Source organism: Eschscholzia californica, unplaced genomic scaffold, assembly GCF_041429995.1.
Source record: "Eschscholzia californica isolate CP2 unplaced genomic scaffold, dmEscCali1.0.p SCAF_4, whole genome shotgun sequence".
Taxonomy (NCBI): Eukaryota; Viridiplantae; Streptophyta; class Magnoliopsida; order Ranunculales; family Papaveraceae; genus Eschscholzia; species Eschscholzia californica.
In genome coordinates this window covers 52,510,673-52,565,016 of record NW_028238461.1, presented here as the reverse complement: position 1 = coordinate 52,565,016, position 54,344 = coordinate 52,510,673, and the positions used below count along the sequence as shown (strand labels likewise).

Genomic DNA, 54,344 nt, shown 5'->3' with positions numbered 1-54,344 from the left:
GTGTTTGTTTTATAAAGTGAAATTATGTGGTGGATTTTATAACCTTAGATATCTTCTCCTCTCTCTTAGTTAGTTTATTTAGTTTTATTCGTTTTCTTACTTCTTCCAAATCAACCATCAAATTCATGAGTGGTGTGTGTGTGTTAGTCTAAGTTAGCTATTAACATTTTGATTATTGGGCTAAACTCGCCGTCAATATTCGAAATTGCCTACTTATCCCTTGGGACGATACTCGATCTTATTTTCAATACTATAACTTGACCCCGTATACTTGCGGGAATAGACCTATTTTTAGGCCCATCAAGTTTTTGGCGCCGCTGCCGGGGATAGGTTTAGTAGTTAGGATATTGTTTGCTTGTTTTGTTCTTTGGTTTAGTGTTATTTGTTAACTTAGACGTTTTCTTTCTTTATTTTCGTAGTTTCTTATCTATTTTTTTTTTTTAGGTACCACTTTAAGGGAAAAGCCCAAAAACGGGAACATAGGAGCGAAGGGGAACAAAAGAATCAGAAAGGAATCGGAAGGAAGAACGAAACGAGAGGAGCATCCGCTAGTATCGTATTCTATCTCTTTCTTTCTTACTTGTGTGTGATTGGTTGGATGAGTTTTGATTTGCATTGATAACTTGTTTGTTAGTTCCTTGAGCATTGTGAGATCATGGCCCGTTCTTATAACGGTTGGCCATTTGATGTTGATGATGATGAGCTTATTTCGAGGATTCCCCGCACTAACCGACCTGATATGACCTTAGGTGAATACCAAAGGATGTGTAGGGATGTTTCGATTAGTGAGGGGAATAGACCATTTGAGTCTAACCGATCTCGTATGACCCTAGGAGAATACCGACGGATGTGTAGAGATGGTCAAATTAGTGATGGATATGGTCCGACATCAAATTTGTATGAGAGACCTTACAGTCCACACTATTCTGAGACCAATGATTTTAGAGGCAGGTATGATCCTAGTATGTACGGTGGGAGTTATTATCAAGAGTCTTCATTTAATTACACTTGTGAGCCTTATCATGAAGAGACTCTTGAAGATAGATCTCAATTAGAGTTTGCGAGTCGTCTGACTGAAATGATGTTACAACATGAAGAGACACAGATTCAAATGCAACAAGAGTTACAACAGAGGTTTGAGTCTCTAAATCATCAGTTTGAGTCTCTAAATCATCAAGTACAGATGATTACATCACAGTTATTAGCCGACGAGGAAGGGGTTTTACCACCCCAAACTCATGAGGGTACTAGGTCCGATGGCGAGGGTAATACGTCATACCCTAGTACTAAGTTAAATGTCGACGAATCAACTGAGAGGACCCAAGAGCTTGAACAAACTGATAACCTTGTTGTCTCGTTTCCTCAACATATGTCATCTCATCATGATAGGACTACATTAGACGTTGATGTTCATGGTTGCTCTACGAACAATTTTGAGAATGACACGATTCCGAACTATCCAATTTTTGACACTTGTAAGGAGTCAGTCTTAGATGCAATGCTAGGAAGGCCTGATATTATAACTGACTGCGAGGCCCCAGATGTCTTTGAGGATATTGATGATGTAGTAGTTAGAGACATGTTGGATAGTTTGTCAGACTATTTACCTAAGGAAGCCATGGACCTTGACTTGGTCCCCGAGCATACTGCCTTACCCTTAGAGTCTAGTTCGACTTTCCACATGATCTCAAACTCGGTTGTTGATCCCTTTTGGGACATTTCAGACGTCTTTCCAAAGACGTCTATGGACATAGTGGATATTCTGTCCACTAAGCTTCCAGATGATTTTTTGCCTTCGACTGATATTTTGACTCTTCACATGTATGTCGATCCTTTTGATGATTTCTTTGTTGTCGTTCCTTCTATTTATACCTACTTAGTGGACTGTGCACCCACTAAGTTTGGGGATGGCTTGTTTTCTTTTATCGTCTCATGTGCACTTCGTATTCTTTATCTTTTTTTGAGACGATTAGCACCTGCATATAGTTTTCTTTGGGTTGACCCCCAAATTTTTCGTCTTTTGCTTTATGATCGTTAGGCCGATTAATGGGTCTTGATGTTTGTGGGTATCATCTCTGGAAACCCTCCACGAGACATAACTCGTGTTCTTGTAAGAAACCAAGAGAACTAAAGGCTAATTGCATAGCTCAATGCAATCGTGTATACCCGCGTTAGTGGTAGGTTTTATATGGTCATATGTTTTATGTGCTTCATTCTCATGATATTTGTTGATATTTTAGGAGCAATTCTTATATGTTTTACTTCTAAGGCGTGGTTTGTTCCAAGTTTGGGGATGGCGCGAGCTTGGCATCAACTTGGAACCTCTTTATACATGAGCCTTGGTAGTATCATCTTTTATCTCCTTCGGTTATGGTAATATCTCTCCACTCTTCTCTTTAGATTGATATGCCTCTTAATCTTTTGGTGAGTATATGCTTAGAACATTGAGGACAATGTTAGTTTTAAGTTTGGGGATGCGAGATATGACCATAACCAATGCATGACCATGGGTTTCAAAGATAAAAGGGTTCAAATTAGCCAAAATTTGAAAATTTTGAACATTTTGAGTAGATTTGCATGTGATTCTAGTGATAGTTTTAAGAATTTTGATGCATATGTGTCGAGTTGATGAGTTTTGTGATTGCTAAGGGCCTTTGCATGAAAGTCGAGTCTTTTAGTGTTTGTGTTGTGCCATGTGAGTTACATCTTAGTGAAGAAGAAACATTTCTAAGAGACCTAAAGTAGTCATTAGTGGATACTTAACCCATGTGAGAGCTCAAAGCCTAAATTGCCATTCGAGTGTACTCTTCCGCGCTAACTCCGAGTAGAATGAAGAGCTACTCAACCTCGTAACTTGTAAAAGAGCTCATTTGATCTCGTGTGCTCAATTTCCTTAGCCACTAGGAGTGACATTAGGATAGCGAATTAACCTTGCCCTTGTAGTCCATGAAACCCAATGAGAATGTCAACTAGAGGAAAGCGGATACTCCATCACCATCCATCATCTTATATCCCGAGAATGAAGACATGAGATAAAAGAATGAAGAATATCAAAAGCAAGTATGAAATGAAAAGTTGATTGCAAGAATAGAGTTGTGTGTGTTGTATTTTGTTTTAGTTGTTTGTATTTGTGTTATGAAAAGAAAAAGAAAAAAAAAAAAAAGAGAATGAAAAAAAAAGTGATATGAAAAAAAGAAAAAAAAAAGTAAAATAAAGTGATTTTTGTGTATGTTTGAGCATGTGTTAGCTCTTTTATGTGAGTGATGTGATTGTATATACGTGTTGGTGTTTTTGTTCATGAATAAGTATTCGAAGCAAGAAACAAATGTTGAGATGCTTAAGAGGTTCTACCATAATGAGGAGGTCGAAATTCTCGGGAATCCACCACCATCACATCATCTATTGTATCCGCTAACCTTTAGAAGACATTTTTAGAAGGTAGAATGGGTGAGAAGGGCGAGTGAGCTTCCCCACTCTATATAGTGGCTAATTCCTTTTCGAAGATCATTCGTTCCATGATGTTGTCCTCACCCCTTTTTATGTGTTGAGTCTATAGTCGTGATCACACTCACACATACGAGCGAACCATTCTTGAGTGATTTCATTTTTTGGAGTGTATGTCCGTGAGGCCGAAGTCGAGGCGAAATGTACTAATTTGGGAATCAAGGTTTTGTGACTTCGGAACATAGATGTGCTTATTATGGTATGACACTTGCATTTTAGGGTAAGATCATTAGTGAAGAGATCTTTAGCTTTTACAAGAGCTTATTTACTTGATTCATTATGTGTTGACATGCTTAAACCCTTTACTATATCAATCATGCTTATCTACGATTTGGATTTTGGACCCTTGTGTATTTGAAACCATGATGTTTGTGGGTGTCATCTATGGAAACCCTCACGAGACCACACTCGTCCACTAGGGCAACCTAGGGGTTTAACGGCTTGTTGCATACGCTAAATGCAATCGGGATTCCTCCGAAAGTGAGTTAGGTTTTTCTTTTATTTTGTTTTGCTCGGGGACTAGCAAAATCTAAGTTTGGGGATGTTTGATGGGTCATGAAAATGTCCCATCTAAGTCGTTTAATTTAGCCAAGTTAGTCGGTTTCGAGTCTTTATTATAATAAAATGGTTGGTTTTCTTGATTAAGTGTGTATTGTGGAGTTAGGTGTAAAAAATGGTTAAAAACGAGGAAAAGATGCATAAAGGGTATTTTGGTCATTTGGAGTCAAGGATATTCTGGAAATTTGGTCAAGGTCAGTGCATGGTTGGAAAGTAGAGGTCGAGACGAGTCCGTAGGAGAAAACGGAAGTCAAATCGGAGTCCGGACGAAGGAATAACCCAAGGTCAAAGTTCAGTCAAAAGATGTTGACTAGTGGGACACCTCCGGGCATAGTTCTGGCGCGCGGTATAGAAGAAGACACGTGGCGCGCTTTGAAGGCTGGTATACGCGATCCCCGTGTTTCCATCTAGCAACGAAATGGACCATATGAGCTTGATCCAGTGAAGCGCGTTGTAACTTGCTTCAGTACTCCCACTGCCACGTTATAATCTCGACCGTCTCCTTCCGCGTTTCCGAGATCCAACGGCTGCTGTGAGTCCCGACCCTTATTCTTATCCCGTGTTACCCGAAGCCTCCTTATTAACATAGTCCCGGCCACGTGTCCCATTCCCGACGTCCAGATCCCGCGTTCTCCTGATCCAAGGGCTGCTGATTGCTGTCGCACCTAAATTGCTCGCCCGAGAAGTACCTTAGCATCCGAATTCCAAACCCTAACCCAGCCGCCGCCAACCTATTTGTGTAAATTAGGGTTTTTCAATTTTAAACCCCCCATATTTCCAAATATAACCCTTCCTTTTATCTTTTTACCCATTTAACCCAACAAAAACCCAAAACCCACCTATAAATAAATCCCTTTCTCCTCCATTAAAACCTAGACTTCATCAACCCTCTCAAATGGCTTCCTTACCTAATTTCTAAGCCACTTCTCTTTCTATCTTCTAACCCTAATCCTCCATTCTTTTCTTCTACTTCTTCTCACCTATTTCTTTCTCTCTTTTCTTCTTACTCAATCCCTCTTCTATTAAATCCATCTTTTTCTATCTTCTTCTCTACCACTATTCTTTCTACCATTAATAGTCATCTCCTTCTTTCTTCCATATTCTTCCACCATTTCTAACCCTCTTCATCTCTTCTTTCCAACTTTTTTTTAGATCTACTTTCTTCCTTCTCTTTCTTTTTCTTATTTGGGTGGCAATAAAATAGCTATTACTTGGATTCCTTGGAGTAACATTCTTGAGCATAAATGGAGCAAATCTTGGACAAATTGGAGATACATGGGGATATGGAATTTGAGCATTCTTGGTGATTTCTTTCCATTAATTTCTTAGTATTTTCATTTATTTTACAATGTCAATGAATGTTATTCTAGATTCCATGTATAGTTAATTTAGCAATCTAAGGTTGTGAATGAAACCCATTTTGGATCTTTATAATACTTGTTCTTGATTAATTAAATCCTTTGATGTGCTTCAATGCCTATTGATTGTCATTTCATGTTGATTCTATAACCTTATTATCATTCATGTATTATAATTAGATATTTCATGCTTTTATTGATTTATTAGATGAGATATGCCTTTTAGATCTTGAATGATAGTGTAGGAAATTAGTTTTATATGGTAGTCAATCATACATTCTCAATTATAAAATTGTTTTATCTAGAATATCATCCGGAATCCAAATAGTTCATTATATTGGATCCCGAGTAAATACAAAAGAGATTTAAGTGATTAAGTGTTTGTTTTATAAAGTGAAATTATGTGGTGGATTTTATAACCTTAGATATCTTCTCCTCTCTCTTAGTTAGTTTATTTAGTTTTATTCGTTTTCTTACTTCTTCCAAATCAACCATCAAATTCATGAGTGGTGTGTGTGTGTTAGTCTAAGTTAGCTATTAACATTTTGATTATTGGGCTAAACTCGCCGTCAATATTCGAAATTGCCTACTTATCCCTTGGGACGATACTCGATCTTATTTTCAATACTATAACTTGACCCCGTATACTTGCGGGAATAGACCTATTTTTAGGCCCATCACATCCACATACAAAAGGAGATAAATAAAGTCACCTTCGCGAAGCTTCTTGATGTATACACAACAATCGTAGTCACTTCTGCGAAAACCATGCTTTAGCATGAAAAAATCAAATCGTTTGTACCATTGGCGAGGGGATTGTTTCAATCCGTAAGGGGATTGTTGAGCCATATAAATTTCTTCTTCCAAATCTCCGTGCAAGAAGGCGGTTTTAACATCGAGTTGTTCCAGCTCAAGATCACTATGAGCAACAATACTCAATAGCACCCGAATAGAAGTATGTTTCACGACCGGTGAGAAGATCTCATTGTAGTCGACCCCTTCTTTCTGTGCATAACCCTTGGCCACTAGTCTTGCCTTATACCTTGTACCCTTGATCTGGGAAGAATCCTCTTTCTTCTTGTACACCCATTTACAACCAATAACAGACTTTCCTTCGGGCAATGGGACAACTTCCCATGTCTTGTTCTTGTGAAGAGACTCCATCTCTTCTTGCATAGCAACCAACCAACTCTCTCTTTCCTCCGCGGTAATAGCTTGTTTGAAGGTGACCGGCTCGTCGTCTTCCACCGAGAGTGCATATTCAACAAGATTTGCCTGCCCATAATGCCTAAGAGGTTTGTCTGACCTTAACCTCTGTACCGGCTTATATAACCGTTTCGGCCTAGTGTGTACCGAAACATCCTGCTGTTGTTGTTGTAAAACTTTTGTACCTTCCCCTTGAACCTCCTCATGATCGGGTTCATCAATTTCCTCATCCTGAGTATTATCCTGATGCTCCACCTGATCATGATTCCTAGAAACCCGTTGGTCTTCGGCTTCTGCTTCCACTACTTGAGTTTTAGTAGACCCAACATCACCACAACTAGGCACCGTAGCTTTCGCCATAGCTACAATAGATGACTCATCAAACACCACATCTCTGCTGATTACAAACTTATTGTCTTCCGTACACCATAGGCGATAACCCTTGACTCCTGTAGCATATCCTAAGAAAATTGCCTTCTATGCTCTATTGTCAAGTTTGTTACCTTTAACATGGTAATAGGCCGTACAACCGAAAACCTTAAGTCTCCCGTAATCTGCATGTTCACCTGACCACACCTCGTAAGGTATGCCGCCATCTAAAGAAGAATGTGGAGACCTGTTCACAATATAACAAGCTGTAGCAACAGATTTTGCCCACCATTCTACGCCTAATCCCGAATTGGAGCGCATACATCTAGCCTTCTCAAGTAGTGTACGGTTCAATCTCTCTGCGACTCCATTCTGTTGAGGTGTGTTTACTACTGTCCAGTGCCTCACAATGCCTTCCTGATTACAAAACTCCTTGAATGCCCCATCCGTGTACTCGGTCCCATTATCCGACCTTAACGTCTTCGGCTTTCGGCCAGTTTTGTTCTCAACCATTGCTTTCCACACCAGGAATGTGTTGAATACCTCATTCTTATGCTTCAGAAAATAAAGCCAGACAAATCTCGAATGATCATCAACGAATGTAACAAAATACCTGGAACCACCCTTGGAAGGTAACTTTGCCGGTCCCCAGACATCGGTATGTACGTAGTCTAATACCTCTTTGCTCCTGTGCTTGCTTGTAGAGAACGTCACCCTGTGTGCCTTCCCGAACACACAATGCTCACAAAACTCCATGCAAGGCTTCTTCATGTCCTTCAACAAGCCTTTCCCGCACATCAGAGATAGACCCTTTTCTGACATATGCCCAAGGCGCATATGCCAAAGCCTCGTACTAGCCGTTGGATCCCTTCCACTGATTCCTACTGCTACATCTCCAGTAATTGTTGTCCCCAAAAGTTTGTATAAATTACCGTAACGAGTACCTCTCATTACCACCAAAGAACCCTTAACGACTTTTACGGAGCCATTCTCTATAATTATCTTACAGCCGTTCCGCTCCAACACACCAAGGGAAATTAGATTTTTCCGCAAATCGGGTATGTGTCTTACGTCCGTCAATGTTCTCACCACTCCATCGTGCATCTTGATACGTATTGTTCCGAGTCCCACAGTTTTACATATACTATCATCACCCAGTATAACTGTACCACCATCTATACTCCTATAGGTAGTAAACAACTCCCTATTTGGACACATATGGTGTTTTTGGACACATATGGTGTGACGCCCCTGAATCAAGCATCCACTTATTGAAGATTTTCTCAGACACATCTGTCACCGAGAAACATTCATCCGCCTCTTCTAACACATATCCCGCCTCTTGCATCTCTTGTTTCTCCTTGTAGCCTTCGTTCTTTTGCTTCAACTTTCTCTTTGGACAAGCCGCTTTAAAGTGGCCAAGCTCACCACAACTAAAGCACGTTTTCTTGAAAGAGCCTCTAGATTTGGATCTAGATTTCCCGCCCTTTCCCTTTCCCCTTTCATTACTCCTCCCCCTCGTTACAAACAACTCTTGTGCTTGTTCTTTGTCTACTCCACCCGACGCCATACTGCTAGTAGCAACCTTACGAAGGTCATCCGCTAATAGCGAATTTCTCGTCTCTTCCATGCTTAGACTATCACCAACAAGCATCAAAGTTTGAACAAGGTTCTCATAGGATTTAGGCAATGAAAGTAACAATATGAGGGCTTGGTCCTCATCCTCAACCTTAACATCAATATTCTTCAAATCTGAGATAATCCTGTCAAACCTATTCACATATTCCTGAATAGAAGAACCCTCTTCCATTCTACATGTGAATAATTTGGATTTTAAGTAGACCCGATTCGTTAAAGTTTTCGTCATGAAACTGCTTTCTAGCTTTAACCACACACCCGCCGCCGTTGTTTCTCCGTCTACTAGGAACGCCACGTCCCTCTCAAGACACAACACAATTGGTACCAGAGCCTTGTTGAGATTGAACGAAGAGAAGATGGGATCGAGAAGTGGTACGGTCAAAGCAGGGAAATATGAGATAGAGAAGTTCAATGGGAAAAACGATTTTTCTTATTGGCGGATGCAGATGAAGAATCTGTTAATCTCGCAGAAATTACACAAGACGTTGACGGGAAAGAAACCAGGAGATATGTCAGATGAGGATTGGGAGGAGTTAGATCTCGAAGCACGGGCTACCATTATGTTGTGTCTTGAGAGGGACGTGGCGTTCCTAGTAGACGGAGAAACAACGGCGGCAGTGTGTGTCTTACGTCCGTCAATGTTCTCACCACTCCATCGTGCATCTTGATACGTATTGTTCCGAGTCCCACAGTTTTACATATACTATCATCACCCAGTATAACTGTACCACCATCTATACTCCTATAGGTAGTAAACAACTCCCTATTTGGACACATATGGTGTGACGCCCCTGAATCAAGCATCCACTTATCGAAGATTTTCTCAGACACCTCTGTCACCGAGAAACATTCATCCGCCTCTTCTGACACATATCCCGCCTCTTGCATCTCTTGTTTCTCCTTGTAGCCTTCGTTCTTTTGCTTCAACTTTCTCTTTGGACAAGCCGCTTTAAAGTGGCCAAGCTCACCACAACTAAAACACGTTTTCTACTATAGTTTTTGAGCGGTGTTAAATTTCTCGGTCGTCGAAGATTTAGTATAGAAGGTTATTACTATACGGTACCATCTTGGGACGAACTTGCGGGTTGTGTGAGTCGTCTTCATCTATCCTTCAATAAAGATTTCTTGTTCGCCCGAGGACGTAGGCTTTAAAGCCGAACCTCGTTAATTCTGTTCGCATATTTGATTTTGACTTAGCTTTTCGATTAATCTTCATAATCGGATCAATTTCTAGGATAGGTTCGATAGCTTCCGCGACTTTTAGTTATAACATATTCTTATTCATCTGTTTTTTTTCTATTTATTATATGGTTCCCATTATATGACACTTAAATCTCTAGGGCAAATCCCAACTCCATCTATACATTCTTTTCCTTCAGTCATATCTAGGTTAGTCTTTATATAATCAGTAAACCAACCTGGCTACCACTGCCTCATCCAGTTTGAGCAGAATCAGTTGGACCACCAGACCAAACCCTAAATCACCATAAAGAAAATAAAAGGATCTCCACTCCAATTTTCTTTTTTTCAATTGTTTCTTTCTACTAACATTTTTGTCCTTAAAGAATTATTAGTTTAATCTTATTTAAACATCAGTTTCCACTTTCAACTTATATTAGTAAGAATTTAATTTATGATTTTCCTTTTTTCAATAACAATAAATATTATAAGTTTGATTTATGGGAGTTGGCAAATATTGAAGAAAACTGAAAATAGTTGATCAATGTGTGTAATATGGTGGGCTCCTTATGTACGGTAGAATTTAGAAGGATTTTATATTTCAATTTTAGATTGAAACTCGAGATCTTCTATAACTTTTTGAGATCGTTTCATCTTCACTGTTACCAACCACTATATCTCTCCTTCATGTACTGTGTTGTTCTATCTCTTATCTCTTCCTGTTGTCGTCGGCGAAGACGGGAGGAAAGATTCCCTTTGTTACAGGCGAAACCGTTCGACGGGAGAGAACTTGCTCTGTCATCGGCCAAAAAATGGAAAAGAAAGAGAGAAAATTGGGAGCAAGGAATTTGCTTTTAGGTTTAAGGTCTATCAAATTGGATTAACTAATTGTTTAGAAAAAACATCTATGGTCCATATACAAGAACTCTAGTGTTCTTGTAGGATATAGACTTCCCACGACGAATGTAAAAATTAATTTTCTAATACAGAGTTGTGATTCACATGAACCAACTCATCTCCTAATTCATTTCCACATCCATCGTCTTTAACATAAAATAAGGGTTAAAATATGTATACATATCTTTTTCTTTCTTTCTCTTTTGCACAAAAGGATATTTGCATTCATATAAATATTCGGTTTTATAAACTTTTCCATGGATCGGGGAATATCAATAAACTTTCTTAGCCTAAATAAGTATATCACAGGAAAAGTAGTCCCCCCCCCCCCCCCCCCCCCCCCCACGTGGAGGAAATTCGTTTTAACAGTGGATTTAAGTTGATTTTGAGTATATCTGAATAACATAAGAAAATATGGAATATGACTCGAGTTGACACAAATAATGAGTCAAGTTTCACACCTGAATCATTTAGTTTAGTTAGAATTAATCAACTCTAATCACTTCAACAAAAAATACTGTATCTCTAATCAAAAGTTATATAATACGAGTCTGACAAAAATAAACACCCTAAAAATTGTAACTTGGTTTAATACCAACATGAGCCAAATTATCATTTGAATTAGAAGGTAAAAACACTACCTATGACTTCCTATCGAGCTAAGTTTAGTGGGAAAACATTGCCACAAACTGCTTTTTCGATTTCCCCACAGCTTTTGTAATTCTTTCTTTCACATAAAATTAATCACACCATGAAAATGGGCATCATAAAATTAAGATGTTGGATCCAATTAACTAACAACCAGGTTGATTTTTCATCTAAGTTGGATGCCACGAGTCATTAGTAGATGAGAACTAAAAACGGATCCTATCAAAACGAAAAAAATATGAGATCTGTTTTTAGTAAAGAGAAATCGCTTTCCTTTGTAAAAGTAGTAATTACAAAGAAAGTTGATTGGCAGTTCTTCCTAAGTAGTGGTATTAGTAGTAGTTTATGTTACCTAATGTCGAATTAAGCTGTTTTTAGTTGACTCAGACGTATCTATTAACTATTATATTTTGTTAGGATTAATTTATAATCTCAATTAGTGTGCTTTTCATTTAAACTTGTAAAGGGAAGGCCAATGCAATAGTTCATAAGTGGATCCAAGGTTTCAACCAAGAATAAAATGCCATGAAACCTTTCAATATCCACTTATGCTTCTTGAATGGCACTCTGTCTGAGTTTGAATCATGTGACCCGAACAAATAAAAATCGTCGTCAGTCAATTATTCATGCCAGTGAAACATCACAATAAGAAAAAATTAATTAAATTTATAATGTTTTAAAGTCAAAACGAACTGCTAGACCCTTATGAGACTAAAACGACAAATTATACTATGAACCGTCATAAATTAGAGACCCCCAAATAATATTTAGATACTCTAAATTCATAGGGGACCATTAATAAAATGAAAGAATCCCTCAAGTAAGTGGGGTTTCCTTTTCCATTTTTCTGTTTAAATGGTTAATTAACAAAAATAATATGCATGCATTATTAAACTTTTGATAGAGATAGATATTACCTTCACCTTTTTAGGTTTAGATGATACCTTGACGTGTTGCACTATAGAGATGTCTATCAAAGTGCCACATCAGCAACATTTACAAAATAAAAGTAACAAAAAGAAAAAATTGAAAACAAAGAAGGAAAGAAGAGAAGTTGAATCAGTAGGGCTAGCTAATTAGTTTATGAATTAAAGCAATGGTAGCTTTAATGACATATCTTGATTTGTTTACTGTGGAAGAACTAATAAAAGGTTTTAAGGGAATGGCAAATCTAGCAACCTTAAATCCACTCCGAAAGCATTATTGAACAATAATTTGGATTTGTTAGTTTCATCCACCGATATAAGAAGAAAAAATGATAAAACTCCCATTCGTTGGGATTTCTCAACTGCATCGCTGTCTATGAATTGCCAACTCGTTCTTCACTAGACACGCAGTCTGATCTCTGGTCTCCTGTTACTGCTTCGGAGTTCTAACGAAAATTTGAAAGGACAATTACTTTATAGAACTCTACTTGACATGAGTGGAGAGAGAATTGGAGAGAATGAAAAATGAGAGAGGATGGATAAGGGGAGATAGAACTGAGATAAATGAAAGAGAAAAAGAGCGTAGTCGATCAATGCTACTTTATGGAACTGAGATTAAAATTATCTCATTAAATAATTTTACAATAACTTTTCTATACAAACAACTCAAAATCAGTGAAGCTACAAAGAATGTCACGCTAGAGACCCTTTGATTTTGCAAGTCGATCAATGCTTTTACCAGATGTGATTATAATTATAGTAATTTATTATCGATTTATCAGAGATAATTTGTGATTGAGTTAGGTACTTAGGTACGTACTATTAGAAACAAAATGCAGGGCGAGATCTAGCTGAGTATTTCCAACAAAAAGTATGCTACTATGTACCCACCATATGAGTCCCGAGAAGTTCATATTACCTATATCCAAGAGAAGATTCAAAATCTAAAATTCCCTAACAATTTATTTGTTTTTGTTTTTTTTTTGGTCACATATGAAGTTTATTCACAATTTTTATGTTGGTTCTAGAGTCTAGCATATTTAGTTTTTTTTTTTTTTTGATGAAATCTAGCATATTTAGTTAGTAGTTGAATTTGAGCAAAGGATCATCTTAAAATCTGGTAACCAATTTCCTTAACTATAAAAAGGGGTTTGGTCTGTGAAATATTGATTCGGTTTTGAGCCTTAAACAAGCCTTGAGCGCTTTACCCATAACTTGCAGTCTATGGGTGGACATTACTGCAACTCAAACCCCATTTATTGTCCATATAAAATATGAGTTAAGGTAGCCGGTGAGGTACAGTCTATCTGTACCGATCATAAAGAATATCATTATAAGAAGAAACGATGAGAACCAATAGAAAATTTAACAAATGTTTCGACCAAAATAGAAACAGAATGCCAACGACCCTCAACAGAAGTGGTCAAATATTTGTGTAAGGACAAAACCAATGTGGGGCACGGGCTCCCAATTTTGGGAGCCCCTAAATTTTGGGAATTCCGTGACTTTTCTCGATTCTAACGTCGGGCTCCCAACTGAGGTTCTCAAATTCAAATAATGTACGTGTACGAAATTTTGATTTCAGATTTCGACTATAAATTAAAATGTGATATTATTCGAAAGAGATAATTTCAAAAAGATAAATACCAAAAAAAAGAGAGGAAAAATAAGAAAGAAGTAGTTCGAAACATTTTAAAAAGATTAAAAAAAAATCAATTGAAAAATATTTAAAAAGAAGTGAGGTGGATGCCCTTTTTAGGGGGCAGCCCAACGGTCATATTTGGGGGCTGGAAGCCTCCCAGCCCCACTGAGAACCCAGTCTCCGGACTCCCGGATTGGAAGTGGCGGGCTGGGGGCTAGGGCTCCCAAATTTGAACTGGGAGCCCAACTGATGTAGACGCAGCGGAATTAAAATAAGAATAAGAAAATAAACGAAGAACGGTAAAGAAAACTGTAAATAAATTAAAACTGTATTAACTTCAATGATTTTTCTCTTCTATATGAGTATCAAAATAGACTTGACCTCATTTTATAGGATAATAGACTTTCCTAGATAGACTCAAACTAGGATTCCTAAATATTAAAGATACCTAAAACATAGAAACTCCTAAATAATAAAAATACCAACATAAGGTAATTTCCTAATCCTAAACTAACTAGGACCACTAATGTAGCCGATTGGGTCGTGGGTACGCGTGAACGTGGGCCCACGCGTTATGCGCCTGCATCAGCTCCTCGTTCCCCAGAAGGTTCGTCCCGACTGAAAGATAAAATCGACGAGGAATATGGTTGACGTATTATTGTTTTGATGTCGTTCACCATATGTTGAATCATAGCTAAATCAGATATTAGCGATGGAACCGTTTCGGAAAAAGACGGTTGTGGTTGCGGTGGTGGTGAATAGGAAAAAGAAGATGATTGTGTTGGTGGTGGCGGTGAATACGGTTGTATAAAAGCTAGTGAATACGGTGCTGACGTATAAGAAGAGCACGAAAGTTGTGGTGGTGGTGGTGAGTATGGTGTCGGATAATAATAAGATGGAGGTGATGGTGTATAATAAGAGTACGGAGGTGGTGGTGGTGAAGATGGTGTCGGATAATAATAAGACGGAGGGGATGGTGCAGAAAACACTGGTGGTGGTGACGGTTGGTATTGATAAGGAGACGGTTGTGGAGGATTTTCTCGTGCGATTTTTCCCGGATTCCAATGATAATTGTACGAGTCGTTATTCACATATAAACATGATGAACATGAGCATTGATTAGTTATCTCTTGATGAGTATAATCTGATTGAATATAATCATCTTGACGAATAGAATACGATTGATATGAATTTAACTGGTCTGGAAAAATTTTCCAGAATCATTAGCCCAAAATTTTGGTGGCTCTGAATACCACATGATGTAGACGCAGCGGAATTAAAATAAGAACAAGAAAATAAACGAATAACGGTAAAGAAAACTGTAAATAAACTAAAACTGTATTAACTTCAATGATTTTTCTCTTCTATATGAATATCAAAATAGACTGGACCTCATTTTATAGGATAATAGACTTTCCTAGATAGACTCAAACTAAGATTCCTAAATATTAAAGATACTTAAAACATAGAAACTCCTAAATAATAAAAATACCAACATAAGGTAATTTCCTAATCCTAAACTAACTAGGACCACTAATGTAGCCGATTGGGTCGTGAGTACGCGTGAACGTGGGCCCACGCGTTATGCGCCTGCATCCAGGGACGGAACTAGGAGTAGTAGTCAAGGGGGGCCGAACCAAAAAAAAAGTGAAAAATCTAAGTCTACTAGTGCTCGAACCCAGGTCTCTCACGTCCAAAACTCAAACCTCTACCATCTCACCAACACTACATATATGTTATGCATATGACTCGAACTTTATTTATGCGATAAATCAAAAAGCAATCAGCATTTCTAAAACAATTTACGGCAAGTCAAGGGGGGCCATGGCCCCCTTTGGCCTGCATGTAGATCCGTCCCTGCCTGCATCACCAACCCTCACCCACGTAGTTATGCCCTAAATGGCTTCCCAGTCTAAAGTTCGAGGTACTTGAGTTTCAGATCCTCTTAAAAAGTCTGGTTGACTTCTAGACGAAACAGAGAAAGAATGGAAAACAAATTAAATTTGTCAATGCAAAATCCGTATCAACTTTCTTGACAATTCCTACCAACGATACAATTACCTCTCATATCTCCAAATGTTTTTTAATTAAAAACAGTCTTACTTACATTAAATGTTCTTCTTATTGAATTAATATATATTAAATCTTTTATTCTTGTGCGCATTAATCTATCAAGAAATGTAAAACTGATAAAGGAAGAGAGCAACCAGAATGCATATAGCAGGAGGTAAAAATCTATAGGTAATTCCATATGCGCGTTAAAATCAAGAAAAGAACTATCACATCATTAGTTTCTTTTCTTTTTTCTTCTTTTTCTTCCTGTGCAACCCCGTCACATAATATACGTTCTCTTTACATTTTCTTTCTTATCTACATATCTAGATATCTTCCATACTACTATACTATGTCTATGTCCACCATTCATGGCATGGCTCCATTACTAATCAATTTTTAACTCTGTAAAATTTGCTCATATATATGGATGATATATAATTGTGACTCCACGTTCAAATCATCAAAAATACTTTTTCATTCTATTTATTACTTAATTGCTTGTTAAATTAAGCTCGCAAGTATAACGAACTTTTGCATTACTTCCGAGAAACTAATAGTGTCAAATTGAACTGATATGACAAACGCGGAAGAGAAAATTAGTAACGAACAATGTATAAATTAGTGAATAACGAAAACTCTACTTGAGTCATACGAATTAAAAATTAGAATCATTATGCTTTGGCTATGGAAAACCCTAAAAATGTGATGAAAATTTTCCGTTGCCGGGACTTGAACCCGGGTCTTTCGGGTGAGAGCCGAATATCCTGACCAACTAGACTACAACGGAGTTTTGCCTAATTTTTTTTCTCTTCCTAATTTAATTATATAGCCGCATAAGGAACTTTCCTGAGGCGTTTCTAGAGTATTCTCGGAGGAGCTGCCTCTAACATCTACTCTGATAACTGAGTCCGTCGATGTAAATAAATCTCAGCCGTTCATTCTAAAGAACTATTTTTATTACTTCATATAAATTCTAAACTCGTACCAGATACTACTCCTTTCTAAATCGCCAGAAAAAGGAAGGTAAGTAAGTCTCTCAAACAATCTCATTGGTTTGTGAATTCTAGGGTTTCATTTTCAAATGTAATTTGTTGGGTCGTCTACATTTTTGTGATTGAAATCGATACTGCGATTTTAATTTGGAAATCTTTTGATTTTTCTATTAGGAATTGTTAGGATCTTGGAAAATTAGAATTAGGGTTTTGATGTTATTGGTTTTTCTAAATTTGTGGTTTTTTTTTTCTGTAGGGTAATTATCAAGTGAGTAAAGATGTTTGGAAGAGCACCTAAGAAAAGTGATAATACAAAGTATTATGAGATCCTTGGGGTGCCGAAAACTGCTTCTCAGGATGATCTGAAAAAGGCTTATAGAAAGGCCGCCATTAAGAATCATCCTGATAAAGGAGGAGATCCTGAGAAGGTAATCAACATTCATCTCTTTAGATCATAAATGAGCAATCTTTTTTCCATAGTCGTTCAGTAATTTGATAATTTCGTCTTGGGTAGTTCAGATCCTTAGATAGTGATTCAACCCTCATTGATTTTTCTTTGCATGTTCGTCTAATTGCTTCATTTATGGAAGTGGTTAGATAGTTTTTGTCTCCAATTAGCTACATTAATTAGTCACTGCAACTAGGGACTTGTCTCTTTTGATTATAAAGATAATTGCAGGTCCGATTAATGGGTTAATGTCCTTAAGGTGTCGTATGATCAAATTGGGATTCTCTTCTTGTTCATCCCTCGGGTTTGGGGTTCTTGTGAAGGCTCTCATTTTGTGTTGTTAACGTCCACACTTATGTCTTTTGAATAAGTTTGATCTAGTCTCTATTCCCAGAGTAAAATTGAGTTTTGTTATTACAGTTTAAGGAGTTGGCACAGGCATATGAGGTATTGAGTGACCCAGAGAAACGTGAGATTTATGATCAATATGGTGAGGATGCACTCAAGGAAGGAATGGGTGGAGGTGGTGGTGGTCACGACCCCTTTGATATCTTCCAATCATTCTTCGGCGGAAGTCCCTTTGGAGGTAAGAGAGACTTCTGAATTTCATACAATTTTGTGTAGCAAGTTAACTGTGACTTAGATTTCAAATGAATGTATTGATACCAGGTGGTGGTGGGAGCAGCAGAGGAAGGAGGCAGATGAGAGGAGAAGATGTTGTCCATTCCCTCAAGGTATCGCTCGAAGATCTTTACAGTGGCACTTCAAAGAAGCTCTCCCTTTCACGCAATGTCATCTGCTCAAAATGTAGTGGGTAAGAACTCGTAAATTTCGTGACCTCCCACCTATTCTAAAGCAATGCTACTGCTATGCACCTGCCCTGTGCATTGTTCTTCTTGCTATTTTGATTGATAATCTTACGGCGACATTATTTTTCTCATATTATGTTCATGTGGTATATATTTGCAGTAAAGGATCCAAATCTGGCGCCTCGATGAAGTGTTCAGGTTGCCAAGGATCGGGTATGAAGGTTTCAATCAGGCAGCTTGGTCCTTCAATGATCCAGCAGATGCAACACCCTTGCAATGAGTGTAAGGGAACTGGGGAGACCATTAACGACAAAGATCGGTGTCCTCAATGCAAAGGTGACAAAGTCGTCCAAGAGAAGAAGGTTCTTGAAGTCCATGTTGAAAAGGGGATGCAGAATGGGCAGAAGATTACTTTCCCAGGAGAAGCCGACGAAGCAGTATGTGAACTTTATCTGATACTGCTAGCCTATTAACGTCTTTGTGCAATAATTGGTTCTGATTAGTGTTTATTATATATTTATGTGTTTACAGCCTGATACGGTCACTGGAGACATAGTGTTTGTGTTATCTCAGAAAGATCACCCAAAGTTCAAGAGAAAGGGCGAAGATCTGTTTGTGGAGCACACATTGACTCTCACTGAAGCTCTGTGTGGTTTTCAGTTTGTATTGACTCATTTGGATGGAAGGCAGCTCTTGATCAAGACTAACCCTGGAGAAGTAGTGAAGCCTGGTATGATGCACAGGATATTCTTGTATGGGGATATAGTTGGGTTCCGATGGATTGTCATTGTGCTGATTTGTGTCTTGTGTGATGATTATGCAGATTCTTTCAAGGCGATAAACGACGAGGGTATGCCGATATACCAGAGGCATTTCATGAGGGGTAAGCTCTACATACACTTCACAGTCGATTTCCCCGACTCTCTGACCCCGGAGCAGTGTAAGGCACTGGAAGCTGTATTGCCGGCAAGAACAGCGACTGAGTTGACAGACATGGAGGTGGACGAGTGCGAGGAGACAACATTACATGATGTAAACATTGAAGAGGAGATGAAGAGGAAACAAGCCCAGGCGGCTCAAGAGGCATACGACGAAGACGAAGATATGCATGGTGGTGGTCAAAGGGTCCAATGTGCCCAGCAGTAAGAAAAGAGGAAAGGGGTCACCATTATAATTTTTGCTTCAAAGTAAGGAACTGAAGAAGAACCAGAGCAATAATCTAGTATTATCAATGTGGACTGAGAGATGATGGATTAGGGTATTTTTCTGGTAAATTTGGGGAAATGAACAATGTGGTAGGGGTACTATGGTACATGAGATATTAATTGTCTATTTGAACCTGGTGTTTGTAACTAGTAGTAGTATTGTTGCTCCTTGATGGATTTGGTTGGTGTTTTTGGCTGTCAAAGTCTTCAGAAATTGTTTTTCTATAACCCCTCTTATTAGACTTATGCTTATAAAATTCGTATGATCTTTCACCAAGAAATGGCTGGAAGAACATGTGAGCTCTTTATGGCTTGCTACATGGAGCTGATATGGTAAAACTGGGAGAGGATGAATTTGGCTGCTTTTGACTTCAAACGGAGTTGTGATGTATAATTTGTCTGAACGAAAGACAATTTTTTTTTTTTTCGTTTTTAGGGTATTTTCTTTTTAGTTGTTGTTGGTCCATCAAATATAGGTGTAGCAACTCTATCAAATAATACATTTCTCTTTGTCCTTTTGAATAACATACAGTTAAATAAATAGAAGATGTTTTGAGTTATCTAATAGGTAGGAGGAGACGGACACTAAACAGAACAATTGTTGTTAGGAAACTTAATGACAATTTAGCACGGTAAGCAGCTATTAATAATCTATATCTATTGTTGCTGTGTCTTTTTTGGTTCAACTGGGATTTGTTTTAGATAAATTACCTTTAAGTTCAAACTATTAGTATTATTAAGTTAAATAAGAGACGTAGATTAGTTCTAGAGAAAAACAAATCCTACCCTAATCTCATACACTAGTATTTATTTATTTTATTTCCTGTCAGTTTCTCAAGTCAATGGTTCTCTGTCCCTCTCTCTCTTTCTTATTTTCGTCTTCTTCTCTCTCTCTCTCTACAATGAATGACTAGAAATCTGCAGTTGCAGTTCACCTCTGACTCATTCATCACCAAACTTCATCCTCTAACTATCATCCAAACTGGGTTTCATTTTCCCCTAATAAAACCCACCATTCATCTTCCCTTCCCAATCCTTCTTACCTATAAGAGATGAGCAGTGAAGCCACCTCCACTGATAATGGAGATGGAGGTGTTCATGGATATCGTTACTTCGTCGTTATCTCAATTGGTGCAGTAATTCTTATATCCAGCATTAGTATTGCTTCTTACTTATGCTCTCGTTCTCGCGATACCTCATCACAACTACCTCGAAGATCAAGAAGAAGAAGACCTTCTCAGCTCCCCCAAGATAACAACAACAACCCACTTGATATTCAAGTTGTTGGCTTAGATGAAACAACTCTAAAGACTTACCCAAAACTTCTTTACTCAGAAGCTAAGCTTCGAAACAAGCACACCATTACTAGTACTACTTCTTGCTGCTCCATCTGTTTAGCTGATTATAAAAACACCGATACCCTTCGATTGTTACCTGATTGTGGGCATCTGTTTCATCTGAAGTGTGTTGATCCATGGCTTCTAAAGAATCCTTCCTGTCCAGTTTGTCGATCATCACCAATTCCAACTCCTCTTTCGACTCCTCTGGTAGAGACTATAGCATTGAATTCTATGGAGCCATCAAGCTAGATAACTGTTTTTTTCCTAAGGTGTGGAAATAGAGCATTGGAAAATTCCAAGCTATTGAATATTAAGAAGATATGTGCATCCTGCAAATTGCCTTCAAATTCAACAAAACAATCTTCTTTTCATTTATCTCTTTTTTAGCATAAGTTTAATTTTTATGCTTTTGAATGTAAAGCCTGTACCATAAGCCGAAAAAGATATTCTCAATGTAATCAACATTTGTTACAACTATTCTGCTATCTGGTTTCGGTTACGGAGTTTATTAGCATATTGAACAGAGAGGAAAATTCAGACTTTGGATGCCATCTTGTTGTATTTTTCAGCAATATGTACTAAATTGAATGATAAAATGATACAACGTTTTCTGTCTCCAAATTACAGATCCTATAAAGCAAGTGGATAAAAATGCGCAAAAAAATACACAAGCAGCAGCAAATTTTCGATAAGAGCCTCAAAGAATTGAGTAATTTTTACTTATTCTTGTCGCAGTTTATTGAGATTAGACTCTATCGACATGAATATAAAAATTGGATCTGATTTGGTGAAGATTACTAGAAAGAGTAATGGATTGTTCTATATTCCTTGGAGATACCTAAGTATATGTTGAATAGAGAATGCCGGTTTATCTCCTGGTTTCGTACAAAATTTAGCTATAGCTAAAAGACGTTTTAGCTCTTTTGAATCGTAACTATTTCCAATATCCGGATCTATCATTCTATCAAAGGAATTGAAAGATCTCGATTCTTGGACCCATTGAACTATGTTTGTACCTTGCTCTTCTGATGATTGACCAGTTATTAGCTCAAGAATAAGCACCCCGAGTTGGAAGATCGTGTTTTTACAATCTTGATCCGTACTACCTGAAAGAGTTGTGAGAAACAATTGTCTTTCTGAAATATAATTAGAAAAAGGAAAAATTGCATCTTTAAAAATGACATGATGCAAAATTTACCTTTTGAAACCGTGGCACGGGATGTAGCAACGTGGCTCTCAGTAGAACCAAGCAACTCAACGACAGAGAGCTGAAACAAGTAGAAAGCACTATAAAGTTTTCATGCATCAGTTTGAACTATCAAATTGCTATGTTTTTTTATTATGACAAACTAATATCATTTTACCTTGGCTACAAAGTTTTCGTCTAAGAAAACATTACTTGAATTGATGGAGACATGATGAATAGGAGGGTCACAGAAAAAATGCAAATACTCCTGCAAAGTTGATAAACAAAATTCATCAAGATATTGTGTATCACAATCTCGATCGCATCAGTCGTGGCTCTCGTGAGAGGTATAGAGGACAGGCGAAGAAACACAAACTGCTTTTATTCTAGTCCAAATTAAGTTATGGAGATGATTACATTGGTTGAGTAGTTTTCCATACCTAAGTAGAGTAGTTGTAAGTTTAAACAATTCAACAATGACCTAAATCAAGTTTCTATGTCGATCATGTTTCTCAACCCCTAAAATACTTTGAGGGGAGGGTCACTATAAATATTCCGTTGTAGTTAATTGAAATTCTTGTTGTTGAATTATCCCGTATAATTGTTATCTATGTCTATGGATCTTGTGGTGTAACACCGTATGTAACGATATGACTACATGATTGTGAATAATGCATCTTAACATGTATGGGCATATGTATCAATAAAAATGAAGATGGTGAAAAGTATGACCTACCAAGGCAGCTGTTACACCGACGGCGATTTGAAGTCTAGTCCTCCAGTTCAAGGGAGTCTTAAGAGGGTCTGTCCAAGAGCTACTCTATCAAAACATTTATAACGAAATAATGAGTTGCAAAATAACACAGTAGTCTTTCTTCAATAATACCATTCAGATGCTCCTTCAGGCTCCCTTTTTCTGGGTATTCAAACACAAGAAACCTGCCAACACGGTAAAAGGAACACAGTTGTAGGACTACAAATAACCAGGACTCAAGGACTATCATTGCCAGACGCCGACACTATAAACATGAGAAATTCACATCTGACTATCTGAGTCATTCCCGTAAGTACACCTCTCTTTCCAAAGTTTGGTTTATTTATGCCAGAATTTCAAGACGTTTCGGAATCTCGCGAAGATTAAAAACAACTAAATTTCGCCTATGAAAGTAAAACAGTTTATGCAACAAATTTCAACATCAAAATGTTATACCGCATCATTACATTTTTGGATTAAACCTAAACATACATTTCTAATATTTATCTACTTCCAGTTAGATTCTTTCAGGGTATAGTGTAGAATAAGATTCCTGAAACGAGATACTCTAGAAGGCGAAAGAGATTAAACGATGCATACCTTTCATGACCAACGGAAAACCCTTTGAGTGCGACAAGGTGACGATGATGCAAGCGGCCCAATAACCGCATTTCGTTGTAAAAGGCATCCTTCCCTTCATGACAAGCTGTAACATCTTTTACCACAGCAACAAGACCATCGCGAAACTGTGCTTTGTAAACTGCAACATGAGAATGTTTAGCAATGACTTTGCGGAATCCACCAGTAGCTCTCTTTATATCCTCGGACGAGAAGTGCCTAATTTTTGGCAAAGGACCTGACAGAAGTGGGTAACAAAGAAATATATAATGGAAGTTGTTTGTTAAACATATGCACAAAACTAATTACTAATGGCAAAAGCCAGAAATCATGCTCGGAGAGGCTAATAAGTTTGCCTCCACATCAATCAGTTTGGTTGCAAGATTTTGAAACAATGGCTATCTAAGAATTTGAACGGACATACTTTTTGCACCAAGCCGTGGTACTACTAGCAGTAAGAAAACCTAGTAGCAAATGTTGAAACCAAAAGGAAATGCACGAAAGATAAAGGCACATAAATGCACGAAAGCTAAATGCACATAAATGCACGAAAGATACGTATTCTGCCATATTATATTTCCGACAGAAACAAAATTAGTCAATTGATTTATGTACTACTGAAAATTCTTAATAGATGCTTAGACCTGCTCTTTCGGTCAAGAAATTCTTAATAGAGTAATATACTCATTACACTGAAAATTCATCTACAATCTGACCATCCAAGTCCAAATCACTCAAATCCTCTATAACAAATTCTTCTTAATCCATAATGTATATTGAAGTCATGAATCAAAAATCACTTCAAATTTCCAGCTTTGAAGAGGGACTATGCCATATATTCCAAAAGATAAATTGCTCAGAATAATCAAAGTTGATAAACATCGATCAAAGTCATGAATTATACTCGCATTGGCATTATATCTAAGCTGTATCTAAGGATCTGGTTTCAAGTGGTTGATAACGAAATGGAATTTTCAGTACTGTTCTTGACAATTCATGAAAGATTTACTCAGACAAACAAATCAAATGACAATTCAATAAGCAAAATATGAAAGATTCAGAAATCAGATCCAGAGAATTACAGAAAGAAACTGAGTTTAACAATTGCTTATGAAATCAGAAAGTAAGAATGAGATAAATTGAACCTGTGTCACGACGACAATAGCATGGATTGATACAGGCAGGAGAGCAAGAAGAAACGATTTTATACATTCTTGAAGAGGGAAATTAGGGTTTGTGAATAGCAGCAGCAGCAGGAGTATTCCTTTTTTATTTTGAAGAAGTTGTTCATTATAAATTTCCATGGATTCCGCCAAGCAGGATGGAGTAAAAATTAAGGAAGATTACTTCTTAATTAATTAATTAATTATAAATAAATAATAAAAGAAGAAGTTTCTTTTTATTTATTTTTCTCTGTTTCTGGACGGTCACTCAGAGAAATTTGTCTGTACGGACGGCTTCGATTTTTTGCTTGTAATATACGCGAACTTTGTTGACTTACACAAACAAGGATACCTATTTTGTTCACCCACGTTATATACCTCTCTTACGAAATAACCAAAATAAAGCCGGAGTCATTAAGCTGGCAAATAGTAAATAATGATATGTACACCGATTTTTAAGAGTGGGTGTACAAAATGAATTCGCACACTGTTGTGCTAGGTCAGAAACTTGAGAAAACGGGTATTTAACGATACGGTCGGCTAATTGGCTTGTTAGCTCCAGTCTAGGGCACCAACCACATGGTAGGCCATGGTCTCTCGCTAAAGAGCCAAGATATCAAATTGGAACAAATTCCTCTTTGCTAGTTTAGGCCCGTGACATTTTGACAGTCTATAAAATATCACGGTTGTTGAGTGAAGGGGTGGAAAAAAAAGGCCTACGAGCCGGGTCAGCCCACGAAACGGCCGAGTCCGATGTGATCGTAGGTGTCCGGTGTCCGATACGGACATTACCCGTTTGGACCGCCAAATTTAGTCGGACGGGCATGGACAAAAGACTCTAACCGGCATTCCGTCCGAGTCCGACCGATTGGTATTTTCGACTTACTTAAACATTTTAATCGTATATATGCATATAGTTATAATCAAGGGTTTTTTGAGTTTACCCCCTCAATACTAATTGATAATTGAGTTTACCCCCCTCAATAATTGATAATTGAGTTTACCCCCTTAAACTTACTATTTTAGGCATAATACTGGGGCCATGTTTGGCGTAAAGGAAATGAATCACAAGTTAAATAGTGTACGGACAAAATAAGTCTTTACGAATCATATTTTTGACTAAATCTAACATACTAAGGTATTACAATTACTAAAATCACATGACCCAATCATTACTTTTGATAGACATATTCATTTTCCTCACACCATCAAACATTGTCTTAGTATTTTTAATAAAAGTAGTAAGTTGAGGAGGGTAAACTCAATTATCAATTAATGAGGGGGGTAAACTCAATTACCAATTAGTATTGAGGGGTAAACTCAAAAAACCCTATAATCAATAAATATAGTTAAGCATTTAGACCACACTTACACATATATGAATGGAATTACTACGTTTCTTATTTATAAAGATTTGTATCTCTTTCGTCTCAAAGAATTTACGATGCGGGACTATATTTTATGAGATTTGCTTGGGTGAAATCTTAATGAGTAGTATCTTTTATGGACACTCTAACAAAAAAAAAATAAACATTGTGCTCGAGTCCGACGGGTATGGGACCCGAATTGCTTTACAATTTAGGCGAGTACAAACGGGCAACAGACAACCAAATTTTGTGAAGTGCCCGTCCAATTTGTCGGGATGTCCGAACGAAGAAATTGAGATTTTGTCCGTTCCACCTAGACCGAAAGTAATCGCGGACTATCGGTCCGGTCCGTTTCCCACCCCTAGTTGAGTGAGACTATTTTAACACAATCCCTTGTATTACGTATGGAGTTATTTGAGTCTTGACACATATTTTATGTGAGGTTTCTTTTTTTCAAATTAAAGAGTTGCAATAGGTCCTTGTTGATCGCCAGCGGCTAAGTCTTGTCCCTCGTCCATTGAGTGGGACAGTAATGAAGAAGTTCCTTAGCCTGCCACAAGAACCATTTGTTATCAAACTTATAATTTGATTCCATTAAAAATGGCGTTTAATTTAGGGTGAATATTTCATTCATCCCTAGATAGATAGACTTTCCTCACCAAATACCAACAACCCACTCGCGCCCAACTGTTTTCTGTTATATACGACCTATAGAAGACCGTAACTAACTTTTGTCTTCCAAAATCTGTTCCAACTGTTTCATTGATGCAAGTTAATTTACACCCTTCCTACACTCCCCTCTTTCTCTCTCTCTCTCTCTATATATGTATTCAAACTTGCGTCATTCGAGAGAGTTTGTCACTCTCTCCAATCTCCAACTTCCGAACCCTAAAAGAATCAGTTCTTCTTCTTCTTCATATAGGTAGCTCTGAATAAGTAACATGGCGGTGAACTTAGTTGATTATCAGTTTAACAATCTGATCATCATCATTGAGATCATTTTAATGGCGTCCTTTCTGTTCTATCAAACACCTTCAGTCGAAGCCAGTTATTTCAGCTACTGTGGTACGATTCTCTTACTTAATTTGAACATTTTGCTTACTAATTCAAACATCTATTTTCAAATTACTAGCTAGCTAGGTTTAGTTCTTATCCAGTAGTAGCAGAGACAATCTAGATAGATCTATAAACTGATGAACTAATTACTAGTATTAATTAATGGTGTGATTACTACTAATAATTAATTAATTAAGCAGATAATAAAGGTGATTATCCAGTCAAAATGATTCATTATTACATGAATGATGATGATGATCCATTGCGTATAGGAGTTCCATTTTTTCTAGTCCTCTATCTATCTACAAGTAAGTATAAATATTGTCTTTTCAAACTATCAAAATTATTCTCTAATTCGAAGTTTGAATTTACACGAGTCAGATTTGACAATGTTTGTTTAATGTCTAAAAGATTTTCGACATAATTTTGTAGATCAAACAATCACAAATGGGATAGTACTGATCGATATTTTCTATCTCGATTTCATTCCTATTTACACTGAATCAATAGACCTCTGCTCAATCATAGCTCACCCTCTTTATTGCCCAGTCGCCACAGGACGACATTTTTTCATCCACCATCTTCAGTATTTGCCATTACTGGTAACAAGTAGTATACATTTTCTGCTATTTTTAATGAACATATATATTGAAAGCTTAGGATTCAAACTAATCTTGATTTATTATACAGGGTCCATACATAATTTCTATGGGTATAGTTGAGAAAAGTGGGTATCTATTGACTTGCATGGACTTCTACTTCTCCGTTTGGCCATCATCAATTTCACACAATATTCGATGATTGAATAGGTACTCTGTTATAACCGTCGTTCATCTTATACCTGTTAAATGATCTTTTTTGGAGACGATTTGGTTTTGGATCTCTACATTGAAATGCTTCAACTCAAGTGTTTGTAAGGTTACATTTTGAGTGTAACGAAATACTTGGAACTTCTACATAGTTTTGTTAAGTTTTACTAGGCTAATTGTTAAAGCCCATAAGCAGTGGATTCCAAATAGTGTCCGATTTTCTTCGCAACCAAACACTATTTTTGAATGACGATTAATAGTAGAAAAATGAAATTGAAATACAAGTACATCTTGCGGAAAAAAAATTAGCATATTGACATAAGTGAGAGAAATACTGAATGGTCTAAAAGATTAGAGTCAAGTACGGGCCGGATAATGATTTGACTTACTCCAATTGGCCAAACCATATCTCTCTCCCCATGGCTTGACCATTTGGGACAAGTGGGTTGCCCTAATTGTAGGAAATAATGATGGGTCCCCCACACTTATTTTCAAATATTGAGATTACATCTCCCTGACTATACATATTACAAATTGATCAAATTGTTGGAAATATGTATTGATCTGTGCTTGTACATATTACAAACGTATTTTGTAGGATTGAGATTACATCTCCCTGACTTATTTTCCAATGTTGAGATTATATCTCTCAAATTTATCTTCAGTTACTAGCATTATCATCCCAAACTTATTGATATCATCTGTCACCAGTTATATCTTTTAAATGTTTGAGAATACCAAAGAATTGCAACAAAAAAACAAAATGTTAAAGAAGATGGGTAATTATCACACATGGAACATTAAAGTGCCTTTGAGAGAGATGGAAGAACTTCTTCTTTTTTGTTGAAGAGATCCAAGGACTTAATCAAACAAAACAAATTATGACCGTTGCCCACTAACTCTCACCAAGCCCATCAAACTTTTCTAAGTATTATTTTTGTACATTTTAATTGTATCAAAGTTTGATGCATTGAGAATTTCATGCCACTGGTGATCCTCATCCACTATTCTAAGCCGTCGATCTTGAGCACTGATTCCTTGTATCCAAATAAATGTGGGTATCCAAGTTTTCAATAACATCCCATGGTGATCTAACTTCGAATTTAAAAATCCAATACCAGCTTTCTAGCCGTTGAACCCAAAACTCACTTTCTTCCAAAAATCAAAAGATAGAAGAAAAGAAGTTTCAACCTCTCTCTCTCTCTCTACTCTCTTTCTCTTTCTAAGCACAAGTTTTTCAATTTCAGGTAAGAGGAACTGCTACTAGGGAGATTTGGTAGGTGAAGAGAAAAGAAGAAATGAAAGGGGTGAAAGGAAGATTTCTTAAGAAATTGAAATCAATTAAACCCCTTTCTTCTCTAAAACAAGATCATAATCTTCTGGTAAATGTCTCAGATAGGTTCTTGTCTATGGGTAAAGATAAATACAGAGAAGAAGAAAATCAGATGATCCATCACTGTAAATCAACTTTAAACGTTATTGATGTACCAGAATTGATGAAAGATCTTGAAGATGAAGAAATGGAGTTGGGTGAAAATGTCGGAAACAAAGAGAATATAGGGCCCATGGTAAAGTTAAAGGACCCATCAATGTCCACCAAAGATGGTAATAATAATACAGAGAATCTCATCTTATCAGGATCAAGAAGAAAAAGTTCCCATCTTGAAATTAGGGCATTAACAGAACTCAATGATCATCAACTCATTCCAAATTCAAGAAATACCCATTACTCATCAGATACTAAAACCCCTAATTTTCATCAAGTTTCATCAAAAGAAATTGATGTTTTATCTTTTAGGAAGCCAGATTTGAATTCAAGTACTCTGTTTGATCCAAATCTTCTTGCAGCATTTGAACAAGCTGTAATGGATATGAGAGCTCATGAAGGTGTGAGAAGAGCTAGAATAGAAAGAGAAATTCTAGAGAGAGAAAGGGAAAGAGAAAGAGAAGTAGAAGAACCAAAATCGAAATCTCGTCGAATTGAAGAAAACCCATTGTTAGAATTTGAAGAAAAATGTCCACCAGGAGGGAATGAATCTGTAATTCTATACACAACTAGTTTAAGAGGGATTCGAAAAACATTTGAAGATTGTTCTAGTATTAGATTTCTATTAGGAAATATTAAAGTTTTGTTCTATGAAAGAGATGTTTCAATGCATTTAGAATATAAAGAAGAACTATGGAGTATATTAGAAGATAGAGTGATTCCTCCAAGGCTTTTCATAAAGGGTAGATACATCGGTGGAGCCGACGAAGTTATCGGATTACATGAACAAGGAAAATTATTGAAGCTATTAGAAGGAATACCAAGAGATTTATCAAATAATCCATGTGATTGGTGTGCTGGAATTCGATTTATAATGTGTTTTAAATGCAATGGAAGTCGAAAAATTGAGAATGATGTTGAAGGGGATGATGGATTGAGGATCCAATGCCCACAATGTAATGAGAATGGATTGCTTATATGCCCATTTTGTAGATGAATAATCTTTCTTTTTATTCTTTCACATTCATTTGTTTCTCTCTCTCTCTCTCTAGATCTTCAATTCTTTGTTTTACTTTTGTATTACACATATATTCTTTAGATTGTATTATTCCTTCAATGATTCATTAAATTTGTGGGTATGTGAAATAATACTAGTTGTTTCCTTGGTCACCATATTTTGAGCTCTAATGAAACTCTTAAACAAAAATGAAATGGAACTCTTCTTCTGGGAATCTTCCACTGATAAGAAATGGCCTTGGAAATTTCTCTGTCAAAAATTGAAATCTCATATGCAGAAATTGAAGCACAATTTCACTTTAGTTGACTGTCAGTACTAAAATAATTCAAAATTCTGAGGGTGATAGTATAACTAGAAGGGAGAATACCTGAAGTTAAGAATTGTGAGCTTCGATCGGTTAGTGTCGGATTGGATCACTGGATTAACAGAAATTACGAATCATAAAGATAGTATCTAATGCTTATGCACCAAAACTTGAACTAAACCGACGTTGCTGCCGTTCATATATTACCACCACCCATGAATCCAGTCTAAAAGAAGAAATAAAATTCGGACTAAAAACTCAGAGAACTTTTTGTGTATGAGAGAAGACATTATATTGAGGGTTACAACAGCGGAAAGGAGATAGAGGCCGATGCTGGGCTCCCTGGCAATTACACCGAGCGGGTCACTGGTGGTTTTTCATTCCTGTTGGCTCTCCTTATAGTTGGGGTTGTTGCTAGGAAAGCTTCGAGTAAACTTTGCCGAGGAGCCTCACCCCCTACCCAGACCTCCTTTCTCAGAGGACCTCCTTTTCCACCTCAACAGGTAGAACAGAATCTGATAAGGGGGGTGTCACTTCAGAGACTTTCTCTTCCTTGGGTTCGGAACCCGTAATGCTGTCTTCAGTTTCGTTCTTAGAACCAACTCCATCTCCCGCAGTTACCTCTTCTGCATTTTTCTCTTCAGTCTCTGCTTCTTTCATCTCGTCATGTTTCTGCTCTTTCAGTTCCTGTCCAGCTGCATCATCTTGGTTTTCTTTGGGAGCTTCATCGTCCCCATCGTCACTGTCATTTGCTCCCGTCTTTGAGCTTGATTTCCTCTCACGCTTTCTCAGTGGCTCATTTTCAGGTGTCTCTGTAGCCTTCACCTTCTCACTGATTCTGGCAGATCGCCGCCTTGGTGATTCAACTGCTCACAGTCGGTCGTTTATATAAAACAAAAGAACTTTCTGATGACGACTTTAAAAGGAAGAGAAATAGAAAAAGAGACAGTACCAATAGTCCAGTCGAACTGGGAAGAAGGAGGACCTCCTGAATGAGCCTTCAAGTACAAAGCCAATTGTTTTTTGTTGGTGATCTCCTCTCCTGTAGGAGATACAAAAATTACGTCTCCCCTTTTAGGAGTCCCACTTTCTCTCGGAATCAACTGCGGGGCAAGAAAAATATGTTATATTCCCACAAAAGAAAGAACTATATTTGCCAAGTGCTCAAATGCATTTTTTCACATGTTTTACCCAGAGAACAAAACACGGCAGTAAAGTCATCTTTGAATAAAGTTAATGAGTACTGTTTTTAGTATATTTTTCTTTCTACATTTGCAATCTCCTAATTTGTTTTCTCTTCTAACAAAAACAGAAGTAAAAGGTTCACAGTTTAACTTCAAAAAAACACTACATTTCCCAGCAGCTTTCATGTGTGAATATTGCTAATGGCTACATACAACCTCCATTTTCTCATCAGAAAGACAAAATATTATTACAGCAGACAACAAAAGCCTCAATCTTGGATTGAATTCTTAAACATTAGTAGTTCTAAGAAAGAAAGGAAAAAAACTGAATAAGTACAGTCTAGAAGCAAGAATGCCACAATATACTATTGTTTGATTCTCTTCAAAATTGAAAATGAGGCCAACTTAAGCGAGGAACAAGTGTCATTACTACAGCTTCGGCAGAAAGGAAGCAAACCGTTAACTTCAAATATTTGTTAGTGTAATCTCTCACAATTACGTTATGTTAAAAGGTAATTGGTTTCCCTCTTAGTACATTTAGTAACTATTGACAGCACTAGAGTAGTTAGATGTTGCTCGAACTGACGCAACGGAAGCATAGTTTAGCTTCTTATGCACAAGTTTTGCAGCATATATTCAAAAAAGTGATTTGGAGTATAAGATCATATAGTAACAACTACACTGGCCCTTAATAGTAAATAAGTTTTATTTGATACATAATCCTTTCCACATTCGGATAATTTCACAAGTTAGTTGAAAATGTAGCATATCTTCACCAAACTTTATGGTCTTCCTCATCTCATCACATGATCATGAAACACTACATTGTTCCGGTATTAAGTACTTCAGAAAAGTGACATTAGACATCGCAAATCCATAAAATCTATTACTATGAAAAGTTAAGAAAGTCAGTTAAATAAAGGTAAGCTTAGTGAAAATAAAACATGCACCACAGATGCAGAGCGAAATATATATATATATATATATATATATAGAGAGAGAGAGAGAGAGAGAGAGAGAGAGGGAGGCCTAGACAAAGCTACTCCCAACACTAAAAGTCCGAAACCAATGACCAATTCCCTCTATAGACAAAGAGTAACTTGAACTTTGGATTCTTCCCTTGGAATGGTTTTTGGGTGTTCCCAATATGATTAACAATGTTCTTTTACATTGAGAGAGAGTAAGGACTTCTAACCATGGCCGAGTTATATAAAAATCCATTCCATATGCGATTTTCTGGTGCCCATGCAAGATGGCAAACAAGTCAACTTCTAAAGATTGAATCAGAAGAAATCACTCTTATGACTCAAGAATCCTTTGTTATAGGAGCATAGACATGGAATGGCTATGTCTTACCTGTACGATGGACCCAAAAACTGAATATCATAGTAGGGATACAGTGGACAGCTCATCGCAGACTATAACCAGGATTTCAGAGAAAACAGGATAATACATCTTAATAAACTAGAGTGGACTTGAGAAATAGCTTTGCAGATTCATAATGCAAAAAGGTGGTACTACTAGCTAATAGTCTAATACTTAATTTGAAAAATGGAACTTTTACTAGGTAATATTGGTAATGCTGGATGATGAGATGCAACTCCGACCATGAACTCTTAGAAAGAAAGTAAATATCTGCTGCCCAAGTTGCTTAACCCTACAGCAATACGAACTCCTCAACTTATCTATGTAAGCCCTAACAACACTCTGATGTACCAAGTTCAATGTCCCTCTACCCTGATACATACAACAAGCAACAACATCCAATTCATGAATTCAAAAGTACATATAACAGAGAATATGTAATTAACACAGAAGATAAGAAGCAGGGTACACATGCATCTTCTAACCCTTCTCCCATGTGGACTATTCTGACACAATACTCATTTTGTATCAGTAGAACTAATGTTTTCTAAATCGTAAAATAGCCACCAAGGCACTAAATTGGAATTGCAGAAGTATGCAAGTGTTATATAGTACTACCACATACTAATCGCCAATACTGTTTACACATTTAAGGTGATGTAGCTCCCGAATGCATGAAGCAGAAAATGCCTTGATAACGGTGCTCTATTTACGATAGTTTTGAACTGAGATCTCTAAAGAGATTATAAATAGAACTCTTCAGCATAGAAATTGTAATATACAAGATTAAAAGACCATTTGAAAGTACGAGGAGAAGAAGAGAGAAAGAATCTCCTCTCCTCCTTCCTAGCACTAAGTGTGAGGACAAGTGTTATAAGCTTGGGTGTTTACAGTAAGGAATTGATCCTTGTTGTCCGTGGATATAGGTAACATGCAAAACAATGGAATCTTTGTGTTCGTTATTTATTGTGCTTCCCACAATCCCACTGAACATCTGATCCATGAACAGATTCAAGCACGATACGAATTAAAAGGAATTTTCTTGAAATAGAAGAATTCACCACGAGAAAACCATACTATAACAAGTCTGTAGTGAAAACATTTGCCTAATTATCCACAGACAATAGAGTGGGGTGTTAGAAAAACAACCAGCAACAATTACCTAACATCAAACAACAATCAGAAAATCCTCCTAGCTACTACATTTTTTTCTGAAAAGAGAATGACCTAACAACTAATTACATATATATCTTGAAACCCAATAGGCCATAGCTACACTCAAAGCTAGAATCAATTCCAAAATCCATTTCCACCAACTCATTTTAGGAGGTCAAACCCCTAATCCTCAATCTACATAAATTGATGCTCAGAAACAGTAAACAAAACCAGAAAAACACAAAAGAGACCAGAATTATCCAAACATAAGTCTAATTCAGACTTTTCCCTATGAATTACTCGATATAAAGCTAGGAACTTTCATGAAAAACCCTAGCAATTAGAATTGCATGAACAAAAAACAGATAATAGTTAAACAGAAAAGTGGAAACGAAGAAACACATATATAAAACAAACAAATCAAACTGGAAGCTTAAAAAATTCTTTTATAATAAGAATTGGGCATACAGTAAAATACTAAAAAAAAGAAAGAAAGAAGCAATTGAAGTAAAGAAAGTGAATGAAAAGAACAAGTCAAAATAAATTAAACCTTCTTCTTCCATCCTTGAGGTGCTGGAAGCTCGATCGGAATAAAATTAGCTTGATTTTCGACCTTTTTCACCGGAGTTTCATTCTCAGTGGCCACCTCAATTTCTTGCTCTGAACTCATTTTCTGAAAATTTCCCGCTCTAAAATGTCACTAGGTTTGTACTACTTATAATGTTCTCTCTCTAGTTTTTCAAGAACAAAAAAAAAGAACCCAACTTGAAAATCAAAATATTGTATAATTAATTGATTTTTTAGTTAAATCTAGGTAAATAAATTTGGTGCATTAAATAGTAGTTAACTAATGAAAATCAACCATAAAAGGTAGTTAATTAAGGTGGGAAATTTGAGGAAATAAGAAAATTATCTAGGATACAAAATTTTGGGTGTAAACAAAAAAAAATTTGACACGTTTTGTTTCCTTCAAACACTTCAACTTTTTCTTCCTCAATAGAAATTCCGTCGACCCCACCATACTCCGGCGGCATCCATCATTAACGCCCGCCAAACACTTCAACCTTCGTCTCTTCTTCCTCTCTCTCTCTCTCTCTTCCTTTTCTCCTCTCGCTTTCTTTCGTTCTATAAGTTCCGGTGAAGGAGATCTCTCCTTCGTGAAAACTCGTCGGGAAAAACAGACGAGCTTGCTTCGTCTGGTTTTCAGACGAAGGGTTCCGGCCAAGGGGTTCTCCCCTTCGCCGGAACTTACAGAAAGAAATAGAGAGAGAAGCAAGGAGACCGATGGAAAGAGAGAGAGAGAAAAATAGGAAGGAGAGAAAGTTTTAGCCGACAGAGATTTGTTGGCCGGCGACTCTCTGCCGGCAACAAATAAGGGTGCGTTTGGTTAATTTTCTTTTTTGTTTTTCACCCTTTAAAATTTTGCACCCGGATAAGTTTCTTGTTTCCCAAATCACCCACTTTAATTAATTGAGATCTCAATTTTCATAAGAACATTTTGTTATTCTAAAAGTAGCAAAATTTTAATGTTCAAAAATTTGATTCCATATCAATATATATCAACCAACTACTAATTAACCCTAATTATAATTCCATGAATCAGAGTATAAATTTTGAAGAGGATACCATAATATTATTGGTATTAGATATATTCATTTATTTATTCATTTTGTAAGAGAATTTCATGGGATAGATATTATTTACTTTTTTTTTTTGGTGAAAGTAGATATTATTTACTTAAAAAGTCTACAATTTATTCCTCATCATGTACCTCGAGGACCCTTAAAATCTTTGAATTTCGAAAAAAAAAAATGTGTTCCCATGTGGTTTTGGTCAAAAATCGTTCCTTTCCTCATTTTTGTTTTCAGGAAATTGTTTTCCCACCATCTTTTACATATTAGATTTTATTTTATTTGAATATTAACTAAAATAGTCATTACTACATTGTGATAAGTGATAAACACGATAATTATGGATTTACTACTGGCCTGAAGCCCGACGAAATTAAATGGCCTAAAGTACACCGAAACTACTTTATTTATATTCGCATTCAATATTCCTGGGATTTCGTTTCAATGAGATTGAATCTGGGACTTCCGCATCTCAGAGTATCTGCACTTACCAACTGACAACATATACAGATAACATCAGGAAAAAAAAACTAAAAGAGAGTTTTTTTTTCTATATTGAAATTTAGTAAAAATAACATGAACAATAGTAAGTTACAGGTTCTCAATTCACATGCCAGTTTTCACTATAACCTCCCCAAAAAAATTACTAGAAAATAAATAAGAGAGGTAGAGCCACAAAATTACTCCATGACAAAGAAGAAAAGCACCCTCTCTTTCTCTCAGCTCAAATGGGCTCCTCATGTTGCTTATTTCTTTATGGAAACCCTTATTCACTTTCATAAATCACACCTATTCCAATGGTTAGAGAGATAAAAAAATAATACCTAGTCAGTAAGTAGTTCCTAAAAGAAATATGTATTCACAATTTCTCTAACAACCCATCTTATGTTGCTACACTTCCTTCTGTAGTTACAGCTTTAGAGCTTCTCTCTGCTGCTGCTTCGGCTGCCGAAGGCACAGGCTGTAGAAACTCAGTATAATGGAACTCAATCTGCAGTCTTTGATGAATGTGAGTAGAATCCATTAACCCCTTTTTAATATCAACTTGTAATTCTCTAATTGGTATTGCAGCTAGGAAGTTCTTGATGTACTCCCTGCAAGATTCCTTCCCTTGGGACAACACTTGTACTTCTTCGTCGCTTACTTCGCTGGATTCAGGAACAATTTGCTTCTTATCATCGACATGTTCATATTTTGATGATGACTTTAATTCCTGAGAAACTCTCTGTATAATTGTGTCTCTGTCAAATTTCAGTATGTAAGCTTGGTTGCAACCCTCGTAGAGTCTTTCACCCAATGTGTCGATTATGTAGTAGGCATCTCTTTCAACTCTAAGGACAAAGAAGTGGTCATTCCAACTGACGATATAAATACGAAGTCCGATATTACTTTGGCAATCAGAGCTGCCAGAGCTGATCTCATCCCAGATTTTCTCGAAGCACATGGCTCCATGTAAAAAATCAAAACCTGAACCTTCATCGATCCCTTCTGGATGGAAGAACCCAATGAATGATTTTTGTGAATTGACAGTAAGAGAACAAATTTTAGCCTCAAGGACTGTTTCAAGATCAAAGTGTTTATCGGGGAATCGCTCCCTGTAGATCTCATTTTCACAAAGGTTTCTCCACTCACGCGATCCATCCCTGATCAGAATATCAAACTGGGATTTGATGGGCATGATATCTTGGTTGATTTGGAACCAATCTGCAATTAGGGCTACCAAAGCAGTGCACGCACTCTCACCAGAAGCTCGTTCGCTTCGTTGATCAATTGAAGCAAAGAAAACTTGTGTTTGAACCTTCATTTGTCCGTCTCGGCTTACCACTTCTTTCTGTTCCCACTTGCCGATGGCAAAATTGTCATCCCCAAATTCGGAAATAGATGAACGATTTGTCATTGATTCTTCACTTCCCTTCTGCCGCTGCCAAAATGATACCCATTTTTTCTCATATTCAGGATACGATGGTTAATGGTTTCCTCAAACTTTGTCGTAACAAAAGAATAAGATAACTTATAAACTTCAAGAACATCATAAGATGAAAGCTAACATTGCCACCATAAAAACATTTGGAATAACTTAATAGAAGTAAAAGATTAAAAATGCTTACGCCAGATGAAGACTCGTCAGAGGAGTTCAGTTGACGGCGATCAAAATCGATGTCATCCCCACCCTCTTCTCCATAGGCTTTCTTTAAAAGTGGTTCCCCTTTGGGTTTAGGTGATCGGAACCTCAGCTTCCTCTTTTTCCAAGAAAGGATGCTTCGCTTTGAACTCTGCAAGAAAGACTGATCAGAGAGAGATGCTTTCGTATCCTCGACATTCAAGCTACCCACATCTGATTTGCGGTTGCTGTAGTAAACCCAATCCTCGTATTCCCTATTCATCCTCATCTCAGAATAATACGATTCGCCAGTACAATTTGTATGAGCCAAAGACCCGTAAGTAAATGACTTCCGAACAATAGAATCATTCTTATTTTCCACTTCCTCGTCTTCAAAATCCTCAGGTGACTCTGTATCAAATGGGTATTCACACTCGCCATTCTCAGGAGAGGAAATCCTGCTCTCACTACTGTCTCCTTCCTCTCGACATGCCTTCTTCGCTCTCCGATTGGATAAGTAATTAAGTATCTTCAATTTCAAACCTTCTTGAACAGAATTCCCATCTTTTTCTGTTAATTGAGATTCTCTTGACAAATGAGAAAACGGAACTATTGATCTCTGAACTGTCTCAGATGGTTCTTGGGTTGTTCTCAGTTCTAACAGATTCAAAGATAACTGCAAGAAACCATAAAACTTACTTTCATTATACCTACTTATAACACTAAGCAGCATCAAGAAAACTAAATAATTGGAGAGAAATAGATGATCGTAAAATGTAAATCCAAAACACTACCAAGGAATGAAATTTCGGTTTCGGTGAAAATTTCGGTCGGTCCAAAAGTGGAAACGTTTCGTAGAAATGTTTCGGTCAGTGTGGAAATCTTATAAATCTACAGAAATGATAGAAATATGATGCAATTATGTACAACAAGATTATTAAACCATAATGAAGCATAAAAATGATGTTTAACATTATCTATTAGTTTGAGGGAGTATTAACAATTACACAGTTACTTCCGGGGGTAAATTGAATAATTTTTTGGCTATAACACCCAAAAGATAACATTCTTACTGATAATAATTAACAAACTATGTTAGTTTGAGAAGGTATCGTCAATTACACAGTTATATTAGAGGTGTTACTAAGATAAAATCAATTTAGGCAGTTAAGTCAAGGCGTAAATCATTCAAATAGATTTAAAAACCATGAAAAACATAACATAAAAATCAAGAAAGATCTAAGAGAAATGAAGATGAAAAAGACGAAGAAATTGATATGTTTCTAGTATTAGTTTCTGCGGTTTTTTTGCTAGACTTCTACTATGTCGGTCGAAATCTCCATCATGTCGGTGGAAATTTCGATATTTCCCACAACTTCGGTGGAAATTTCGATCATGTCGGTGGAAACTATGCAGGAAATAGTTGTAAGTGTTATTTCATTCCTTGAACACTACACAAGAGCTCAGATGATTGGGCATCAAATGAAGTAGAAGATACATACACAAAGCAAAGAGTGATTCTTGGAACTGTCACCGAGCATGGTCAGAGGAACTTTAATCTCAAGCTCTTTTCTCTCGCTTACAGATACATATTCTGCAAGATTCAATAATGTTGTTCCAACAACATAATCCTTGTCCTTTGATCTTTGATTCAAGACCTGAATCAGGAAAGACACATTTCAGATTAACATGACAAAATTCTGTACTTAATTACATACAGAAACTAGGTCAACAACCCGAAAATGTACTTTCGGAACTCCGAAAACGAGTGGGAAGAACATATCAAACTAAACAAGACTACAAGTTATATATTGATTGAAAAGGAATCAACAATTCTTGGAATTCAAGAAAGTTATAAATATTGCAGAATTTCAACAAAAACAAAGATGGAGGTAAGCCTAATAATCTCTCCTGAGAAACCCTAAACAAAGATGCATTACCCTAATTTTGCTTAAACACCAAAACCCAATCTTTTTTTTCATGAAACCAACAAAATCTTTTGAAGTCTTATGTGAGTTCAAAACTTAATAAGAACCCTAAAAACCAAGCGTAATCACATTGAATTGAAAAAGAAAACTAAAATGAGAACTCACATTGAAGATTGTAAATGTGATTTCCCATGGAAGAAACACATTCTCTTTATAACCAGAAAAATTTAAAACACACTGAAATTCTTCATTCCAATCAACAACTCCATCACTCCTAACTTCTTCCTCTTTAGTGAAATTTCTCATCTCTGATCGCCTCAATGAACTCAAACCAAATTTCGATCCTTTCCATCTAATACCCACCATTAATCTCGGACGAACTTCCTCTGAAACTATTTCAAAACCTTCAAGTCTTTGTAAAATAAGCTTCACTTGGAATTTCTTCGTGATTGGAGGTTGCCATGGTCTCCATCTCGTCATTACCACCATTATTACTTGTCTGGTTTCCGACCAAAGTTTAGATCTTCTCTTCTGAAACTTGGGTAAATACCCTAAATCATTCAACCCAAACCCAAATCTCAGAACAAGAAGGAGATGATAGTCAAGAAGATCCGAAATTCAAATAATTGAGAATGGAGACAGAAATTTAGAATCTTAAACTGTAGAACCCCTTCCCGGGAATTTCTCCGATAAAAATGTTTTTTTTTTGAGTCTTCAAACACGAAGTTTTATTCAACTATATTAACAAATGATTTGTGTATTGTTTTTCAGCACCAACGACCGCAAGAGGACATAACTTGATTCTCCATCTATCTGCCAGCCTCTAATGATTTTAGTAGGACACAACTCTATCCTAATCTAGGATTACTCAAAATCCTATTACTAATACAATCACATTATTAGTACTAATTATATGAGAATGTTCTTAACAAAACCAAACCCGAGTATAGCATTGTGTTTACATTGTCTTCTAGTAATCATATTATCTTTAAGCAGGTCGAAATGATTAGAAATTTCAAGTTCTTTATAGTCCCCGAAATGGACTATAACTTGATAATTTCAGATGAGTAAAATATTTTAAACGATTAATAGTGTAGTAATTGTTATGGAAGAGTGTGGGGGTTTTTGCGACTTGATTTTGATTTAGAGTAATTTTATTAATACGATAAATATATAACAATTATACAATAGACAATAGATTCTACTTGTTCAGTTAATTATAACTAATTAAAAAAACAACAAATAAAATTTAGGTAGAAAACTGTGTCTGAAAAATAATCTTGTTGTATAATTTTAAATCACCCACCATGACAAAAACAACAAATAAAATTTAGCTAGAAAACTATATCTGAAAAATAATCTTTTTGTATAATTTTGAATTTCTACTCGTAATAGTTTATTTTTGTCAATTTTCGGGACAGGGTGGGTGATGTAAAATGGAAATGCGGTGTATGTCTACCAAAGTTTGGGTAGACATCTTATTTGATTAGAAAGACTTTTTGGATTTCTTTTGTATTGGTAGGGTGCATATTGTCCATGAAATCCAAAACACATCATATGTACCTTGGGGAGATATGATGCATGTAATTAGGTTAAGAGGATCTGCCAATATGTAGGAGGGAAAGTTAACTAACTACGAGGAAAAGAAACCTGTTAGAGAGAGGGAGAAGGGAAGAGAGAAATGAGGAAGGATAGGGTGATTTGCTTGTTACATGAGCAAAAAAAGACTATTATTCTGTCTTGATCTATCATTGGTTTTAAATGTAATTCTCAAAATATAACGCCACTCTTTGGTTTAGTGTTTGGACAACTCTCTTAAGTCCATTAAGAGGGTGTTTGATTTTTTAGCACTTACAAGTGCTACCACTTACTAAGTGATAATCACTTAGTAAGTGATATCAAATGTAAGTGCTATGGCGTTTGTTTTCCATCGGTTCTAAGTGCTTGATTTTAATTTTTATATTAATTCTAAATGTTATAAAAGTGAAAAATTGTCTGGTTTAACCTTGGTGTATTTACACATTAGTATTTCATATTAATTCGTAATAAGTTCGTTAGTTTAGGTAAAAGAAAATTACGGTTTACGAATGTTATGTCAAAAATATTAATCGTAAATAATTAAGAATTATGAAGCTGAAAGAACTTAGTTGTATCATGGAGTTTGGGTGTTCCATGATTAGTGAAGGAAGAGATGTTAAAAAAAATTTAAGAGGAAAACTTAGGTGAATGATGAGTGAAGATAGAGAAGAGTCATAGCGAAAGTCATAAAAAAATTTTGTATTTATCAATTGTTTAAGATCTTCTTCTTAGTTAAAATTATATTGGTAATTACAATATTAGGAGAAGGATAGAAATGTCCTTTTTAGCACTTACAAAGTAAGTGCACAATAATAAGCTTCAATTTTGAGCTTACTATTTTGCACTTACTTTGCCACCACTTAGAAGTGATTTTCATTTATTAAGTGAAAAAACAAACGACCTAAAATTGCCGGCCCGCACTTAATAAGTGAAAATCACTTAATAAGTGCAAAAATCAAACACCCTCTAAGTCTTGAGATCGAATTTCGGTGAAAACAATTTATCACCAACAGTTATCTCATTTAATTTAAGCACTAAATAAAGTATATGTGGTCGGGTTTTAAACCTCTTTAAATCTTAATTTAACTTAAACGTTTATCGTGCTCATCACATCTTAATGATGTATCAATGCCTTGAGCCTTGTAATGACTAAAGTAGATCGTAGTCGATTTCTCAAAAAAAAGAAAAATAAAAGCAAGTAGATTTTAGGATCAAACTTTGTCATGTAAGTGACTCTAATTCTCTAAATATTACTACTTATCCAACAACATTACCCAATAAAGTACATAAGTATAAAATGAAATGGTGAAACAAGATAAATTTGTATGATAAACTTATCAATGGTAGGTATTGAAAAAACTTCAATTCGTCATCTTCAACCAAAATAAAAGTGAAAAATATTACAGACATATCGTTTTCAATGTCGAAGATTTTATTTATCGCATTTATTAGTAGTAGACGACATGCTCAAGTATTTTATGCGCTAAAAACGGGTAGTGTCCTAGTGACTCGGGTAAGTTGTTTTAGTTTCTTGAAATCTTAAATAATCTTTTATAATTGTTTTAGACAAATCTTATATTAATTAAAGAAAAAAAAAGTCAGAATTAGAAGATTCATTTTGAATGTTGACTTTTGTTGATAATTGAACGGGTTAAATTAGCGACAGATTAGATGACCCGTTTGTTTTTAGGATCCGACCCAGTTCGTATAGATTAGATGACCCGTAAGATCCAAAATGGGGTATTTTGAAACTTCATACTCAATTGAGAGTCAATTCGAAAGGATCGACGAAAACAAACAAACACACGAATAACGCGTATTTCAAAGGTTCAAATCAAATCTCCATTTGATCATTTTTTTCAGTTTTCTTTGTTGTTGTTGTTGTTTATCAATTGGCCTTCTTAATTCTGTATATTAGATTTGCCCTAGTTGATGATTACATGGGGGACTTAGGGTTTTTTCTCCCGTCGATTTTCATGTGAAAAACCTTTATTTTTATCTGAACTACTCGTTCTTTCACATTTAGCTAATTCAATTAGGGTTTAGATCATAAGGGGCAGAAGATTAGAAAATGTGCACTCATTGTGCTTGATGAAATGTCTGTGAGAACTTGAATACTTCAGCTCATAAGTATATTATGCATATTAACACTATGAATTTGATCGCTTTTGCCTTTGGCTTACAAAGAAATGTTATTTGTTGGCAATTTTGAGGATTAAAGTTCAAGAATAGTGAAATGAGCAACTAGGAAAATTTTTGAGGATTTCGTGGCAAGTGTTCGATATCTATTTTGCCTTTTAATGTGCCCACAAAGTGGTCACGTGTTCATGTTTTCGCATAGTTATTCATCATTTATTTGTACAAACAAGGGTATGATTCCATTACCCGTCAAGTGAAATTTTCATGTTTGGTGTTATTGTGTTTGTTAGGTAAACTGATATTGTCTTAGTGAAGTGGGAAATATGAGACGTCCGAGCCAATTTAGTGATCCAAGTGTCGATCCATATGTTACTTCTCAGATGCAGCATATGCCTAGAATGCAACAAAGCTCTGGAACAAGCCATTTCCCTGGAAGATCAGAAGCTATGCCTAGTGATGGAGAAAGACGCCCTTATTTATCATCAAAAGTTGAAGCAGAATGGCAGTGGGATAGAGATGGACCGAAAGGACCGAATCCAATGTCATCTCACATTTTTGAAGGCAAGCGTTTTTATTTGTCTCTTTCGGAAAACTTTTTTCCTCACTTCCCTTGGTATTTCGTATCTCTATTAGTAATCTGCAACACTTTAGCTTTAAGTTGTATCCAATGTATAGGTGCAAATTTTCGAATCAATATCAGTTCAATGCATTAGGATTAGTTTCGACCAAACACTTATTAGGATTATTGAAACGTAAAACCTAACTTTCGTTCTAGTTCTGCTTTCATAAGCCTTAGTTTTGCCAGAACAGAGATGAGTGATCTCTATGTGTTTACTATTCGTTCATTTCTTAATGATCTGAATATGCAATTAGTTTAAAACACATTAATTTGTGCTTAGAGCCTTAGACACATTGTGTTACGGATGTAGGTGAACGAAGTGATGCATCAAGGTCTTTCTATCGTGGTCAAAGGTTGGAATCTAGAATCAGTACAGAGAAGCAAGTCAACAATGACAAAAGAGCCCAAGCCCATGATCAAAATAATGCAATTGGCTACGAGGAAAATCATTTTCAGCAGTCATTTGAAGGTCTCCAGAAGAAATTCCATGATGATATCATGAAATTGACCAAGGAACAGGATGAAGCAGAAGATGCAGAAAATGCTAGACATACGGAGGTGAAGTATATGAATTTTGTAGTCTTTTTTGTCATAGTTCCTATCCTTTTCTTTCCTCTACTAGTTGATGACATGACATTCTCCTTGTTAGAAGCGATGAAAACTAATTAATCTTCGAGTAACTCCTCAATGTGGTTTATGGTGCTCATTATTTCAGAAAGTAGGTGAGATCAATACAAAATATCACGAGAAATTAAGAGCTCTTCGAGCCCAACATGCTAGTCGAAGAGATGACTTCCTCCATAGAGAATCACAGGCACGAAGCAGTCATTATCAGCAAGCTAGGATTAGCCACTACTCAAATACCACTAGATCGAATGACCCTAATGGGTATAGTGGGATGACAGCTGCAGCAGAAGCAGCGGCAGCAGGAGAAGCACGACGACCATATGGAGCTTCCAGTCAGTTCGATTCCTATCCAGAGAAAGCTCAGTATCTCGAGGAAACCAGAAGTCATGGTCCTTATCCTGGTGGCCGGGTATACAACAACAATGCTCGGTACTGAGGACAGAGAGATATAGAGAGATTAATATTGAAAACCCTAGATATCGTACGAGTCTTTGCTTTTGTATTCTAACCTATTTGGTTATGAAATATATCTTATTCTAGGACTTCAAATTTTTTTAGGAGGCGTAATTTGTTCTTGGGACTATATCTTGTTTCTAAAATGGTTCGATATTTATTTGAGTATTATGATAAGACTTACAAATTTGATGAACATAAAGAGCTAATATAAGGAACTCATAGTTAATTGACTTGACCCAATCCAAAAGATTATAGCTAAAATTGAGCAAAAGGGTGGGGGAAACCTAATAAAACATTAGTACAGTTTTAAGTGTGCAGAATTGAATTTGGGAGTTGGTTGACCCTTCTAGTATTGGAAACCAATCCAATTGAAGTCGTTCTCAATGACTAGATTCCACTTTAGAGAGAGAGAAATTGTGGGTAGTCCAACAAATAATGAGTGAGGATTAGGTTTTGATGGTGGCTAGTACTGATGGTTTCATTCATTTGCATTTTAGGCGCACTAGGAAAAAGTGACTTCCACATACAAGTTCCCCGCATTTTTCGTTCTTAAAAAATATGATGGTATTCAAATAAATCTACTGTGGGCACTTCAGTCTTGCTTAAACGCAACTACATCCAATCTGATAACTCGAAGATCACAAGATCAATATTCCGTCGAGGTAGAAATCCATCTTTTCTATATTTGTGTTATAAAGAACACAAATAATGATTTTCAAGATGTGTTATATATTCACGACACAATTTCTTGGCAGTTATGAGTAAATTTCATCCTTAGATGCATCCAAACCCACTGATATGGAGAATGATGTATGATTTCTATTGTATTCACGTCTCATGATGCGTCCAAGCCAACTGATATAGAGTATGTATAATTGTTTATTATATTTGAGTCTTATGATGCATCCAAGCCAACTAATATAGAGTACGATGCATGATTATCTATTATCTTCGAGGCTTGTTCCAGACATGGATATCTTGTGATCTATGACTCCATTGTCGTAAGACGTAAGTAGTGGGTTGACTTTGCTCTCCATCCTACTTTCTTCCCCTCTAACCCTAATATGAGGATGACACATTGCATTTCTTTTCCCCAAACCAAAGTCAAAAGGCTGGTATTGCTCAATTATAAGCTACTTGTACTGTAGTGAATTTAATGACAAGGGGTATATGAGTAGATTTCAACTCCAAACCAACCAGCCATTGTCAAAATGAATAATTATGGTTTTTCTTTATTTCACAAAGAATTTCAGGATTGAATTACAATGACAATCTTATACTAGGAACAAGAAATGATTCTCAATAACTTCAAATGAAAAAAAAAAAATCATTCTCAATTAATTCATGCATACTCTGGTCTTCATAATAAAAAATCTCTTGCAAGTTTGAATCGGTTCGCTTAGAATTTATGTAATAATGCTCAATAATCTTCATTAGGTTTTTGTGATTGGGAAATTTTGTCAAAATTCTCCACAAATTTTTTGTTTTATGGAAAAAAGATCACTCAATTTGTTTTAGTCTTCGTTTCCTTGGGTATTGCAACAACTTGCAACAGCTTTATAAGAGGCTTGCAACACCTTATAACAACTTTGCAAGTGGCTTAAAGTAGTTTGACAATACCTTAAAACAGTTTTACAACACCTTGCAACGGCTTGCAAGAGTTTTGCAAAAAAAATTTGAGTTTTTAACTAAACAAAATACAAATTTTAGATATTTAACAAATAAAATACATATTTTGAGTTTTTAACAGAAAAATACTAATGTTGGTTTTTAACTAGAAAAATATTAACTTGTTTTTTGAACTTAAAAAATTTAAAATTAAGTCTTCCGACTAATTTTCTGTTTTTGATCTAACCAAAGAGATTTTAAAGGCATTTATGTCCTTGAGGGAGAACGAGGAAAAGGAATTGAAACCGAAAAAGACTTGGAAGAAAGGTACGTACCGACAGACAACTGAAAAATAATTATAAAACAAATAATCGAAGGAGAACCACAAGAAATTTAGAGATATAACAAATAAAAAGAAACACATGCTATGAATATGTTAAAATAAAGATTTTTTTGACGATAAAAAAAAGTACCAAATTATATGTATGACATCACTTGTTGTCACTACTTATCTGCATAATATTCACAATATAATAGTGAACGACCCTACAACACAATAACGACATAATGTTGAGTTCTTCGGATTCACGAACTTTGACGAAAAAGGGATTGCATTTGAAAGATATAATTTGCCATAGTAGAATCTACAAAACACAAAGTCTCCTTCAAATTTTTACCACATAGGACCTTCCACCATTTAATTCTCCTATGCACCCATAGCTAGTTTAACAATAAGGTAATCCATCAACTTAAAGTTGGTCTACTGATTGAAACATAGGATAAAGTTTATAAGAGAAAGAAACATAAAATTAAAGTCATAATCATCTAATCAACAAACACTGATTTCAACAATACTAAGGGAAAATGTGATTGAGCTATCTAATCTATAGGTTGGTCTCCAGACTTGCCACTAACTTACCTCCAACCAATTCAATTGCTCCACCCACACAATCCAAAAAGATAATTACCCATAATATCTATGTTTTTTTTTCTTTTTTTTTGTGATTTCATTTTTTAGACAAAACTAAAAAGAGGCGCTTTTAGAACATTGAGGAGCCAACTGGTTGTTGAACCAACCAATGGTGTGTTCCTGCAAAGCGTCTTGCTAGTGGTACGGAGCGTGAGAGGGCGGGAGCTCGCACAAGTAAGTGAAGGTTTTGAAGAGCTTTTATGTAAGGGGGAGGGAAGCGACTACAGCGAGGGCCTTTGAAGTTATAGTGGAAACCAGGCCCGACCTCGTTTTGTAAAAGTCACTCTAATAGACCAAGCTAGCTAATTTAGATTCATTCCCATCCACACTATGATAATGTTTAATTCATCTTGTGTAAGCTACTTTTCGTTCAACCCATGACGGGCGACCCTTATTCCAGACGATCATCTCAATAGATAACACACTCGTAAAAGAATAGATGTATTAAATATACTTGGTGTAGCAATTTCTTGTGCTCTTTGTAAACATAGATGGAGTAAGAGGTTTCATCTTCCCAAACAGGTGCGCTCTTTGTAAACATAAAGAAGTGGCTCTCGACCATTTGTTTTTCTCTTGCTCCTTCTCTAATCAGATTTTGAATTCTCTTACCCCCTCTTTTATCAAGCTCACAACTTCGGTAAATTATTTCTCTGTGTAGTTGCAACTTTTGTAATGAAATCTATTTTACCCTCTTCAGTAAAAAAAAAACTTAGTGAAGGAATAGAAAAAAGCCTTAGCTTGAACTTTTCTAGATTGGATATTTTTTTGTTATGAAAAATAAGAACTAAAAGCATTAAAATATTACACTATAACTATTTAGAAAGGGTTTGATGAGCTAATGTATTGCATTATGCACAAATGAATATTTTTTTTGTTGATGAATGCACAAATGAATATCAACCAACTATTTTAGCTGCCCTAATGATCCCTTTAGAACAAAATTACTAGGATGATTTACCTTTCAAGAGACATTACACTTGATCCGGGATGGTACGACAACATGTGCTCATTTATGATATAATGGTGTTCTATAATTTACAATACATCGAGAATGAGAAGAACGGAATAGTACACCCTAAACAAAAATGGAGAAGCAAATAATAAACCCTAGAGAAAAATTTGCAACATGACAAACAATTTTACAATAAATTTCCAAGGAAACCCTAAATCATGAGCACATGCAATGTCACGTTTCCTGTGCATATCTCTATCATAATGAAACATAAAATCAAGCAAACTATTACATGGTTTTTTACATCGTCAATTAGATATGGAAACGGGAGTGCTATGTAAACAAATTTTATTGACTTAAACGGAGTATTAGACATAGAAACACCGAAATCAAAAAAAAAGTTTGTACACTCAACATTTTCCCATAGAAATGGTGCTTCAATAGTATTCGTCTATAGTTAGATCTCTTCTCAATTTCTATACGACAGAGATACTATGCTCAACTTGTCTTTAGGGTGGTTTCTGGTCGTGTGACGTCAATCTAAATCTCGCCCAACAATGTGACCCGCCGAGATTCACTCGGGAGACCTGGCAGGGCGGCATAGGGTAATTTTTGGTCTCTATATCTCTTGGACCCTGATAATAATAGTACTTAATAAGAATGTAAACCCTTATTGATTATGTAATAAAGAATCGCCCCCCTCGTCCGGTTCACAAAAACCATGAGGGATAGAAACCTCTTACCTACTCATATTCACCATTCAATCAATCAATCATACAACCCCACCCACCTCGTTCCTACCCCCAATTCCTCCCCTTCCCTCTCAAAAACAAAATCCACCTATCCCCCACACATCTGAAAACCACTCCCAGGCCTCTTCAATAAACCACTGTTCATCTCATTAGTAATACCACCTTCTCTCTTTCAATCGGTCCCCCCAACCCCTAACATGATCAATCCCATCTATTCCTTTGTATTTTTTTTGCAGTTTTGTAGTTTTCTTATTTCAATAACTCTCTCTCATTCATAACCCTATATATCTCATTTTTAAAACCCACATCTCTCTCTCTCTCTAAATCTATTTCTCTCTCAATTTCATAAGTTTATATTGTTGTTGGGTTTATGTATTGATCCATTTCTTCTTCTTCTAAACAATTCTTTTGGATCTGGGTTTCCTGCAATTGTTCATAAAAATGTCATCGCCACTTGATGTTGCTCCTTATGAACACGTTTGTTATGTTCAGTGTAACTTCTGCAACACCATCTTAGCGGTACTCTCTCTTTCTCTCTCTCTCTCTCTAGGGTTTTCTCTTTCTTTATAGCTATAACATGCTGCTCCATGAGGCCCTAATCAACTGCTACAACTCAGCACTTGATCAGATCTCACAGTTTGGCTCCACATAAGTAGCTTCTTTAAATTCTCTAACTACTTATGTTTTTTTTTGTTACTAGTTTCATGCCTTTTTTTAATGGCTCATTCAAGTATATATAATAAGGTTGATTATTCATTACTTTATCACCACCCCTTTAATTTTTTCCTTTAAAACTGCTAAAAACAAACATTCAGATCTCAACAAACTCACATCAAATCTTCTATTTATTACTACATGAATTTTTTGATTAAAAGTAAGTAAATTAACAAACCCTAAATTCATCAACTCATGCCCCCAAGAGACTAAATTCTAGTACTAGTTAATATGGACAAAAAGAGATAGTAATAACATCATAATCTAAGATAAAGGGATTATGGGAGATAGGTAGGTTTTTTTTAGGGTTCCAAGCTAATTATGTGAATAAACATGTCAACTTTTCATCTTTCAAATTGACATGCCTCTGACTATATGAAGTACTTGACCAAGCTAATGCATGCCCTAAACATTCTAGTTGGTAACCCTAAGGCAAAAACCCTAATTTAATTTCACTGTTAGGTTTGATTGTACTACAAGTCTAGAACAGTAGTGCTCATATTCTCAGACACCCAATCTCTTTTGAGTATCAAACTAGGGTGCACTGAGAGGGGGTTAGGTTATGGCCTCATCAGGCACCTCAGTGGCTTGTGTTGAAGTCACGTCGTTTTCATTTCTCTCTCTCTCTCTACTCTTTGTTTACTTTTTAAGCTTGCTTATCTCGTGGTGTCAGTGAGAGCACCGAAAGTGGTCAAGTTGCAGAGATTGTGTTTTAAGACAGACAGAGAGAGAGAAAGAGATTTGTAGTTATTACCTTGAAATGTTGTAATGATCAGAATCATCAGATCAGATCTTCCATCTGACCTACTGTTTTTTGTGAATTTAATCAAGAAGATTCGGAACCCTAGTTTTAATTGTTAAGTATTTTGGGTTGTTGTGGTTTGTGTTTTAAGCAGGTGAGTGTACCAGGAACAAGTTTGTTGAATGTGGTAACAGTTAGATGTGGTCATTGTGCTAATCTATTGTCTGTCAACATGACTTCTTTGTTGCAAACCCTTCCTCTTCATCATCATCATCATCAAGATTCTAATCATCATCAGGTACATAATAATACTTATATATAGTATAGACAAAGAGTGAAAGAGAGATTACTTTATTTTTTCATGTTAAAAATGGGTAGGTAAGGTAAAAGAGATGAACTCTTGTTGAAGAAAAAGAGGTAACTAATTCCAGTGATGGAACATCTGAATTAATGTTTGATTGATGAATGAATGACTGATAGAAGAATTCTTTAGGAAAACTAGCTTCTAAAGGGTTGTTTGCTCATAAAAATGTATGGTTTCTCTTAACCAAATTTAGGTGCCTAGGTTTTGATTTGATTACAATACTATTATATTATATATAGACTTCACTTTTCTTATTTCAAAATACCTTAAAAATGAACCAACCATAAACTTTACCTTAGCTTAATTTGTTTTTGTACCAAGACTTTTGAGATTTGAACTGACATTACTTTCCATGACAATTCAATCCGCTTTGAAGTATAGGTTGCCAATTTTCTCCAAGAGAAATATTCCATAACGGGGAAGAAATTCCTCAAAAACCCCTCGAAACCTTAGGTACCCAACCAAACTGGAATAAAGATGGAAAATGTATTTCAAGCCGTAAATTAATACAGATTGTTTGGTATTTTTATATGCATCTACGTTTATTATATGTAACCATCATTTATGATATTTAAGAGTATTTGTTGTTTTAGTGTCAAAACTTGTATTTATTTTGTTTTCTTGCCACATTTGACATCTTTTTACTACTATCTAGCTTATCCTTTCAATTGAGAACAAAAGATTGATTAGTTTCACAACAAATAATGATCTGTCTTATGGCCCTTTTTAAAATACAAAATGAAGCTGCAAAATCGAAATCTAAGCAGCCTTGAAGACTCGAGCGACGCTTACGGGTCTTCTTCAAAGTGTAACAAAAGCTCTCAGTTGGTCACACAGAGTGACGAACCTCCAAGGATGCTCCCCGTACCTCGTAAGCCTCTCACCTCCCTCTCTCTCTCTCTATATAAATACATTGAGAAATGCTATATTTAAATATTAATTTTTTTTCTTAATCTTTGACATGCTGACTCATCCGAGTAAAAGAACGGTCAAAATTATAGTCAAACTTCAAAAGAAACTTTGTCTTTTAGTGAAAGTGAGTCATCATGTCAAAGATTACACAAACTTATGTGTAATTGTAGCATCTCCACGTATGAATTTGTACCGGTAGGCATCTTTAATTGTGGTAACTAACCAAAACTCTTTACTATCTTGATTTATGCAGCCCCGGAGAAGAGGCAACGTGTTCCATCCGCGTATAACCGATTTATCAAGTGAGTTCTGTTCCCGTTTAATCATTCTGCCAAACTCGTGCTATTATTTAGACGAAAAGGCAATCCAAGACTAATATAGTTATTATTTTATGTTAGACAGGTGAAGTTATTCTATGATCTTTAATACAATTAACTATCTTGTGCTTGGCAGGGAGGAGATTCAAAGGATAAAAGCTACTAATCCAGATATTAGTCACAGGGAAGCTTTTAGCACTGCGGCAAAAAATGTAAGTTTTTACGGGGATAAATATAACTAATATCAATAAATAAAATATCATAACTTAGATATTAGTACATGGATTTAAAATCATATAACTGAGTTGCTTGCACTAGCAAGGGGGCTAGAGGATCCCGAATTCGAAAAACATAATAATATATATAAATAAATGAGTAGTGTACCTTTAGCTTCATTAGCTACCACTCTGCTTTTCTTTGATCAATGAAACTATTTTGCATTCTCTAAAAAGAAAATGAGTAATGTACCTCACATATCTAAGCAAGCACATGCATTATGCTTTCAGTATCTTAGCTATTATATATATATATATATATATATATATATATATGTTTAACTATATTAAATATGAAATTACTATATCCTTGGAGTAAATATACTTATGTTTAGCAAATCAAAGTTGCAGGAAACCAAACAAACCGTTGCTGCAGAAATAAACCATATGACCACGAACCTTATGAAATCTAATTCAAAAAAAACTTATGGAACCAAATGGATCCATAAGCGATGCGCTAGAGGACATATTTGCGAATTAAAAAGACACGAGAGACAGATATCCATCAAATGCATAAAGTCTGAACTAATTGCAAGGAAATTAAAACCAAACAACTGCTCGAGTAAAGAACATGAAATATTGTATTAGAAAAAAACATAAATATATTACACAGATAGATTTTTTCTAGAAAGGTAATACAATATAAGTGTGTCGATTCGAGATTTAGAGGGGGTAAACCAACATATATAGATTTTTTTAAACTATCCTATAGGTGATTCATTCCTATGCATTTTCATAGTTATCAAGTAAAGTAAGGAATATTTTATTTTGCAGTGGGCTCATTTCCCTCACATTCACTTTGGATTAAGTGCAATTGATACCAACAAACAAGCAAAAGTGAATGAAGTTTTTGCTAGTGATCAAGGGCCACAAAAGACTCAACAATTTTACTAAGCTGATTAAAATTCTTAATACCATTCAGTATTTAATTCCCTATATTTCTCTTAATTTCTCATAAAACAAACCAGTCGTCGTGAAGCCTTGTGCCGATATAAGAGGTAATGGAATTTAGAACTCTTGAACTTCTTGGAATCATTGTTTGTTTCATTACCATCTTATTTGCCTACCCTCTTCATTGCATTTATATGAGTGTAATAATGTAAGTGAACAAGATAATATAAGTGATTATATTATTGTATATTGTGGATGACATATATGAATTTGAATTAATAAAACATAATGTCACCATGCAAAATTCATAAGAGATAGACATGCCATAAAGTATATAAATCTTTTTATGAGAAAGGTAATATAATACCTGTCGTTCGAACTTGAGACTTAGAAGGTGGAAATCAACTTGATAACCTTAACAAGCAAAGGTGGGAAAGTATATGATCTTAGCAGGTCATGATATTCAACTACATTTCTAGATAAAATTTATGAAGATAACATGGGTTATCTTTTAGCAAGTACGAAGTTA

At 36.0% G+C, this 54,344-nt stretch overlaps 7 protein-coding genes, 1 non-coding gene and 1 pseudogene across 13 annotated transcripts; 5 read left to right on the top strand and 4 right to left on the bottom strand.

Annotated features, from left to right (window-relative positions):
* Window positions 1–16,694: 16,694 nt before the first annotated feature.
* On the bottom strand, window positions 16,695–16,767 carry TRNAE-CUC (transfer RNA glutamic acid (anticodon CUC)). Its single transcript has one exon. It is a non-coding gene; the product is annotated as a tRNA-Glu (tRNA).
* Window positions 16,768–16,828: 61 nt separating this feature from the next.
* On the top strand, window positions 16,829–19,662 carry LOC147546004 (dnaJ protein homolog). 3 transcript variants are annotated; one of them, XM_086632807.1, is made up of 7 exons: window positions 16,829–17,003; window positions 17,229–17,400; window positions 17,841–18,006; window positions 18,090–18,234; window positions 18,390–18,666; window positions 18,761–18,959; window positions 19,053–19,662. In XM_086632807.1, the coding sequence occupies exons 2-7, from the start codon at window positions 17,251–17,253 to the stop codon at window positions 19,373–19,375; spliced, it is 1,260 nt and encodes a 419-aa protein (XP_086488933.1). In that variant the 5' UTR covers window positions 16,829–17,003; window positions 17,229–17,250; the 3' UTR covers window positions 19,376–19,662. The 3 variants fall into 3 exon arrangements, with proteins under 3 accessions (XP_086488933.1, XP_086488934.1, XP_086488935.1); XM_086632808.1 differs by having other exon boundaries at window positions 16,967–17,007; XM_086632809.1 differs by having other exon boundaries at window positions 16,984–17,063.
* Window positions 19,663–20,345: 683 nt separating this feature from the next.
* Window positions 20,346–21,251, top strand: LOC147546003 (RING-H2 finger protein ATL70 pseudogene; annotated as a pseudogene). The gene has a single exon (XR_015223141.1). The product of XR_015223141.1 is annotated as an RING-H2 finger protein ATL70 pseudogene (transcript).
* An 84-nt stretch (window positions 21,252–21,335) lies between these two features.
* On the bottom strand, window positions 21,336–24,781 carry LOC147546002 (Protein kinase superfamily protein). Of its 2 annotated transcripts, XM_086632803.1 has the most exons (7): window positions 24,478–24,781; window positions 23,315–23,570; window positions 22,847–22,899; window positions 22,697–22,764; window positions 22,139–22,228; window positions 21,973–22,042; window positions 21,336–21,880 (listed from the first exon to the last, which is right to left on the bottom strand). In XM_086632803.1, exons 1-7 carry the CDS (start codon window positions 24,542–24,544, stop codon window positions 21,594–21,596), a joined length of 891 nt encoding a protein of 296 aa, XP_086488929.1. In that variant the 5' UTR covers window positions 24,545–24,781; the 3' UTR covers window positions 21,336–21,593. The 2 variants fall into 2 exon arrangements, with proteins under 2 accessions (XP_086488929.1, XP_086488930.1); XM_086632804.1 differs by lacking the exon at window positions 22,847–22,899 and having other exon boundaries at window positions 22,697–22,775; window positions 24,478–24,692.
* Window positions 24,782–26,719: 1,938 nt separating this feature from the next.
* Window positions 26,720–30,386, top strand: LOC147546001 (uncharacterized). Its single transcript, XM_086637184.1, has 3 exons — window positions 26,720–26,927; window positions 27,119–27,226; window positions 27,351–30,386. The coding sequence occupies exon 3, from the start codon at window positions 29,026–29,028 to the stop codon at window positions 30,208–30,210; it is 1,185 nt and encodes a 394-aa protein (XP_086493310.1). The 5' UTR covers window positions 26,720–26,927; window positions 27,119–27,226; window positions 27,351–29,025; the 3' UTR covers window positions 30,211–30,386.
* A 319-nt stretch (window positions 30,387–30,705) lies between these two features.
* On the bottom strand, window positions 30,706–35,088 carry LOC147546000 (uncharacterized). Its single transcript, XM_086637185.1, has 3 exons — window positions 34,790–35,088; window positions 31,488–31,638; window positions 30,706–31,401 (listed from the first exon to the last, which is right to left on the bottom strand). Exons 1-3 carry the CDS (start codon window positions 34,907–34,909, stop codon window positions 31,010–31,012), a joined length of 663 nt encoding a protein of 220 aa, XP_086493311.1. The 5' UTR covers window positions 34,910–35,088; the 3' UTR covers window positions 30,706–31,009.
* A 1,311-nt stretch (window positions 35,089–36,399) lies between these two features.
* On the bottom strand, window positions 36,400–41,235 carry LOC147545999 (uncharacterized). Of its 2 annotated transcripts, none has more exons than XM_086634518.1 (4): window positions 40,065–41,235; window positions 39,474–39,629; window positions 37,979–38,647; window positions 36,400–37,791 (listed from the first exon to the last, which is right to left on the bottom strand). In XM_086634518.1, the coding sequence occupies exons 1-4, from the start codon at window positions 40,386–40,388 to the stop codon at window positions 36,754–36,756; spliced, it is 2,187 nt and encodes a 728-aa protein (XP_086490644.1). In that variant the 5' UTR covers window positions 40,389–41,235; the 3' UTR covers window positions 36,400–36,753. The 2 variants fall into 2 exon arrangements, with proteins under 2 accessions (XP_086490644.1, XP_086490645.1); XM_086634519.1 differs by having other exon boundaries at window positions 37,979–38,761; window positions 39,424–39,629; window positions 40,065–40,685.
* Window positions 41,236–43,170: 1,935 nt separating this feature from the next.
* Window positions 43,171–45,443, top strand: LOC147545998 (uncharacterized). The gene is made up of 4 exons (XM_086637736.1): window positions 43,171–43,304; window positions 43,907–44,177; window positions 44,546–44,793; window positions 44,951–45,443. The coding sequence occupies exons 2-4, from the start codon at window positions 43,940–43,942 to the stop codon at window positions 45,296–45,298; spliced, it is 834 nt and encodes a 277-aa protein (XP_086493862.1). The 5' UTR covers window positions 43,171–43,304; window positions 43,907–43,939; the 3' UTR covers window positions 45,299–45,443.
* Window positions 45,444–49,497: 4,054 nt separating this feature from the next.
* On the top strand, window positions 49,498–54,119 carry LOC147545997 (protein YABBY 2-like). Its single transcript, XM_086636272.1, has 6 exons — window positions 49,498–50,119; window positions 51,211–51,354; window positions 52,165–52,291; window positions 52,586–52,634; window positions 52,786–52,861; window positions 53,699–54,119. Exons 1-6 carry the CDS (start codon window positions 50,042–50,044, stop codon window positions 53,816–53,818), a joined length of 594 nt encoding a protein of 197 aa, XP_086492398.1. The 5' UTR covers window positions 49,498–50,041; the 3' UTR covers window positions 53,819–54,119.
* Window positions 54,120–54,344: the final 225 nt, after the last annotated feature.

Excerpts from the sequence above, each read along its gene's own strand:
- LOC147546002 (XM_086632803.1), bottom strand. The coding sequence starts at position 24,544 with ATGTATAAAATCGTTTCTTCTTGCTCTCCTGCCTGTATCAATCCATGC. Across the intron at positions 22,765-22,846 it reads CCTGAAGGAGCATCTGAATG|ACCCTCTTAAGACTCCCTTG; the intron begins GTATTATTGAAG and ends GCTCTTGGACAG. Across the intron at positions 21,881-21,972 it reads CCGTGCCACGGTTTCAAAAG|GTAGTACGGATCAAGATTGT; the intron begins GTAAATTTTGCA and ends CAACTCTTTCAG.
- LOC147545999 (XM_086634518.1), bottom strand. The coding sequence starts at position 40,388 with ATGGTGGTAATGACGAGATGGAGACCATGGCAACCTCCAATCACGAAG. Across the intron at positions 39,630-40,064 it reads TCACATTTACAATCTTCAAT|GTCTTGAATCAAAGATCAAA; the intron begins GTGAGTTCTCAT and ends TTCCTGATTCAG. Across the intron at positions 37,792-37,978 it reads CTGACGAGTCTTCATCTGGC|CGGCAGAAGGGAAGTGAAGA; the intron begins GTAAGCATTTTT and ends TCATTTTGGCAG.
- LOC147546001 (XM_086637184.1), top strand. The coding sequence starts at position 29,026 with ATGAAAGGGGTGAAAGGAAGATTTCTTAAGAAATTGAAATCAATTAAA.
- LOC147546000 (XM_086637185.1), bottom strand. The coding sequence starts at position 34,909 with ATGAGTTCAGAGCAAGAAATTGAGGTGGCCACTGAGAATGAAACTCCG. Across the intron at positions 31,639-34,789 it reads CTCAAGGATGGAAGAAGAAG|TTGATTCCGAGAGAAAGTGG; the intron begins GTTTAATTTATT and ends CTTGCCCCGCAG. Across the intron at positions 31,402-31,487 it reads CCAGTTCGACTGGACTATTG|TTGAATCACCAAGGCGGCGA; the intron begins GTACTGTCTCTT and ends GACTGTGAGCAG.
- LOC147545998 (XM_086637736.1), top strand. The coding sequence starts at position 43,940 with ATGAGACGTCCGAGCCAATTTAGTGATCCAAGTGTCGATCCATATGTT. Across the intron at positions 44,178-44,545 it reads GTCATCTCACATTTTTGAAG|GTGAACGAAGTGATGCATCA; the intron begins GCAAGCGTTTTT and ends TTACGGATGTAG. Across the intron at positions 44,794-44,950 it reads AAAATGCTAGACATACGGAG|AAAGTAGGTGAGATCAATAC; the intron begins GTGAAGTATATG and ends TCATTATTTCAG.
- LOC147545997 (XM_086636272.1), top strand. The coding sequence starts at position 50,042 with ATGTCATCGCCACTTGATGTTGCTCCTTATGAACACGTTTGTTATGTT. Across the intron at positions 51,355-52,164 it reads AAGATTCTAATCATCATCAG|CTGCAAAATCGAAATCTAAG; the intron begins GTACATAATAAT and ends TACAAAATGAAG. Across the intron at positions 52,862-53,698 it reads TTAGCACTGCGGCAAAAAAT|TGGGCTCATTTCCCTCACAT; the intron begins GTAAGTTTTTAC and ends TTTATTTTGCAG.
- LOC147546004 (XM_086632807.1), top strand. The coding sequence starts at position 17,251 with ATGTTTGGAAGAGCACCTAAGAAAAGTGATAATACAAAGTATTATGAG. Across the intron at positions 18,007-18,089 it reads CGGCGGAAGTCCCTTTGGAG|GTGGTGGTGGGAGCAGCAGA; the intron begins GTAAGAGAGACT and ends TATTGATACCAG. Across the intron at positions 18,235-18,389 it reads ATCTGCTCAAAATGTAGTGG|TAAAGGATCCAAATCTGGCG; the intron begins GTAAGAACTCGT and ends ATATATTTGCAG.